Source organism: Sciurus carolinensis, chromosome 7, assembly GCF_902686445.1.
Source record: "Sciurus carolinensis chromosome 7, mSciCar1.2, whole genome shotgun sequence".
Taxonomy (NCBI): domain Eukaryota; kingdom Metazoa; phylum Chordata; class Mammalia; order Rodentia; family Sciuridae; genus Sciurus; species Sciurus carolinensis.
Genome location: NC_062219.1, coordinates 129,330,081 through 129,402,169, shown reverse-complemented (window position 1 = coordinate 129,402,169; position 72,089 = coordinate 129,330,081). Strand labels below are relative to the sequence as shown.

At 39.6% G+C, this 72,089-nt stretch overlaps 3 pseudogenes; 1 reads left to right on the top strand and 2 right to left on the bottom strand.

Annotated features, from left to right (window-relative positions):
- Positions 1-27,130: 27,130 nt before the first annotated feature.
- On the bottom strand, positions 27,131-28,022 carry LOC124988882 (vomeronasal type-1 receptor 1-like; annotated as a pseudogene).
- An 8,864-nt stretch (positions 28,023-36,886) lies between these two features.
- LOC124989406 (growth arrest-specific protein 7-like) lies at positions 36,887-37,777 on the bottom strand (annotated as a pseudogene).
- Positions 37,778-53,931: 16,154 nt separating this feature from the next.
- LOC124989405 (myoneurin-like) lies at positions 53,932-55,392 on the top strand (annotated as a pseudogene).
- Positions 55,393-72,089: the final 16,697 nt, after the last annotated feature.

Sequence of the window (72,089 nt, the reverse complement as noted above, 5' to 3'; positions counted from 1 at the left end):
ATCTTATAGAAGAAAAAGTATGTCCAAATCTTCAACTTGTTGGCTTAGGATCAGACTTCCTTAACAGGACTCCCATAGCACAAGAAATAAAAGCAAGAATCAACAACTGGGATAGATTCAAAATAAAAGCTTTCTCTCAGCAAAGGAAACTATCAGCAATGTGAAGAGAGAGCCTACAGAGTGGGAGAATATCTTTGTCACTCATACTTCAGATAGAGCACTAATTTCCAGAATCTATAAAGAACACAAAAAAACTTTACACCAAGAATACAAATAATCCAAACAAGAAATAGTCTAAGAAATGAACAGACACTTCACAGAAGAAGACGTACAAGCAATCAACAGATATATGAAAAAATGTTCAACATCTCTAGTAATAAGGGAAATGCAAATCAAACTACCCTAAGATTTCATCACACCCCAATTAGAATGGTGATTCTCAAGAACACATGCATCAATAGATGTTGGCGAGGATGTGGTGAAAAAGGAACAGTCATACATTGCTGGTGGGGCTGCAAATTAGTGCAGCCACTCTGGAAAGCAGTATGGAGATTCCTTGGAAAGCTTGGAATGGAACCACCATTTGACCCAGCTATCCCACTCCTTGGCCTATACCCAAAGGACTTAAAATCAGCATACTACAGAGATACAGCCACATCAATGTTCATTGCTGCTCAATTCATCATAGCCAAATTGTGGAACCAAACTACATGCCCTTCAGTTGATGAATGGATAAAGAAACTGTGGCACATATGTACAATGAATATTACTCCGCAATGAAGAATGATAAAATTATGGCATTTGCAGACAAACGGATGAAATTGAAGAATATCATGCTAAGTGAGATAAGCCAATCTCAAAAAACTAAAGGACAAATGGTCTCGGTGATAAGCATTAGGGTTAGGGTTAGGTTTAGTGTTAGGGATAAGGAGTGTGGTAAGAATGAAGGAAAGAAGGACTGTATAGAGGGAAAAGAGGTGTGGGAAGGGTGGGGGGGCAGGAAAAAAGTAATGAATCAACATCATTTCCCTATGTAAACGTATGATTACACAAATGGTATGCCTTGACTCCATGTACAAAGAGATAAACAAGAAGTATCCCATTTGTATACAATAATAATTAAAAAAATGAAAAACCTATTCAATGAAATAATATCAGAAAACATCCCAAACATGAAGAACGAAATGGAAAACCAAATACAAGAGGCTTACAAAACACCAAATTCACAAAATCACAACAGATCCACTCGTTTTATAATGAAAACATCTAACATTCAAAATTAAGATAGGATTATGAAGGCTGCGAGAGAAAAGCATCAGTTTACATATAGGGGGAGACCAATACGGATAGCAGGCGACTTCTCAACCCAGACTCTAAAAGCTGGAAGGGTCTGGAACCACATATTTCAATCTCTGAAAGAACATGGTTGCCAACTAAGAAACCTACACCCAGCAAAACTAACCTTCAGATTTGAAGATGAAATAAAATCCTTCCATGATAAACAAAAGTTAAAAGAATTTACAAAGAGAAAGCCTGTGCTACAGAATGTTCTCAACAAAATATTCCATGAGGAGTAAATAAAAAACAACAATGTAGGTCAGCAAAGGGAGGAACTACCTTAGAGAAAAACCACTCAACGGAGAAACCAAGCCAACTTAAAAACAAAAAATAGGTCAAATGGCCGGGAATATAAATCATATCTCAAAAATAACCCTAAATGTTAATGGCCTAAACTCATCAATCAAAACACATAGACTGGCAGAATGGATTAAAAAGAAAGACCCAACAATACGCTGCCTGCAAGAGACTCATCTCATAGAAAAAGATATCCACAGACTAAAGGTGAAAGGATGGGAAAAAACCTACCACGCACATGGACTCAGTAAAAAAGCAGGGTTTTCCATTCTCATATCAGATAAAGTGTACTTCAAAACAAAGTTATTCAGATGGGATAAAGAAAGACATTTCATACTGCTTAAGGGAACCATAAATCAGGAAGACATAACAATTCTTGTAAATATATATGCCCCAAACAATTGTGCATCCCTGTACATCAAACAAATCCTTCTCAATTTCAGGAATCACATAGACCACAACACAATAATTCTGTGTGCCTTTAATGCACTGCTATCACCACTAGATAGATTTTCCAAACAAAATCCAAACAAAGAAACTGTGGAACTCAATAACACAATCTATATCCTAGACTTAATAGACATATATAGAATATTTCATCATCAACAAGCAGATTCACTTTCTTCTCAGCAGCAAAAGGAACCTTCTCGAAAATAGACCAGGTGTTATGCCACAAAGCAGTCCTTAGAAAATGCAAAAAAAATAGAGATACTGCCTTGTGTTCTATCAGCTCATAATGGAATGAGAGTAGAAATCAATGACAAAATAAAAAACAGAAATTACTCCAATCCCTGGATACTAAATAATATGCTATTGAATGAAACATGGATAACAAAAAACATCAGGGAGGAGCTAAAAAAATTCTTAGAGGTCAATGAGAACAATGATACAACATATCAAAATCTCTGGGACACTATGAAAGCGGTACTAAGAGGAAAATTCATTGCATGGAGCACATTCAAAAAAAGAATGAAAAGTCAACAACCAAATGACGTAACATTACAGCTCAAAGCCCTAGAAAAAGAAGAACAGAATAACAGCAAAAGTAGTAGAAGATAGGAAATAATTAAAACCAGAGCTGAAATCAATGAAATTGAAACAAAAGGAACAATTCAAAAAATTGACAAAACAAAAAAGTTGGTTCTTTGAGAAAGTAAACAAAATAGAAAAACCCTTAGCCACACTAACAAAGAGAAGGAGAGAGAAAACTCAAATTACTAAAATTCATGATGAAAAAGGAAATATCACGACAGAGACCACTGAAATACATAACATAATTAGAAGCTACTTTGAAAATCTGTATTCCAAAAAAATAGAATCTACCGAAGACATTGACAAATTTCTAGAGACGTATGCTCCTCCCAACTGAACCAGGAGGACATACACAATTAAAACAGATCAATATCAAGCAATGAAATAGAAGAAGCCATTAAAAACCTACCATCCAAGAAAACCCCAGGACCAGACAGATTCTCAGCCGAGTTCTACAACACCTTCAAAGAAGATCTCATTCCAATACTTCTCAAAGTATTCCAGAAAATAGAAAAAGAGTGTACCCTAACAAACACATTCTATGAAGCTAATATCACCCTCATAGCAAAACCAGGAAAAGAAACATCAAGGAAAGAAAATTTTAGACCAAAATCCTTGATGAATATAGATGCAAACATCCTTAACAAACTATTGGCAAACTGTATCCAAAAGCATATTAAGAAAATCATGCACCACGATCAAGTGGGGTTCATCCCTGGAATGCAAGGATGGTTTAACATCTGTAAATCAATAAACGTAATTCATCATGTCAATAGACTTAAGGATAAAAATCATATGGTTATTTCAATTGATGCAGAAAATGTGTTTGACAAAATGCAACACCCCTTCATGCTCAAACTCTAGAAAAAATAGGGATAGTAGGAACAATCCTGAATATGGTAAAGACTATTTATCCTAAGTTCATAACCAACATCATTCTTAATGGAGAAAAACTGAAATCATTCCCTTTAAAAACGGGAACAAGACAAGGATGTCCTCTTTCACCACTTCTATTCAATATTGTCCTCAAAACTCTAGCCAGAGTAATTAGGCAGACCAAAGAAATTAAAGGGATACGAATAGGAAAAGAGGAACTTAAGTTGTCACTATTTGCTAATGACATGATTCTATATTTAGATTATCCAAAAAACTCCTCCAGAAAACTTCTAGACCTCATCAATGAATTCAGGAAAATAGCAGTATCTAAAATCAACACGCATAAATCTAAAGCATTTTAATAAGCAAATGACCAAACAGCTGAAAGGGAAATGAGGAAAACAACTCCATTTGCAATAGCGTCAAAAAAAAAAAAACATAAAAAACTTGGGCACCCATCTAATCAAAGAGGTAAAAGATCTCTACAATGAAAACTACAAAACATTGAAGAAAGAAATTGAGGAAGACCTCAGAAGATGGAAAGATCTCCCATGTTCTTGGATAGGCAGAATTAATATTGTGAAAATGGCCATACTACCAAAAGTGTTATACAAATTCAATGCAATTCCAAATAAAATCCCAATGACGTACCTTACAGAAATAGAGCAAGCAATCATGAAATTCATCTGGAAGAGTAAGAAACCCAGAATAGCTAAAACAATCCTTAGCAGGAAGAATGAAGCAGCGGGTATCACAATACCAGAACTTCAACTATACTACAAAGCAATAGTAACAAAAACAGCATGGTATTGGCACCAAAATAGACAGGAAGATCAATGGTACAGAATAGAGGACATGGACACAAACCCAAATAAATACAATTTTCTCATACTAGACAAAGGTGCCAAAAATATGCAATGGAGAAAAGATAGCCTCTTCAACAAATGGTGCTGGGAAAACTGGAAATCCATATGCAACAGAATGAAACTAAACCCCTGTTTCTCACCCTGCACAAAAATCAACTCACAATGAATCAAGGACCTTGAAATCAGACCAGGGACCCTTCATCTTATAGAAGAAAAAGTAGGTCCAAATCTTCACCTTGTTGTCTTAGGATCAGGCTTCCTTAATAGGACTCCCATAGCAGAAGAAATATAAGCAAGAATCAATAACTAAGATAGATTCAAACTAAATAGCTTTCTCTCAGCAAAGGAAACTATCAGCAATGCAAAGAGAGAGCCTACAGAGTGGGAGAATCTTTGCCACTCATACTTCAGAGAGAGCACTAATTTCCAGAATATATAAAGAACTGAAAAACTCTACACCGTCTCACATTTCTCTCTTTCCTACTCACTTTCTCTGTCCTCCTAGCTTTCCACTCTGTCTAACCTGCACCCTTCCTTATTCCCTTTCTTTTCCTCTCATTTTCTCTCTTACCCTGCAGGGAGACACTCTGTTTGCTTAATAAACTCCGTTATGTGATTTCCCGTGTCAGGCGTGGTTTCCGTGGAATTCCTTACATTGTTGGCGTGACTCGGATGGGACCTTCCACTGTCTCTTAAGCAAGTGGAACCCCACCCAGCGCCCCAGTGCCCCTGGACACGGCCCCACCTTCCATTCTGCCCGGGTGCTCTGCTCTGCATTCATCACCGGACTTCAGGTTGGTGAGTTCCCTAAGCGGGTTCCCCTAGGTCGGTTTATACCCTCCAAGCGACTGAGGTATTGGGGTACCTCCCAGCCACAAATTTTATAGTTATGGCTGGGTCCTATCCCCTATCGTCAGTCTTTTCTGCCAGGTGGATTCCTGATTTTATGGTGAAGATTCTGTCTCAGGGTTGAGGCTCATCTCACGCTTGCACACTCGCACTCAAAAACCCTGATATCAGGTCCTCAACTCTTCTCGGCTTTTGCCCGGCACACACACTGATGTTTGTGTGATGACACCATCTATGTGCTGCCTTCTTGTCTCCAGTCGACTACTCTGTGGCCTCGGAATTCCGGGGCACAGACTCGGCTGTATCAGTCTCCATCATGGAATCTGGGTCCTCCAATCTGTCAGATTCATCCCTGGGAACCCTTCGCCCGACCCCAGACTTAAAGCCATCAAAATCCGTTTGTGTAATGGCAAATAGCTTCCATGAGCTAGTGGGCAGATGGAAAGGGATTTCTTATCTTCAAGTCTCTTCTTTCAGGCTGGGGAGATAGCTCAGTTGGTAGAGTGCTCGCCTCGCAAGCACAAGGCCCTGGGTTCAATCCCCAGCACCACAAAAAAAAAAAAAAAAAAAAAAAAGTTCTCTTCTTGGCTCTTCCTGCAGGCTCAAGCACCTCCAGACCCTGCTTCTCCATCTTCCCCTGCTTTCCCTTAATATAAGCAGCCCCATTCACCACAAGTAGTGGGAGTTAATTGTTTGACAATTTTCTGCGTCCAAACCTAAATTAATTACTAACCAGGAAAAAGGGTTAAAAGGACCTAAGCATCAAGTTTCTGCTAGAACAGTTTAGCCCCTTTCGGATTCAGATCTCAGTCAAGGCTTACACTGAAATGTAAATGGAGGAAGGTACAGCGGGAGACCAGTCTCAACCAAGGGAATAAAAAGTGTCCATTTAAAATTTTCCTGGGCTGCAACACAACACTTTATCTCTCCCTTTTCCTCTTCTCTCTGCCTTTCTCTTTCCCATTTTCTCATGCTATTATTAATGACCATTATCATTTTTCTTCTAGAACTTTTGCTTTTCTTAAATGCTATATTTTTGAGCTCACAATTTTGATCCTACATACCTAGGTTACTGATTTTTGATCAGTTCTTTTATCCAACTCTCGAGTTATTTTTGAACACCCATTAAATTGCAATGGAGATAAATATTATCATGCCTTTACTTTTGTGTTAAATATAAGCATTCATAAAAATTAAAATTTAAAAAATGGATCCAAATATTTTTAATTCACGTGATTTAAAGAGTTTCAATTTAAATTGGGTAAATTAATAGAAGTAAAATGTCTTTAAAATTAACTCACAAGTCTCTAGGTGGTCACACTAATAAAATGTTGATGTTTATAAAATGTCTAACATCAATTTTTCTAGAACTTTTCTTCAACAGGAAAGAGATGGCAAATACTGTTTACACTTGTCTGACATCTTGTTTTATTTTACACTTGTCTGATTTCTTGGTGTTTTTTTTTTTTTTTTTAAATAAGATGATTTCCTTTAAAGCAGAAAATATATCAAGCTGCTATTCTCCAAATTAAACTTGTCTGTAATGGTAATTTTAAACTCATCATTTAATGTTCTATATAGGACCTGTCATCAATAGGGTATATGTAAAATTTGTTAAATGTATTTCTAAAAGTTATTGAAAGCCTGATTTACTTAAAGGTTAAACATGAAAGCATTTTGCCTCTTTGCCACAAAAAAGGAAACTTAAAAGCTCTCTCAGCCTTTCTTTAATTCATGTTTGATATAATGTTAAATTGTGTTAACTAATATTCATATAGACTCAGGAGTCAATATATGTAAACTTCTTAAAATAACATTTGAGAAAGAGTGTAATGTGCAGTAGCAAAAAAGGGACAATAGTGACTGAGATTGGGGTCTCTGATGACCTCATGACTGTGGCATGCTTGGTGCCTGGGAGTGCTCCTGTGCAGGGGCACAAGATGCCTAACTGCTGTGGCAGTACATTGATCTCAGGCACACAGCTCTTGGGCAGGAAATAATTCTTTTGCTAGATAACCAGTGTTTCATCAGCTCCCTTCTCTGGTTCCTGCCCACCTTACAGTAACTTTGAACACTGGACTTCCTTAAGAGCTACACAGAGCTCCTAACATTGTACTTTGCAGCTCTGAAAAAAGTTATGTTAACAAAGAAAGAATAATGCTTACACACATATATAAATATAGCTGACATAACTCTTTAGATCTGCATTTCCATCAGAGAACAGAGCTCCATCTGATCTCAGCTTAATACTCCTTTGCCCCTCACTGAACTTGAGAATTTGTTCATGCTGGTCATGGCAAAAGAGGAAAAATTAGCTTCAGGATTATAACATTTTACCTAAGATTTGCAAAAAGCCCCACCTTACCTGAGATAAGGCTCTGCCTCACAACCCTGCTACACATTAGAATGACTCCAAAGTAAGCCAGACTTTAACGCATTTAAAGTTGTGATCAGAAGTTTGATGTTTGTTGTAAAAGGGGGTAAATAACTAAAGTTATAGATATTGAAGTTAAAGTACAGTACTCTTGCTTTATGACTGATGAGACTGGCTTGCTTGATAGTTAAGATCAAATTTAGAGATTGAGATTAAATACAGAGGTCAAGAAAAGTCCATATTTGGGTCTTGCCCTCAAAGTGAGCCTGAACCCAGGGGACAAGAGGACTTCTCTAAGGAGGTTTGCAACTCTGGGTCACACAACCTCCTGATCAAGGAGATTGATGAGGCCACTAGAGGAAAAGTCACTCAGTGCACCTGCTGCAAAGGAGAGTCAAGGAAAAAGGAGGACATCCCTGGTGCTTTCAGGAAAGCCACCTCATCAAGGATACCCTGCTTAACCAATGGCACTAATGGAGCTAAGAAGCTGCTCTTAAGTTCTCTATGAGTGACTCCTGTGGGAACTCAGCTGACTCTTTAAGAGACAGGAACAGGTCACTTTGACCAAATTGATCTTAAACACCCAGCAAAACAGGTAAAACCAAAGTATAGCCATACTTGGACATTTAAAAGAAATAATACTTAAATGTAACTTAAGATGTACACTTGTGTTAGCCCAGTAGAATAAAGACTAAAAGCTACAAAGAGAGATTCTTAGGCAAATGTGCCTGATAACTATCAAGAGAAACTGCCAGAGCCAGAAGAGCCAGAAGTTTTAGTCAGTTTAAGGCCTACAGACAAAGGTAGGCTTAATCTATGTTTGCTAGTACAGAAGTATAGAGATCTCTACTAAATGTTGTGTTTACATTCCTGATAACCTGGACATTGTTAAAGTTCCCAAATAAAGGCCTTGTCCTCTCCAGCCTTCGTTAGGCCTTGTTATGGGAACAACTCAGCTCTTCCACCCCCTGGTGAGGAATTATTGGCTTCTGTCATCTTTAAGATATTCATTGGCATGTTCCAGATTCTGCCACATTTATATTTTATCAATCTCACTTCAGTGCTCATGTCTTTTTGTTCTTATCTCATAGAAGCACCCATCCCCAGATGCCTGTACAACCTACTCTACCCCAACCAGACTTCAACCTTGAACCACTCAATTGGCCCGATTTCTAAAAAGGAAACTCCAAACTGCTTGCCCCACGCTGCCCCCTTCCAGCTCGAAGAAGCCAGATTGGACATCGACCCCCTTTCCCTAGAGCAGTGAAGGAGTTCCTAGAATTAGAGGGGCGAATGAAGCCAGAATTGGGGACAGGCAGTTAGTGTAGAAATAGGGGATCAGTCAAATCAAGGAAATGAAGTCCATGAAAACCATCTGCCACTGGAAGTCTGCAAGTTGAAAACTGTCCCTGAGAGAATGGGCTTTTTACATCTCACCTGCAAAACCAGCCCCAGTCACTTAGGCAGGAAGGAGAGCGAAGGCTTCAGAAAGAACTGGAGAGCAAAAGATTTTCTTATAAAAACAGAAATGGGGGAATGTAATGTACAAAGCTGCTCCCTCTGACCTTTCTGGTACAGCCATTTTCCCCACCTCCCAACGACTTGTCAGTCTGTGAACATCCTAGCTAACTATGGTTCATCAGTCGGCTTGCAAGTGTCCTTCTCTGATATTGGTCCCCTATTAGCACGGCGTAATTGAGTTGCTTCACTGTAGCTACCCGCCATCTTTTCTCATCCTTCTGTCTCTCCTCCTCATTTTCTCTATCCTCCTGGCTTTCACACTCCCTCTATCACGCATCCTTTCTTTCCCTTGACCTACAAGCAATCAACAAACATATGAAAAAATGTTCACCATCTTTAGTAATGAGAAAAATGCAAATAAAAACTACACTAAGATTCCATCTCATCCCAATTAGAATGGCGATTATCAAGAATACAAGCAACAATAGGTGTTGGAGAGAATGCGGGGAAAAAGGAACACTCATACATTGCTGGTGGGGCTGCAAATTAGTGCAGCCACTCTGGAAAGCAGTGTGGAGATTTCTTAGAAAACTTGGAATGGAACCACCATTTGACCCAGCTATCCCACTCCTCACGGCCTATACCCAAAGGACTTAAAATCAGCATACTACAGAGATACAGCCACATCAGTGTTCATAGCTGCTCAATTCACAATAGCCAGACTATGAAACCAACCTAGATGCCCTTCAATTGATGAATGGATGAACAATCTGTGGTATATATATATATATATACAATGGAATATTACTCAGCTATAAAGAATAATAAAATTATGGTATTTGCAGGCAAATGGATGAAATTGGAGAATATCATGTTAAGTGAGATAAGCCAATCTCAAAAATCTCAAAGGCAAATGATCTCACTGATAAGTGGATGATGACACATAATGGGGCATGGGAGGGGGGACAAGAATAGAGGAAAGAGGGACTGTATAGTGGGAAAAGAGGGGTGGGAGGGGTTAGGGGGAAGGAAAAAATAACAGAATGAATCAAACATCATTACCCTATGTAAATGTATGATTACGCAAAAGTTATGCTGTTACTCCATGTACAAGCAGAAACAACATATATCCCATTTGTTTACAATAAAAATAAATTAAAATAAAATATAAAAGAAAAAGCAAAAAGGCCAGCACTAGTTTTTTGGACATTCACTAGTCCTATTATGTTTACACTTTATCTGTTATGCATATTGAGAATTATGATCACCAATAGTAACCTAAAATGCTGGTTTTCCATTCTTCATCCTGTTGTTTTGTCTGTGACCACTGCTTATGAGCTCTAGCTATACACTCATAAGTGACTCAGTGCAAAAGATAAAGGTGAAAATAGACCATCCTGATGTTATTCTTCTAAAGAATACATAATTAAAATCTCATAATTGTTGACATGACTAAAAGAATGTTCCATCTGTAGTTTTTTATACTTTTCATTCTCAAATGAATTTTACAAAAGAATGAATTTAGAAAAAAAAAGTGAGTCTACAGAATGGGACAAAATCTTTTCTAGACAGTATTCCATCAGGGTATCATATTCAGAAAAATCAAGGATTCATCAATTAACAGTAGAAAACAAATAACCCAATTAACTAAAGGACAAATGACCTAAACAGATATTTTTCAAAAAAAAGTACAAATATCCAACAAATACATCAATAAATAGAATATTTAGAGCAATCAAAAAAATGAAAATCAAAACTACACTGAAATTTTATCTCATTTCAATGAGAATGGCAGCCATCAAGAATACACATAATATGGGTTGGGGATGTAGCTCAGTTGGTAGAGTGCTTGACTCCCATGCACAAGTCCCTGGGCTCAATACCCAGAACCTCACCCAAAAAAAACTACAAATAATAATGACTGAAGAATGGAAGGAAATACATTTACATTATTGGTGAAACTTCAAGTTATTATAACCACTTGGGAAAGCAGTATGGATATATCTCAAAACATTAGGAATTGACCCATCATATAAACCAGGTCCACTCCTTAGTATTTATACAAAAGACATTAAATGAGTAACTCGAGTCATATATGCATGTCCATGTTTATGTTAGTGCAATTCACAATAACCAAGGTACACAAGATAGGTGAATGAGTAAAGAAAATTTGGTCTTATACACAATGGAATATTACTTAGTTATAAAGAATGAAATTATGTGATTTTCGGGTGAACAAATGAAATTAGAGATCAGTCCACGTGAACTAGACCAGACTCAGAAAGTCATGTCAAATATTTTCTCTTACTTGTGGAAGCTATAGAGAGAGAAAGAAAAAAAAAAGAATTAAAGAGATCTCATGACGGTAGAAAGGAGGCCAGTAAAGTATTAAATGGAAAAAAGAAGAGCACTAGAGTCCTCCCCAAAGGTCACAAAACACTGACAGAATTCAGTGCCCTGTTGATTCAGAACCCAGGGACTAGGCTCTCACAGATTCCTACATTAGGCTGCCACACAACCCGTTGCATAGATGGTGGTTCCCTGCATGAGGCAACTCCACAGTCATCCATGTCAAGGCTGGGGCCTCTGACAGGTGGCCCACCACCCTTGACATCACAGCTGGTTACTCCAGGATGGTGATCCAACCCGTCCACACCAAGCTGACTGCTCCTGCCCTGAGGCTGCCCAGGACCCTTCACGTCAGGTCAATTGCTCTACCCATGAGTCTGCCCCAACGCACTCACATCACAATGCTTCCTCCTTCCCCAAGGCTGCCCACACCTTCCTGTCATAACTTGCTGCTCCTTCAAACCTTCATATTAACCTCATCACTCTGATCTTTGTCTTTTCAAAAAGATTTATCTTATTTTTTCAAACTTATGGAGGAGAATCCAAAGATTTAGCTCTTGATCAACTGATGAAGGGCCTTATTTACATCTGCAAATACTCTTGTCTGCCTCATCAGGTAGTCAAGTCTCAGTAGTGAAATTCCACCATCTGCTGGATAATCTGGCCACAAGTATGGGCAGTGGCATATCAAGGGCTTCAATGTCAGTGAGGCAGGAATCTTGGTCCATTCTTATAATTCTGTCTACAACCTTTGCTCCCTCTTGACCTACATTCCCTTACTTTTCCCACCAAATCCAGTAATCTGATCTGCAAATTTATTTTGGTGGCCATGTTGAAGATATCAGGTAAATTGACATGGTGCTCATCACTTTACTACTGACGGAGGAAAAAGGCAAGATCCAAGGTGGAGGAGAGTCAGTGTGCAGCCAGCAGGAGCAGAAAGCTCTTTTGGGAGGGGAGTTTGGGAGAGATTCTGTCCCAGGAATGGCTGTACTCCTCCAACTGTGGGTGCATTGTGGATATGTACAGCTTTCTGTAGTGGTTGACTGTGTTGGAGGTGTGTGCAGCTTTCTTCATGTGATCCAGCAATCCCATTGCTGGTTATACATCCAAAGGTAATGAAATCAGCATATCCAAGAGATGTCTGCTCTCCAGTCCTCAATGGGCCCCTGTTCTTAATAACCTAGGTGTGGAGTCAACCTGTTGGCAGAGGAGCAGATGAAGACAATGTGGGTAACACCATGGAGCACTTGAATCCATGACAGTGAAGTCCTGTTACCTGGGACACACAAAGAACCCCAAGAATATTTGAGAAGTGAAATAAGTCACACACAGAAAGACACACACAGGATGAGTTCATTCACATGTGGAATCTAAAGATGTCTAACCCAGGAGAGGACAGAGTGCCAGTTACCATGGCCAGGGTTTGGAGACTGGGGAGATGTTGAACAAATTTATGAAATTTTAGTCACATGGGAGGAACAAACTTAAGAGAACTATATACAGCATGGTGATTCAGAACAAGTTTCTGTATTCTTGGTTATTGCCAAGAGAGCAGATGTTGAGTGTTCTGACTGCAGAAAAGTATGAGGTAAAGCACACATTACTAAATTCTATTTAGCCACCCCATGTTGTATGTGTGCTTCCAAACAGCATGTACAATAACTTTACATTTTTGCAATTAATAGAATTTATAAAAAAAAAAGAAACCAAAAAATTAAAAGTCAATCTATGCAACAGGTGAAAACCTGGAAAACCACACAACTGATGAAGACTTAATAGGCCAAATTTATAAGAAACTCATGTAAATTAGTAACAAATAGACAAATAAGCTTGAATAAAAATTGTGCAAAGCAAATAAACAAACATTTCTCAGTAGAATACATAAAATATAACCAGATATATGAAAATTCATTCACCACCACTAACAATCTGGGCATGAAAAAGTCACAGTGTGATATCTCACTCCCCTTAGAACATTTATAAACCAAAATTTCATCCATTGACTAAGATGTGGAGGAAAGGGCCCCTGCTCCTTAGGGTGGAATGATAACTAGTAGAGTCATCATGGAAAAACAGTGTGAGGCTTTGGGCTTCCTCAAAAATTGAAAATAAGCTAGTTTGATCTAGAAATCCCATTGCTGAGTACACTTCCCAAGGAAGTGAAATCTGTACATTGAAAAGGTATCTTCACTACCACGTTCAATGTGTCACTATTCATAGCAAAGTTTGGAAGTCAAGATATGGAGGATATGGGGAGACGTCAGTTTTTTCTCTGTTTTATAACTGAAATCACTCTATTCTGAGAACCAAGCCCAGGATCTTCCATGACTGACACTTAAGCAAAGGCTCTGGAGGCCCAGATCTTCATTTGACTCTTCCCCTCACTTCTTAATAGACCTCCTTCCTGCTGCTATAAGCAGTCACAAGATTCTCATGGACCAGCAAGTGAGAGAAGAGTAAGGGAAGGGACTCAGAAGTGTGCTACCCAGGAGCACCAGGTCCAGCTCAGAGAGAAGGCAGGGAATCTGCTCAAATTTTCCAAATGAAGTCTGTGGCTCACCTACCCACCTGGACACTGCTTCTCTGGACTCCTCAGTTCCAGAGAAAGAAACCTTTTGCACAGCAAGGCAATGACCTTGCATTTAAAGTCCCATCACAGTGTGGTGTGAGGGTCTCATGCAGACATGAACATGAGGTGCCATTTCTTCAGGATGGCATGTTTTCATGAAGCAGGAAATGACAGGCACCATGGGGTTTGAGGGCAGCTGAGAATGTCACTCTTACCTGCAGGTTCAGAGCAACCACTCAGGATCTGTTAAATGCCAGGTGTGCAAAGCAAGCATCTGTATATCAACAGGACTCTCTTTACTCCAACACCAGTACAGAGGGCAGGAGAAACAGGATGCCCAGTGTCTCCAGCATTATTTGGATCCATGCAGAAACCCCTGTCCAAACTCAAGGTGAGAACTGACTTAAATCTACTCCCCCTGGCACCAGGGATTGCATTTTCTTCTCACATTTTCCAGAAAGTCATTATTTCCACTAGTTCTTACAAAGCAATTCCACCTGGGTAATGTTTTTGGTAATGCTTTTCCAGGATGAAGACTGTGGCTCACCTGCCAACCTGGGCACTGCTTCTCTGGGGTCCTCAGTTCCAGAGAAAGAAATCTTTTCCACAGTGAGGCACTGACCTTGCATTTAAAGTACCAGCCCAGTGTGGTGTCAGGGCCTCATGCAGACCTGAACATGAGGTGCTATTTCTTGAGGATGGCATGTTTTCATGGAGGAGGGTTTTGGCATCAGAACTGCTATTTGGCTGCTACCAGTATTCTGCACCCCCACCCCCACACACACATACACCATTTTACAACCCAGATCATCCGTCTGCAAACATCCTAGCCAGTCACTGGTCTTCTCGTCAGCCTGGGAACATTCTCGTCAGTCATTGGTTTATTGTAATTAGTACATGAAATTTGATCACTTTAAGAATATCTCCCCCACCATCTCTCCCTCTCTCTCTTCTCCTCTTCACTCTCACTTGCTTCCTATCTCTCTCTCTCTCTCTCTCTCTCTCTCTCTCTCTCTGTGTGTGTGTGTGTGTGTGTGTCTCTCTCACCCTACAGTCAGACACTCTGCCTGTCCACTCAATAAAATCTCTTGCATGAGTTCCAGTATCCACAGTGGTTCCTGGTTGCTTTAATTGTTGCTGTGACTTGGATGGGCTCTTTTACCTCCACTTAGGTGGTTGAAATCCCATCTCACATCCCAGGCTCTGAGACGCTGGTTTCAATTCCCATTCACCCAGACTCTCCTCCACATCCAGACACTGGCTTTGTATTGGTGAGTCTTCCCCTGGGTTGACTTCAACACGCCTCTGCTGACCTGAAAGGTTACCATGTCCAGCACCCTCAAGGTGATTGAGGAGTGGGGGTTCCCCCAGTCACAATGGCTGGCCCCCTTAGTTGACCTTATCTGATGGTGCGTCCCCAATATTTATGTGGAGATACTCTCTCAGGGTTGAGGCTCCTCTTCACTCACTTTCTCGAAAATGTCAGGTCCTCAACTGTCTCAGCTTTTGTTCAGCCCACACTGATGATCAGGTGATGACCCCATCACTGTGATGCCTTCTAGTCTGTGACCTTGGTACACCTTGGACACTGACTCAGTTGTACCAGTCTCCACCGTGAGATCTGGGTCCTCCATTCCAGAAGATTCATCCCTCGTGTGTCTAACAGATAATCTTAAATGCTTTTACCTGACCCCTGGCCTAAAACCACCAAAACTTATCCTTGAATTAATCCAAAATGGCCATGTAGTGGCATACAATTTCTGTAAGCAAGCAGGCAAATGGAAATGGATTTCTTATCTTCTACCTTTCTCTTTTTGCACACTAAACCTGATCTTTATTTTTCCTACAAATCTGAACACCTCATTTTCTCTTCTCCCCCTCTTAATCCCTCCTCCTCCTCCAACTTCAACTTGGCCAACAAACCAGCCCCATCCTGGTCCCTTGCAGCAGGGTCCCCTCTGGACCTTCTCCTCCACCTCCTTTGCCCCCTTCTGATTCTGCTTCCATTCCCCTGCCCAGTGCACCAGTCCTCCTGCCACAAGGTCCTGCACACATATTCTAGCCTCCCATGGGAGGTGGCAGGTGTGGAGGGAGCGACCCTAACCAGCCCAGTAGCCCGTGGCATATCGCAGTAAGGAGTATGACATAGCAGTCCCATTCCTCAAAAGTAGCGGGAGATAATATTTCATAATTTTCTGCATCCAAACCTGACCTGATTACCAACCAGAAAAAGGGGTTAAAAAACCCTGGGCAATTTTCCCTGCCTAGCCTTACTGAAGCCTGCATTGGAATGTAGACTGCAGTAGGCTCAGCAAAGGACCAACCTGAGACTGAAAAAAAAAGTGTCTGTTTTAGACTTCTCCTGGGCTGAAACACTCTCCCTCTCACGCCCCTCCCTGCCTTTCTCTTTCTCACTCTCTCATGCTATAATTAATGGCCACTATTATTTTTATTTCTATGTCTCCTGTTTTTCTTTTCTTAAATGCTATATTTTTTGAGCTAACAATTTTGATTCTACATACCTAGGTTAATGGTTTTTTAATCAGTTCTATTTTTATTCAACTCTAGATTTATTTTTGAACATGTGTTACATTGCAATGGAGATTCACCTATATAAAACTACAAGGCCTTTGCTTTTGTGTTATGTGTATATCATGTTATCTAATGTTGTGTTGTCTATGTATGTACATGATGAAAAAATAGACATAAAAAATGAGCACTCATAAAATTAAAATGTAAAAATTGGATCCAGGTAACTATAACTCACGTGATTTAAAAAGGTTCAATTTAAGTTGGGTAAACAAATGAAGGTAAAATGTCTTTAAAATTACTTAATGTACAAGTCTCCCTAGGTAGTCAAATTAATAAATGCTGATGTGTATAAAATGACTAATATCAATTGTTTCTAGAACTTTTATTCCACAGGAAAGTGACAGCAGATACTACTTGACTGATAGGTTGGCTTTTACAGTAAAATAAGTAGATTATTATGACACATATGGGATTACTCAAAAGTGTTTTTTATAGACATCTTATTAATTTACAAAGTTAAAATGCTAACACCTTAATTTCCATGGGGTAACATACTTAAAGATCATTGATGTTTTCATAGATTGGTAACTAAAAAGGTTTTAAAACTGACTTTGAGCCATCACTAAAAACAAGTTTACTAAGAGTTAAGTCCTATCAGAATTATATTTACAAAGGGATGCAAAAATTTCAACTGTTTCAATTAGAGTACTGCATCTAAATTCAGAAAGTTCATAGGAGTTATTTTAGAATGTGAACAAAAAGGGGTCAACATATAGAAAAGAAAAACAAAAGGTTCTAGGTACAGAAATGTATTTAGTAGAAGGGAGAAGAAAATGTTTCTGGGTAGGAAAGTCTTTCTGTGATGACACCCGGGATGGGCTCCATGGTCATTACCTGCTGGCTCTACTCTCATGGGGACTGAGCACCTTGACTGTGCCCCCTCCTCCCTGATCCACCACAGGGTGTTTCTTCCTCTTGCTGTTGCTGACCTCCTCACCCACCACAGAATTCAACTCTGGACAGCCTTCCCTCTACTGGTGGTGAGTCCTTAGAGCTCTTCTACTGTGGCTCTGACCTCTCTCTCTTTCTCTCTCTCTATCTTTCTCTCTCTTTCAAAACCCCAGCAGTGGGTCAGTGTCTCTCTTGGCTTCAGCCACAGACCTGTCAGGGATGGTGACCACCCTCACTGATGATCTGATCCTATGTGGGAAACCAGGGAGGTTGTGTGGACGCCCCTTCCTCTCCTGTTTCCCTTCTCCAGGCTCCTGAGAACTCTTAGCCATGGCCTTTGCCCAATCTATTCTCTGAAACCCCCATCCCCTTGGCTGCCTCCTCAAAAACATTCAGCCTCTCCTCTTGACTCCAGATCTCAAACCTCACAGGTTCATTTTCTATTGCAACACAGTCTGACCCCAATATAAGTTAGATAATGACTCCTCTTAGCCAGAAAATGGGACTTATACAACTTCTGTCATGGCAGCAGCAAGTGGGTACAGATTCCCTATGTTCAAAACTTCTTTTCTCTTTGCTCTTGTCCCTCTTTGTGTCAATAAGAATAGTATTGGGGATTTATTTATATCATTTAATGTTCCATAACAGGACCTGTTAGAACCTGATTTTTTTAAAGGTTAATATCCTGAAACATGAAAGCATTTGGCCACTTTGCCACACAAAAGGAAAGTTAAAAGCTCTCTCAGCCTTTTTTGCCACACAAAAGGAAAGTCTTTGATTCATATTTTAGATATATTGTTACATTGTGTTAACTAATGTTTGTATAGATTCAGAAAACAATATATGTAAACTTGTTAAAATGACATTTAAGAAAGAGGCAAAGATCAACTTCAGAACCAGAACACTTTACCTAAGGTTTGTAAAGAGCCCTGTCTTACATGAGATAAGGCTCTACCTCCCACACTGCTGCACATCAGAATGGCTCCTAAACAAGCCAGACTTCATTTATTTAAAGTTATATTCAAAAGATTGTTTTTTGTTGTAAAATTACTGTGACTTCAAACAGAGGATATAATATATAACTCAGTCAAAATTCAAGATACCTATTACACAAACTAAATATTTTACTGTTGCTAATTCCATTTAGTGTTTTCCTTGTAAACTCTAAAACTGTTGCCTGATTAAGGTTTCTCAGAAGTACTGTTTCAAAAAGAAATGGCCTCACTTAATTTGATATAATAAGCCATCACCTATAGAAGAGATAATATAGTCCCAATTAAATAAAAGGAGGAAAATAACTGTAAAGTCATAAACATTAAAGTTAAATCCCAGTATTCTTACTTTGTGACTGGTAAGATTAGCTTGCTGGATGTTTAAGGTGAAATTTAGAGATTGAGATTAAAATAAAGGGGCCAAGAAATCAATATTCAGCTCTTGTCCTCTGAATCAGTCTGAACCCAGGGAATGGGAGAGCTTCTCTCAGGAACTTTGCAACTCTGAGTGAAACAACCTCCCAATCAGGGAGATTGATGAGACCACTAGAGGATGAGAAGCCATTCAGTGTATCTGCTACAAAGAGGAGAGTCATTGAAAAAGGGAGACATTCCCATCCAAGGGAACTCGCCTCATCTAGGAGACCCTACCTAGTGAATGGCACTAAAGGAGCTAAGAAGCTGCTCTCAAGTTCTCCAGGAGTAGACCCTGTGGAAACTCAGCTGAACCTTAACAGTAGATGGGAACGAGTTCAATTTGACAGTTCGACCTTTAACACCTAGCAGAAACAATTATAACCAAACTACAGCCAAAACTGGGTGTGAAAGGAAAGACAATAGTTCATGTTCTGTAATAAGAGATATGCTAGGCACAGCCATGCCTGCACTCCCAACGGTTTGGGAGGCTGAGGCCTGAGGATCACAAGTTCAAAGCCAAACTTGGCAACCGGCAAGGTGCTAAGCAGCCCAGGGAGACCCCGTCTCTAAATAAAATACAATATAGGGCAGGGGGTGTGGCTCAGTGGTTGAGTGCCCCTGAGTTTGATCACTGGTACTCCCCCACCCCAAGAGAGAAGGGGGTGTGTAATTGGGGGGACACACTTGGGAGGGGATAGAAATATGGAACTCAAAGGGGGTGTGGAACTCTGCCCTCTTCCATCAATTTGTAACAAGTCTACAACTACTGAAAAATGAGATTCCACTCATGCACGATTGTGTCAGAGTGAACCACTCTTATGTGTAATACACTAATAAAAACATTTTAAAGATGTTTTTCTTTTTAGAAAGGGTTTTGCCCAGATATGTATGTCTGTATTGTGTCCCTAAAGAAGAACTGTTCTCTCCCCTACAGGAGTATTACAGAAGTACACAGGCTTTATTGTTTCACAACCTTGAAGACTCTGTTCTGACAGATCTAAACACAGACTTCTTCAAAGATGTCACTGTGGAAAAGTCCTTGGTTGCAACTGCTTCCAACCCTGGCAGCTGTCTCCAAATTCTTGCACATTGGAATGTGGAGGCTCTCACCCAGGTTCTTCTTTGAAAATGGGGAGTACTGGCTCAGGAAGTGCGATGTCTGGTTCCTTTCACTCTGTGAACCTCACTTTAAGATAGACGTTGGCCTCTCACTAAGGATCAAGAGGATTCAAAGCACCAGCTTCTTAGAACTTTGATCAACACTGTTCATTTTCTTTGTTTACTTAATTCACACATGAAATTATATTTCATATAAGATGATGACTATGCACATGTATTCATTTTATAATGATTACATCAGGACACGAGTATATCTCTTGAAATATCATTTCTTTATACTGAAAATCTTTCCTTGCAGCTTTTCAAAATACACCATCTGTTCTCACCCTGCTGTTCATAACCCACCAGGGCTCCTCCCTCCCATGTAACTGTAACTTAGTATCATTTATCAGCTTTGCCATCCTCCCCTCCCCCTAAACCTCTTAGTACCTCCCCCACAGCAATGGATCAGTAAACTGAATGGAGGTGGGGGATTAGGCTGGGAAATAAAGTCTGAAGAAATATTTAGAAATAAAGATAAAAGACTCAGAAAATACTTAAAAAGTGAGGATGTGCTGTGTGGATCAGACTGATTCCTCTAACGAAAGAAAAAGACCTCAATCTTTCAAAGCTAAACCTGAGAAAGAGTTCACCTGACTCCTTCTACTTTAGTGGTTAAAGCAGAGCTGTGAATATATGAGTTCTCAGAGCTGGTCATGAACCATGTGATGTGCTTTTCTTTTTAAATAGTGTTTTTTTTAAAGGTTAATGTGTGCATTACAGGAAAAATAAAAATATAAGCAAAGAACAAAGTCATCCAGTCACAAGCAGCTTATTTGGACATGTCCATCCAGGTTGTGCATATACTACACAATATTCCTTTGTGTGACTGAGATCGTAGTGTCTACCACACTCTCCCACACATCATGAGTATTCAAAATCCCAGGATACATGAGTACTTTTGATAACCAAGAATACTATACCAATACAATCTGTTATCTTTTCTTGGGGAGAAAAATTTCACTGAAGACAGAAGTGGGAACAGGCCTCTAGATAGACATATTGGCAGAGTTACAACTAAATAATGCATTCCCTTAACGCTCAGTTTAAAAGGAGACAAAGCAACAGAATACGCCAAGTTTGTTTCATCAACAGATTTCTACTTGTAAAATACTAACAGGAATGCTTGTTGCCAGTGAGTTAAAGCATTCCTACAGCACATCCAGGAGATGCCCACACCAGTGACTCACGTGGAAATGTCAGTCCTTGAGCACCAGCTCCTGTCCCTCCCTGTGTGCATCCCAGTGTCCCTCTGCTGCCACCCTGAGGAGCAGTCCTGACACACACTACTCAGAGATAGAGCAATTCCATGGCCAAGACGCATCTTTTCTATCAGTTGTAACAATGTTATTCACAAATTGGCTAATTCATTAGTTCTACTTTTTATGATTCACTCTCACCTCAGGACATCTGAATAGCTTAGATGTTGTGAAATAAAGTTTGAACCTTGTGCACAATAAGCACAAGTACTTTACTGAAATACACATATAGTTCTATGGTTCAAGATCTAAGCCTGCCTTCCAGATATGGAGACACTAGCAAAGGATCACATCCACTCACCCTTACCTCTTCCCTCTTCAGCATTCCAGTGACTCAATTCAGGACTACCCCAGCTCTAAGGGGTGGATTAACAATAACAAGGGTCATTCCTGGAAGAGAGTTCTTCTGAAAAACTAACAAAAAATATTTATATATGATTATTTTGCTACATGTAACAAAACTTGGGCATTAGGACTTATCCTTTAATACCCAGCAATATTAACTAAAATTCACATGTAACACTGGCCACACAATCTGAACTAGTCTAAGGGGCTTCTCTATGTAAACTTTCTCCTCACCCCACCCACCACCCAGTGAATCTTCCACGTGCTCTCCAAGACATCAAGTTCAACAATTCCATGCTCCTAAGTGGCAACCCTTCCTATGTAGTAACAAAAAATACTTAAAGAGCATTACTTCAGTCCTCTGCTTCGAACATGTGTTGTGCACTTTTAAACAACTAGAAACACTAGGTGCTTCCAACCATACACAGTAGCCCTGAACAGACTGCAACACTTACTGAACAAAGGCAGAGAAACAAGATGTACCCCATTTGTTTACAATAAAAATAAATTTTAAAAAAGGCTACATTCTGAAGCAAAACCCCCTTTTTTAAAGGATAGAATTTGAAAGTGTCTTCCAAACAGGAAAATTCTGACCTAGAAACTTCCCCTTCTAGTCTCTTATCAACCCAGGGGTCAGACACATGCATCTGTAATGTCAAGAGATGACTAGCAATTTCACTTCCTAAGAGGTTTTTAAGAACAGTCTTCCCTATGAATTAACACACAGTGTCCTCAGTGTGTTAGTTTACTAATTCTACTGTTGTCACCTGGCAACCTCTTCAACATCTAGCTAGACTACATGTCAATTAGGACTCATTTCTCCTCTACATACACTATGTACACAGCATCATGAAACAAAGATCACAGACATAAGAGAGAAGGGTCAATCTTGCTTCACAAAAAAACATGTGGGTATAAAGCTCTTTGCATTTTCCTTTCCTTCCTCCTCCTGAACCAGCACAAATACAATGTGTGCTGCTCAGAGACTTGTTTTGATCATTTCATTTCCAAAAAACAGTTCTTTCACTACAGATTTTAACCAAAAGATATCTACATTCTGTTTACTTACTACTTCTACTTTTAACATACTTAGTGCTCTTCTAAACATTTAGAAAGACTAGATGTCTCAATAAGGACTTGGGTTTGTCCACAATGCTCACAGCAGTGTTGAAAAAGCTGCACACATGTAACAGTGGTCACATCTGGGAGTGTCTTCTACATAGGATCACTTGGCCTGAATCCTTCCTTTTTTTCCACTTCTTTCTCCTGTGTCACATGTGCCACATCTGAGTGTCACACAATACGATGTTAGAATTTCACTTCCAAAAGTCCTTTTCAGAAGAATTCCTGTCTATGAATTCTAACACAAAGTGTACAAAATGTGTACTTTGGTCATACATTGGCTAAAATTAGGACTCCTTTGTCCAGTATATATAAAATATATAGCGTGCAGCAAAGTTAAATTAAACACACCACACAGGGCAATGGAAAGGCTGAAATTTTCTAGCATGCTCTAACAAAACCCCTTTGCCACTTCTTCCCTCCCACCTCCCTCAACCCAATGAACAAGTACAGACAATATTCTGTTCAGAGGTGGTTTAACAATTCCAAATGGTATGTCCTATCACTTTTTAAAAGTTATTTCCAAAAAGTTTTAATTCTACTACTTCTACTTTTAAATGTATCAAGCACTTCTAAATATACAGAAGGACTAGATATTCCACATAAGGACCTGTCCACTGTGCACAGGGTCCTGGTAAATAAAATTGCACATGTGGCAATGGTTATAATCTGAGGCATCTTCTAATATGACCATTTTGTCCTTGAACCTCTCCCTCCTCACTTCCTTGTCTCTACGTTCAGTCCAGTGGACAAGTACAGGCATATGTAACACTTAGAGATGGGTGGACAACTTCACCCCCAAGAGTCATTTACAGAGGACAAGTTTCCTATGAATTTCAACACAATATGTACAAAATGTGCTAATTTTACTAATTACCTGGTCATACACTGATAACCTCTTTAACATATAGAGACTAGATGTTACAAAACTGGGACTCATTTGTCCATTATATACACTTTATCCTTTGTCCATTACATACACTTTTATATATAGCAAAAACAAAATGCACAAGACATCAAGAAAATTGGTGTCTTAGACTGTCCAAGTGCGAACACACTAAAGCATTACCTTTTGCAATTGTGTCCCTCCTACCTCCTCCACATCCCTGAACAAGTAGATAGTACTGTACTGGTCACAGAGGTTGTTTAACAGTTCCATTCCCAAAAGACTATTTCATATGAATTTTAGCTAAAAGACATTTACAAAGTGATGTTTTACTACCTCTACATTTAGCATAGTATTGGGCACTTCTAAACATCTAGTCAGGAAGGACTCAGTTTGTGCAATATGTACATGACCAGTCTTGGATAAGCTGCACACATGTAGCAATAGTGCTAATTTGAAAATGTCTTCAAAATGTGAGCTTCAGGCCCTCCACTGATCCAGTGGGCTTCAATGCTCAAATTTTCAGAAGACAAACCTTCCAAGGAATTTTAATGCAAAACATAAAATGTTTGTTTACTAATTCTACTTTTGTAGACGCCTTAACATCTAGAAAGACTAGATGTAGACTAGGACTTCTTCCTCCTTTATGTACACTGTGTATGCAGCAAAACAAAGCCCATAGACATAAGGTACAACTCTCAGCTCACAGTACACACACCCGAGGACCAGCACACAACTCTGTCCTACTCAAAAGGGGGTTTGGTTATTGAGCCCTCAAATAAATTTCATAAGAATTTTAACAAAAACACATTTACCAAATATGTTGTATTTCACTGCTTCTACTTTTAACATTTATCAGGCACTTTAGAACATCTAGAAAGCCTAGATAGCTCCAAAATAGTGCTTTGCATTTTCAACTATAGATACAGTAATAAGGAATAAAAGGCACACACAGAGCAATGGTCATAATAGGAAATTGTCTCCTGCATAAACCTCTCACACAGGACCTCTTCCTGCTTCAGTCTCCATGTCCTCCTGCCACTCAGCCCACGTGGAACCCGGCACCCTCTTCACCCCAGAATGTCCCGCTGTGGTGGAGTTCTAAGAGGTCTGTGAGTGGAGGGCAGCTCGTTGGCATTGCACACGGGCCTCTCCAACGGCCAGGAGCTTTCCAGGGACCCTCTGCAGCCGTCAGGCCCACTCCTCGATTCTCTGTAGAAAGACCCCTGCCTGGCTTTGCCCGTCCTGTCACCACCTTGGGCTTGGTCACTTTCCAGGACAGTCGGCCTTGGTCTGCTGTCTGAAGAGGTGTGGGCTGAGGGGCCCGCCTGGAAGGCACAAGGCTTGGGTCCTCGGCTGGACTGTGCAAGGTGAGCCTGAGTCTTCAGCAGTCATGCACCTTTGGGGCCTTGATGCCCTTGAGAGTCTTGTGTTGACAGGAGGCCACCCTTCTTCTTGCCACCTGAAGGCACCATGGCCTCCACAGCTGCTTCAGCTGGACGGTCAGAACTGACCAGCGGCCCGTGGGACCCAGGGTCAACAGGTTGCTGCCCCATCAGGTCATCCAGCTAGGGAAGGAGCTCGCCATCCCTCACAGTCAGGCCAGTCGGTGTGTAATTGCCAGAGCTCCGTCTCTGGGGTAGAGGCCACAGCCTGTCCCCAGTCCCACCTTACCAGCCAGTCTGGGCGAGGGCCCGAGGCCCAGGGACATGCTGCAGTATGAAGTGTTCTGAAGACTTTCCAGTTCTGCTTCCTATCTACCTCCGCACTTACAGAAGCCATGGTCCTTAATCACATGCTTCTCTTTTTAATAATGTTTGATGATGATTAAAATGTACTTAAGCTTTATCAACTCAGTTCCAACTTCTAGGAGGAAGACAGAACAACACATACTTAGAAAACACAGCCCCAGGAAAACCCTGGCTAACTTCTGCCTGTAGTTCCAAAACTCCCTCTTATTCATCTGAATACCTTGTCATGACACATGCCATCACCTTCATGAGGACACCTGTAAATGTCATCCATGGTCACACTGCCAGGATTCACATCCTTCCCTTTGAGCCCAGAACCCAGGACCTTTAGGGACTGTGCACTTGGTCTTGTTATCTCTGCTAGATAATAGAAAGAGGCCATCACAGGAGAGCAGTGGAACTAAGATCAGGAGGACCCTCCTGGTCTCCAAGCAAGGACGATGAACTCCAACATATTAGAGTATGACATAATAATGTTACTAAGTTACTTAAAATCTGTGTTGATGTGGTAACAACTGGAAAGAGCAGGCATTCACCATCATCCAAGAGAGAAGTAAGACACCCAAATGCAGGGCCACCAGGAGACACAGGGGGTGTTGCTTCATCTGCAGCACATCTGTGACTCATGGGTTTGATGCTTTGTCAGTGAGTATGTGCAGTAAGCACAGCGGCATCACAGATGGTTCAGTGGCCCCATGGAATCCCTCATAGTCAGAACTGTGCCCTCCACACCCACGTGTATTTGGATCCCATTTGAGAAAAGGGCAAAGCAATTTTTCCCTCAAATAAGAACCAGAATAATTTGTGTATCTTTAAAATTAGGAAAGATCAAAAGCATTGGCCAATGTAAACTCAGTAAGAAGCTATGCCTTTAAAGAAGCCAGAAATTATTTTCAACATTATTTTTACATTTATTTAAAAATGCATTAAAAAGATTAGAAAATTAGAATATAATAAAAGAAAAAAATGAATTCTTGGTATACCTCCATTAGGCTTCTTTTTCCTCAATGAGGCAGCTACTCCTTAGGTTTCTTTTGTGATATGCAACTGTTCATACTTAGACAAAATCAAATTAAACATTTTGGATTCCCTTCTAAAGCACTGTTGGTGTGCATGCTTGTTAATTATAATGCACCTTACATCCTAGTACATATCAACCCAGTTTGAACCCACCCATTTTTTACAAGTTCAATGATATTCAACTTGGATGAAAATCTGTAATTATCCTTAACAACAATGATGGCCAACTTATTGAATATTTAAGTTCGTTTATAAAATAAAACTGCCATCTAAAACAGTTTTCATTCTGAATATCTTATGTGAGTAAGTATGTCTGTAAGATCGGGCCCTAGAAATGATCTTCTTGGGTCAAGAGGTGAACACATAAGTAATTTTGATATTATTTCCAAATTGTCCTTCTGCGTCTTACCAGCAGGTGTGGTGGTGTGAAAGAGCCATCTCACATGCATCAGCTGCTTCCTGAAGGGGGACAGGAAGGAGAATGGGAATGGGTCTGGGTCTTCCCAGGTCCCAAAGACTCTGTCCACTCAGGACTGTCAGCAGCTTTGAGGTGTAAGAATGCACCTGTGTGTGACTTCCCTGCTCTTACTGGATTTTGCATCACAGGCAGCAACACAACTAACATGATTTCAAACATGATGAAAGTATCAATGAAATGGATAATTTCTCAATGTCTTTCTTTCTTACTGAGCATGACAACATTCAGTCAGATGTCCATCTCTGTGAATCACCACAAATGGACTAAGAATCGCAAAACCAAGAGTCAGAAATTCTTGAGCACTTACAGATATGGAATTCTTCAATAAGGACAAAAATGAACGTAAAGAAATAAAACAATCTGTGCAATAGAAGAAGAGAAAACAGAGCATCAGAAGGAGAACACTTTGAGCAGCCTTCATCTCCGGGGGAGTTCTGTAGAGGAGCTTGGAGGTCTGCAGGTAGAGGACATGCTGGTGGTGCTTGTGGAGGAGGAAGACCATGTAGCCACTGGCCCAGCCCATGACACCCTGGAGCACAGCATCTCGAAGGACCATGAGAGCAAGAAAAATCCTTGTGATTATCCAGTTGTCTGGTTGAAAATAACAGTAGTTGTCACTTTTACTAAATTCTGATGTGTTCATGTTGTTGCTATTTTTTATGTAAAATTGTAAGTTCATGCTTATCAAGGCATTGAGTATCCAGAAGAAGACCAACAAGGGAAGGATGATCCATGCAGACCTGGGACTGTAGCCTCCTCCACCTTGAGGCTCTGGGGCTGATGGTGATGGCCTGGACCACTGTGAGGAGACTGGTGGTGCTGATGGACAGGCCACGGGCCACCCTCTCCAGGTAAACCACAACCTTACTGCCTACATCACCTAAGAGGTTTTGCAAACCAGAGTTGGCTATTGTCCTTGGTGTTCCTTTGGTAAAAAGCATTAGGATGTTTGTAAAAGCCAAGTGGATGAGAATAAGGTGTATAGGTTTCTTCTCAATACCTCTAAATAAGTAAATGTAGTTCACAAGAACAATGATGTTCCCTGCAATGCCAAGTCCTGTTAGGAACGTGAAGGTTGTTCCCTTGACCAGGTTCATTTCTTACTGCATAGGCAGAAGCATTTTGATGCAGCACACATCATTTTAAAAAAATCAGAAATGATTATCTTTATCTTCAGAAAGCATTTCATACCACCCATTTTCTAGAGGGTAAGGATCAGTATACACATAATGCTGATCATTTTATCCAAGGAACTGTACTATTCCTTTTCCTGTGTCACTTATTTTAGTCAACTTTTCCTCTGCTGTCCAAAGGTCTGACAAGAACAGTGTTAGAGGAGGACAGGTGTGTTTGGGGGCTCATGGTGTCAGGCTGTCAGTCTGCAGATGGCCAACTCCACCTCATGTCCAAGGGGTAACAGAAGACCATGGCAGATGAGTGTGGTGCAGGAAAGTAGCTGAGGACATCACACAGGAATCAAGAGAGAGAGAGAGAGAGAGAGAGAGAGAGAGAGAAAACTCCCCTCAACAAGGACAAGGCAGCCCCCACCTCCACGGTCAGCCACAGCCCCTGCCTACAGTTGCCACCCAGCGACTCCTGATCTGGGATTCTCACACTGATTACATCGAGGCTCCCCAGCCCAGGCACTTCAGCTCTGAACTTTCTTGCCTCACACATGAGCTTTAGTGAGACACCTCACATCTATACCATAACAGCACCCTTTACATGTCTTTTTAACTGCTAAAATTTTTAGGAAAAAAATGCCATCTTGAGGATTAGTGTTCAAAGTTCTAAGTTTTCAATCCAGCTTTTGTTCAAGGTCGACACAAGCACAGCCAATCTGCTTTCAACCCCTGACACCACACCTGTGCTCCAACTCAGCATGGCTGCCTGCAGCCCCCAGCTGCCCAACCTGGATTTCTGCCTTGTTTTCTCTTCATTCTGTCTGTTCTCATGGTCCAGTTCTAAAATCCTGGCCTCATGCTTGTCCCATCCTGGTCCAGACCCACGTGCACACTCAGGAAATCCACTTGCTTGGGGTCTTTAAGGTCTTTGATCCATGGCACTATTCACAGTGCCCACTATTCTTTTCAGTTCTCCTTTTTGTTCCAGGTTTTTCATGAGGCTTTCCAGGTGTGCCTCTTGCATGTCCTTGACGCCTGAACCTGAGTGTCTCTGAATTCTAAGACCCAAACTGACTCTGTGGTGCCCTGCTTACAAGTCTGCAGTGGTCTTTTTGGTCCTCAGTATCAGGTCAACCTGCACAGTCTTTCCAGATAGGGTGCTGCTATGGTTTAGATGTGAGGTGTCCCACCAAAGCTCACGTGAAAGTGAGGCAAGAAAGTTCAGAGCTGAATTGCCTGGGCTGGGGAAGCCTTTCCAGATGTCTGCATTGATGTTAGCTCTGAATCAAAGACATCCAGCATCAAGTGTCTTGTCTCACAGAATCAGATCAGCAGCAGATGCAGCCATGGTTCCGAGAGGAGCCAGCATGACCCTCTAGGAGGGGCTTTGCAGATCTGAGCTCCCACTGAGTGATCTCAGGAGTCACTGGGGGAGCCAGCATCAGTTCTAGATGAGTGGATGCTTATCAAGCTGGATTAGGAGAAAGGAGATAATTGGGTTTTGAGTGCTGTGGTAGGTAGGGCCTTTAATGGATTAGGCTCCCTGTAATGGCCACACATAACCCAGCAGGTCAGGGGATCATTGTGTTGAACTCACAGAAGGGTCGAGGTGACACTTTATAACTGCTGCAGACCCTCGCTCTTCCTGTGTGGTTCCCTGCAAGCCTGGTTAACAATGGGGCTGCTTTGGTCTTTATCAGTCCAAAGCTGATTTTCAGACTCCAGGCATGGATACGAAGTTGCTCCTTACACAGATGTTCTCAGTCCCATTTCTCACCTAGGGATTTCTTTCAAATTGTGGGCAACTTCTCCAGAATAAAGGAAACAAGGATATTTGATCCAACACATGAGAATTGCCCTGGTTGTTTATACTTGCAAAACCCTTCTGCAAGCCTTCCCCTTTTTCCTATCAAATGTTAGAGGGTTGCTTTTCCTTCCTTATCTTAAAGGTCTCTGACAACATAAAGTGCACAATCAAGCCAGGCAGGGTGGTGCACACCTGTAACCTTGTTGGCTTGGGAGGCTGAAAGAGGAGGATCACAAGTTCAAGGCCCTAAGCAACTTAGCAAGACTATCTGAAAACAAAAAATGAAAAATACTGGAGATGTGGTTCAGTGGTTAAGTACCTCTAGGTTCAATTACTGGTTAGCACCACCCCCCAAAAAGAAAATACATTAATGTAGGTTTCTGTCCAGGTTGTACCAGGAAAATTCATGATCTCATAATTTCAGTTACTCCTTTAAACACTTGCCCTGTACCAACGTACCTTTGAAAGCAGTACAGAGTCTTAAATGTGCAGCACATGATGGAATGTCTACAAGACTTAAAGCCAGCACAGCAGCATTAACTACTGAGTCTGAATTTTAAAAAGCAATTATTCCCTAGAAAACTTGGAATGGAACCACCATTTGACCCAGCTATCCCACTCCTTGACCTATACCCAAAGGACTTAAAATCAGCATATTACAGTGATGCAGCCACATCAGTGTTCATAGGTGCTCAATTCACAATAGCCAGATTGTGAAACCAACCTAGATGCCCTTCAATTGATGAATGGATAAAGAAACTGTGGTATATATACACAATGGAATATTATTCAGCTACAAAGAAGAATAAAATTATGGCATTTGCAGGCAAATGGATGAAGTTGGAGAATATCATGCTAATTTAGATAAGCCAACCCCCAAAAATGAAAGGCCAAATAAGCAGATGGTGATACATAATGGGCGTGGGAGGGAGGCAAGAATGGAGGAAGGATGGATTTTATAGAGGAAAAGGAGGGGTGAGAGGGAGCCGGGGAAGAAAAAATAACAGAATGAGAGAAACATCATTACTTTATGTACATATATGATTACACAAATGGTGTGACTCTACTTCATGTACAACCAGAGAAGCAACAGTTGTACCCCATTTCTGTACAATGCGTCAAAGTAAATAAATTTTGAAAATAAAAAAGCAATTATTTAGTTACCCAAACTGACATTGTTAACAATTAACTAATTTGTGAAAAATGACTGCTTTCAATATATTCCAATATCCTGGCAGATTTATCAGAACTTGTCCTGTGTTTTATTCATTTGTTTGCTACATTTTCTCATATTTTCTAGCTCTCTCTTCCTTTTCCCAAATTCCAAAGCTCTTACTCATATTTGGGAGCAGATTCAGAGACATCTAATATATGACTTCTCTTTTTTCTGAACAAAGTGAAGAATATTGGAATATCTGTCTTCTCTCCCATGTTGCCTTGGGAAACATTAAGCTGTTTTAAAAGCCAGGCTTTGCATTCAGGGAAGTATAAGCCCCACCGGGACCTAATGGTCCACAGGTTACTCAAGTGAGCGCATCATCCAGCAGACGTGGTTTTTAAAATGAATAGTAAAATTATTGACCCTTGCTACATGAGGACAGCATAAAACTAAAATGAGATATTTCATGTTATAGTAACTCCCAGCCTGGGAGAGTCATACTAAGTACTCTTTAAGAGCAACTATAAGGTTTAATCTTAGTAGTTTTTAATAGTTTCTCTAGCAAACAGGCATGTAAGTAATGAATTGACTTCCAAGTATGGCGTTATCTGATATGTTGCAATAGGTATAATTCAAGGATGAACACAGAAAACTTACAGATTAATCAGAAACATGCTTAGGGAATTATTAACGTGAGGAAGACAGCAGTGCTTCATCCTGGAAATAGAGGAAGGCATCAAAGTGAAGTCTCAGATTTTGTTAAAGCTAATGGAGTCATAACTCAGGTGAAATTGATGGCTGAAGACTACATACTTTTTCATAGACACTTGAAAATATATATGTCCTTCTGAGTAGTTAAAGGAAATAAGAGAGTAACCTTCTGCAAATACACACCCCAGAGCTCTCTCTGGTATCAGATCCTGCACACAGGGAAGAAGACCCTAAGAATTTCTGGAGGAATATCTGTGTTAAACAGACCCTATGGCCTTCTGCCATCATGTACTTGCCTGAACACCAGGAGGTCTAAAGGCTCAGGGTCCTCCCAACACCCTCTTGGTCAGGAACAGAGAGCAAGATGTGTGCTGCTGAGGATATGTCATACATGCATGTGAAGAAGCCAGAATCCTCAGGTCCACTCACCTGGGTGGCTGCAGACAGGCTCTGTGCTGGTCCTCCTGACAAGGGGCAGCTTCCCAGGTCCTATTTGTACCCTCTGTGTTTGTGGAGCCCTTGCCTCCCATGAACCACCACTAGGACTCCAGTTGTCACAGTTGACACCTGTCAGGGAGAAGCAAAGCACTGCAGAACCTCAGAACCTGAAGGACGACTTCCCTCTCCCTCCACAATTACTGCATTTGTTGGGCTCAGAAGTTGTCTGAGGCTTAATTGGGGATTAATTATTTTAATAGAAGTTTGTGCAGAGAGAAAGTGAACAACCAGCCACGTTTCTGTGTCTGAGTTCCCATGTCTCCGTCTTCCCTTACCCTTCCCAGAGGCCCATAGCTAAACCAGAATGGGTCCAGCTTCTGTGACACAGAGGGTCACCTCCCTCACATTCAAGACCTTCTCCAGGTGCAGGGATGTGGCATGTGATGACAAACACTGGGGACTATGCTCTCAGAGCAAGCCCCAACCAGCACCTGGGCAGGACAGGAGTCACTTTTCTCCACCTGTGCACATTGGCAGATCAAGGACATTGATATTGGTGGTTCATTTATTACTCATATATTAAACAACAAGTTGGAACCAAATGATAAATGCACCCACGTTCTCCCTCTCAAAATACCAAACCTGCCATCATGGATTTTCAAATCAAAATTACAGGGAAATTGCCTCTAACTCAATTTAGAATGGCATTCTTCCAGAATACAAATTAAAGTAGATCCTCTCAAAAATGTGACCAAAACATGTAAATTCATACATTTTTAATGGGACTAAAAATTAGTACAACCATAGTAATCTGTATTGTCATTCCTAATCAATCTAAAAATGAAGTTACAATATGATTCAACTACTCCACTACCTGGAATTTATACAAAATTAAAATTAGCATAAGATAGTTGTATGAGTGAACCAAAATTTATAGCAGCACAATTCACATTGACCATGTTACAGAACCAGCTCAAGTGACCACCAGCAGATAAATAGATCAAGAAAATGTAGTGTACAAACACAGCGGAGTTCTACTCAGTCATGAAGAAGTGAAAGTATCTCATTATCTGGGAGATGAATGGAACTAGAGAACATCAGGTCATCAGAAATAACCAGACCTAGAAAGTGGGGGTTGAATATTGCCTTTCATAGGTGGAATCTGGAGAAAACTAAGGGGAAAAGAGTGGGCAGATCTCACAAAAATAGAAAATAAGTCAGTGGAGTAAAGGAAGGAGTGGGTAGATGAGAGAGAGGGGACAAGGAGGAACTGTGGAATGAACTTGAGGTACTTAAACCATGTGCCTCAGTGAATGCACCAGAGTGGATTTCACATTTGTGTGTATCTACGCAGCACCAATTAAACAAATAGACAGAAGGAAGAGGAGCAGAGGAGTGGAGGGAACAGGGGAGGCAGGAGAGCATGGAGAGAGGAGCAGTGGGCCTGCAGGGAGCACAGGACACTGCATGCGAGTGTGCTCAGGCAGATGAGACCCTTGGTAGTGGGACTAAAATGCAATAATAAAAGTGTTTAAAAATCCAAACATCCTGTGCTATGTAGGAAGGACTTTGGATAATTCATACACAACCAGAATGGTCCTCATATCAACTAGGCTTGGCTACCTCCTGCAGAACTGTTCTAGTCCCTGTTGCAATGGAATGTAAATAAATGAGGCCACAGGGCTGAGATGAGTGGGGAGAGCAGCATCCTTTCTTCAGAAGAGAGAGCAGCCTGGGCTGGCCTGGGAGGCAGGCTCCTGGACACTGGGCTTCATTCTGTGTCCTGTGTGACTCATCACCTAGAGAGGCACCCTGCACACCTTACAGAATGGAACCCTTGTGCCACCAATGGAAGACTCACCTGGGTTACATTCCCTGTGTGAAAGGGGAAACCTTGAGTTATCATTCATGACACTTGGAAGCTTAAAAACAAACTGAAAAATAACCATGAATATCATTCCCGTGTACACTAGGACAACAAAACGCTGTAATATTTGTCAGGATTTTGCTTATGAACTTGCAATATTTGCCAGAGTTCGTGATGTATGTAAATTCTTGCAAGAGCCACGTCATGATACCAGTAGATTGAAAAATCAGGACTATATTTCCTAAGGCAGTTCTAAGAGGAATGTTTATAGCACTGAGATAAATATCAAAAAAAAAGAAAAATACCAAATAAATTGACATTATATCTCAAGACTACAAAAAGAACAAACTGACACCAAACTCAGTAGAAGACAAAAAGTAATTAAAATCAGAGACTATATCAGTGAGAATAAAAAAAGACAAATTTTAAAACGAGTAGGGTTTTGAAAGGATAAACTTGACTGATAAATTCTTTGCCAAATTAAACAAAGGAAAAAGAAAATGTCAGATTAACAAAATCCAACATGAAAAACAAACATCTCCACAGACACTACTGAAATCCAGAGGATCATCAGAAAATATTTTGAAAATGTATACTTCAAAAACCAGAAAATATGGAAGATATTAACAAATTCCTAGATACATATGACCTCTCTAAACTGAAGCATAAGGACACAAAGCACTTAAACAGATCAACACCAAGTAATGAAATTGAAGCAGCTATCAAAAACCTTCCAGCAAAGAAAGTCCAGCACTGTATGGATTCTGAGCCAAGTTCTAACACACCTTCAAAGAACTAGTACCAATCCTTCTCAGTAAATCCCATGAAACAGAAAAAGAAGATACACTACCAAACTTGACCTGTAAGCTCAGTATTACCACACCAAATCCAAATGAAGACACATCAAGGAAACAAAATTTCAGTCCATTATCCTTGATGAACTTAAAGCAAATATCCTTTTTTAAATCATCTATAGAGTAGTTTACTAAGCCACAAGTAAATTACCACTAGCACCCATTTTTAGAGAAAGAAGCCAAGAAAAATCCTGAAATTGGTAGCTGGTGCCATAGTTCAAACCCAGATCCAAAAGGAGTGGTTCTCCATCCAGTCATGAATAGATCCCACCAGATCCTGCCTTTACATTTGTGAACACCCCTTCATACTTGCTCTTGTGCTTACCATGTTTCAGTAAGAAAAGTGACAAAATTTGGGTTTCTTTAGTATATTGGACAGCTTTCAAACATAAACTATGAGAAAGCAATTCTGATTTAATTGAAGAGATGGTGAAAGATTCAAGATTAATGTCATCCATTGTTAGCATGTAAAGCTGAGGGAAAGATCAGCAAATTGTGTTCATTGAATTCTGCCCCCATGGGAGATGGTAGGGTCAAGTCCAAAGCCATTGATGGGAAAGATGAAGAAAGATGGACCCTCAGAGCATGGGATTCCAGCTGGAGTCTGTTCCTTGCTCACTATGTCAGTATTTTTTTTCCTAGTCCCCTCAGGCTAATATCTAGATTAATATGGTGGAGATCACATTTGTTGTATTAGAGAAAGGAAGTGATGGACTGAATCAGTGGTAGTGTTGAAAAGCTTCCTGTGTCACACTTGACCCAGGCTTCTCCAGGGAAGATGGACAGAGGGACAGGAGTTGCTGGCACCAAGTGAGGGTTTGGCACAACACTCTGGAAAGTCCAGAGGGGCTGGAGGTCCAGGTGGCAGGACATGCCTGGATAGCCATGAACTCCTATGAACATGAGAGTTTGCAATGCCCACACAAGGGACAGCAGTCCAAACACCATGTTGCATGAGCTGATGGAGCCACATGGGAGATGATTAAGGAACTTGCCCTAAACTGTATCCCATGTGGGACTGACCCAGCCCCATTAAGCCCATGGTGGACAGCTCAGAAGAGTGGTCGACAGGGTAGCCTAGTGTTGGACAGGACACTATGGTACACAGAACCCATCTGGTTTCTGAGGTCAGCTGGTTTATCTCCATCCCTCAAAGCCTTTGGACATGCACACAGCTGAAGGAGGTCTTGCTGACTGAGAACTTTGGAAAGTCCCTCTAGTGAGACTTGGCAGGGGTGGCAGGGTGGGTGTGGGGACTGCCTTGAGAGAGCAGCTGAGGAATGAGTGGATTGGGATTTCCAGAGACTTAAGAGATGATGCGGGTTCTGAAAGGAACCATTATTCAGTGTTACTACTTGGGACTAATTTACTGAATGAGGTAGTTCCATCCTGACCTCTAGGCAAGGTTGGTCTGAGAAGACAGAAAACAGGACTTCTGAAGACACATGTGGATGAAAAGTGGCCAAGGAAAGCCATATTGGGGCTCTCAGAATGCAATGAGAAAAATATAGAGAGGGCTAAAGAATTCTAGGTGCAGGTTGAGCTGATGGAGACTTCTATCCATGATTCTGACCCTGATATTGGCTTGGAGGCAGACACAGCCTTCCCCTGAACTTCTAAAGCTCCATAGATAAAGGGACCACCTGGAGGATGGGCCTTGGGCACAAGTGTGTGATGGCCACCCTTATGGAATTCACCATGGACCACAAAGTTCCAGCCTTAGATTGTCCTCAGAGCAACAAACTTGGCGTGGATTTTGGGGGACTTCAGGATTGGAGACAAGGGCAAGGTTGCAAGTCTAACTTCTTGGTTTAGAAATATTTGGTATCCCCAGCTGGCCATCCAGATCACCCTTCTGGAATTCCCAGCTCTCTCCTCTCTCCTCAGTGGATGGGAGAGTGGGTGGGAGGGTAGCTTCACACAGCAGTGAACACCTTCTCCCTCAGTGGGACACACGGCCCTTCTCCTGGGCAGGAATCCCCTGGGGCCACACAGGCATGTCTAGATCTCTATGTCCACAGGGAAAATGTTGCCTGTTTTGTGTTCTCTGACCCACAGCTCTCTGTCTTTGGCTGGGTCCACTTTTTGAAGAAGTTGATTCACAGGCTAAACTGTGCTTTGGTTGAACATGTCCGTCCCGTGCTGCAGCTGTGTGTATTGCCACAGATGTTGCCAGATCATCTCCACCCTCTCCACTTCCAGTTATCCCAGTTCAAAATGGTGGTCACCATCTCTTCACACCACTTGGACTGAGCCTGGCTGTAGAGTTCCACACAGCACATGAGGTCATAGCCAGTCTGTGTGGAGTTACTCCATGCCTTCTTGATGTGCTCCTCCATCTTATTACTTAGTTTTATCTCCAGCTGCTGGATTTTTATCTCCAGGTCTCTCTGACACTCTGTTAGAACCCTCTGAGCCTTCTCCACTAAAGCATAGTGACTGGCAAGTTGTTGGCAAAGATCAGCAATATGGTGGTCACACTTGAAGTTCTCATGAAAGTTCATAAGGGGCTTCTCTACTAACTCTGAAGCTTGGTGGGGAACTTGAGATGAATTTCTGCTTCATCTGCCAGGCTCTTCTTCACCTGGGCCCACACTTCACTAAGGTAGCCTTCTTCCTGTGCAGCCAAGGAGTTCTGAGAGACATTAGCCAAGTTCTTTGCATGTTTCTTCAATCTTTCTCCTCTCTTGGATGAGTTCAGACATTTCTTTCTGCATTTGTTTTCCTTTCAGTTGCTTTTGGAGCAGCAGTTTGAACCCTGCCATGGGGCCATTGCCTTGGGAGGTCCTTCTTATGAGAACAGAGGTAGTCACAGTATCTCCACTCCCTTGGCTCCAGCAGCTGCTTTCCAAGTATTGTGTCTGGATGAGGGAACATCACACAATTTATCATCTTCTCTGTGTGGTCAACTTTATTTTCAAGATATACATTACCTGAGGTTCTGTCTTCCCAGTGGTCTCCTCTGTTGGTGCTACTTTCCATTGAATTTTTATTTGGTTTATTGATTCATTCATTTCAAAAACTTCTAGATTTCTTTTTAGGATCTTCATCTCTTTATTTAAGTCATCTTACTCTTCTGAAACTTATCTCTGATTTCAATCCTCAAGTGATGGAGCAGTTTTACTAAGTAAATTCTGAACTCCTTCTCTGCCATTTCTTTTACTGTGTTGTCAGTGGATTCTATAACTGGAACATCTTGGTTTATTTGGAGGACTTTATTCTTTTGGTCTTTTTTTTTTCCATGTTGTTTGTGTGTCTTCCCATCTAGCTGTGTGGATCTGAGATTTATGGTGTCCCTGAAGGTTTCTAGTACCTCACTTTTAAGGGGAAGACCAAGATTAACAACTCCCAATGCAAGCAATATACAGCCTTAAACCAAATAACTCCCATTAAGATGTCTACAGCTTTGTTGCAATACACAGAAATCATGTATTCAACTATTGTCTTCAATATAAACAGTAAGTTTGCAAAAGGGGTTTACAATTACAAATGACACAAAGAAAGAGCAGAAGTGGACTGGATGTGATGTTTATGAGGAAAGAGAAGATAAAAGTAAAAAATTATTAGAGGAAGAATGAAAGAGGAATTAATATAGGTTGGCTGTTAGCAGGAGAGAAGAGAGAAAGAGAATCCAGGGAAAGAGGTAATGAGAGGAAAATACATACAAAGTAAGAAAATAAAAGCAAATAAAAAGAAAAAGGAAAAGAGAAGAAAAATAAAATAATATACAAGAAAGCTGTAATATAACTATTCAGGCATCCCAATCCTCAATGAACTGATGCATGAAAAATACTTGGTTTCAAAAATGGTAGAGATTGAGAAATAGTGGGGGAAAGAATCTTGATGAAAATCAATACAGTCCAAGCTCCATGCTCAGCTGATAGATGGTTTGTTTGCAGTTTGATGATTGGTCTGCCCTCAGGATGCTGAGAGTTTCTAGGGGGAGACTTAGGCTTGGGGCTGGGTCCAGCAATCCTGGTCCATGTTGGAAGACTGCAGTCAGGAGTCTTGTTTGCATTCCCCTCTTGTGAATTAGAATCCTGATCTTATCCCCAAATGTCACTGCATACCCCACAATCCTAGTGTCATATTTAATCTCTAAAATCTCTTCAACCCCCAACTTCTTGAATTTCTTCTCAGGCACCTTTCTCCCATGAGGTCTTAAGGCTGTGTTCCATGACCTGTGGGCCTGACACAGAGCACTTTTATGTTTCAGGCAGGTCAGTCGTATAGCAGCGAGTGATGGGCTGGGTTGGGGTCTAGGGAGAGGTTGAGGACGGGGTTTGGAGAACTGCAGGTCCCTGCGGGGTACTGAGCAATGCCAGACCTGGTGGGACCCAGGGATCAGAGGATGTTGTAGTGGGGAGGGGATTGGATACCCTGTGTTTCCCAGAGTATTTCAGGACTGGAAGAGCTCTGGTGAGCTCAGCATTCTCCATCCTCTCCAACCTGTGCTCCCCGGGTGAAATGCTCCCAGAGTCTGACTTCCCACTGGATTGCTAGATTCAGAGAAGTTCACACAGACCTTGCTGCAAACACAGATCTGGGTTCCAATTTCCATTGACTCAGCTACACTGCAGTTCCCAGATGGATCCTGGATCCCACACAATCAGGAAAACCACATATACTCTTAATAAAATATTGGCAAATCACATACAAAAACACATTAAACAGACAGTGCACTATAAACAATTGGGCTTCATCCCACAGATGCAAGGTCGATCCAACCTAAACAAATTTACAAATATAATTCATCACAAACTTAGACTTCAAGAATCACATGATTATCTTAATAGATGGAGAAAAAGCTCAGGACACAGTACATCACCCACACATGTGTAAACCACCAGAGAAAAAACAATACAAAGAACTCACCTTGACATTGTGAGGGACACTGGTGAGAATCACAGGCAACATTATAATGAATGCAGAAAAACTCAAAGGATTTCCTCTGAAAAAAGGTGCAATATGAAGCCTCATCTTCCCAAAGTCCACTTCCACAACTGCCACCCAATGTCGTCCTTGAGACGCTGGCCAAATATCAGCAAGAGAAGGGAATTACAGGGATACAAAGAGGAAAAGAATAGTTCAATCTATTTGCTGAAGACTGGATCATGTATTTAAAAGACCCAGAAAATCTCCACCAGAAGACTTTTTTTTATTATTGTATACAAATGGGATACATGTTGTTTCTCTATTTGTACATAGAGTCAAGGCATACCATTTGTGTAATCATATGTTTACATAGGGCAATGATGTTTGATTATTTTATCCCTCCCCCACAACACTCCCACCACTCTTTTCCCTCTATACAGTCCTTCTTTCCTTCATTCTTACCGCTCTCCTTATCCCTAACCCTAAACCTAAACCTAAACCTAATGCTAACCCCTCCCACCCCCCATTATATGTCCTCATCCGCTTATCACCGAGATCACTCGTCCATTAGTTTTTTGAGATTGGCTTATCTCACTTAGCATGATATTCTCCAATTTCATCCATTTGCCTGCAAATGCCATAATTTTATCATTCTTCATTGCGGAGTAATATTCCATTGTATATATATGCCACAGTTTCTTTATCCATTCATCAACTGAAGGGCATCTAGGTTGGTTCCACATTCTGGCTATGGTGAATTGAGCAGCAATGAACATTGATGTGGCTGTATCTCTGTAGTATGCTGATTTGAAGTCCTTTGGGTATAGGCCAAGGAGTGGGATAGCTGGGTCAAATGGTGTTTCCATTCCAAGCTTTCTGAGGAATCTCCACACTGCTTTCCAGAGTGGATGCACTAATTTGCAACCCCACCACCACTGTATGAGTGTTCCTTTTTCACCACATCCTCGCCAACACCTATTGTTGCTTGTGTTCTTGATAATCGCCATTCTAATTGGGGTGTGATGAAATCTTAGGGTAGTTTTGATTTGCATATCCCTTATTTGTAGGGATGTTGAACATCTTTTCATATATTTGTTGAATACTTGTACATCTTCTTCTGTGAAGAGTCTGCTCATTTTCTTAGCCCATTTGTTGATTGGATTATATGTATTATTGTTGTAGAGTTTTTTGAGTTCTTTATAGATTCTGGAAATTAGTGCTCTATCTGAAGTATGGTTGGCAAAGATATTCTCCCACTCTGTATGCTCTCTCTTCACATTGCTTATAGTTTCCTTTGCTGAGAGAATGCTTTTCAGTTTGAATCTATCCCAGTTGTTGATTCTTGCTTTTATTTTTTGTACTATGGGAGTCCTGTTAAGGAAGTCTGATCCTAAGCCAACAAGTTGAAGATTTGGACATACTTTTTCTTCTATAAGAAGCAGGGTCTCTGGTCTGATTCGGAGGTCCTTGATCCACTTTGATTTGAGTTTTGTGTAGGGTGAGAGATAGGGGTTTAATTTCATTCTATTGCATACGGTTTTCCAGTTTTTCCAGCACCATTTCTTAAAGAGGCTATATTTTCTCCATTGCATATTTTTGGAACGTTTGTCTAGTATGAGAAAATTGTATTTATTTGGGTTTGTGTCCATGTCCTCTATTCTGTACCATTGATCTACCTGTCTATTTTGGTACCAATACCATGCCATTTTTGTTACTATTGCTTTGTAGTAGAGTTGAAGATCTGGTATTGCAAAACTCCCTGCTTCGCTTTTGCTACTGAGGATTGCTTTACCTATTCTAGGTTTTTTATTCTTCCAGATGAATTTCATAATTGTTTGCTCTATTTCTGAAACGTACATCATTGGGATTTTAATTGGAATTGCATTGAATCTGTATAGCACTTTAGGTAGTATAGCCATTTTGACAATATTAATTCTGCCTATCCAGGAACATGGGAGATCTTTCCATCTTCTAAGGTTTTCTTTAATTTCTTTCTTTAGTGTTCTGTAGTTCTCATTGTAGAGGTCTTTCACCTCTTTTGTGAGATTCATTCCCAAGTTTTTATTTTTTTCGATGCTATTGTGAATGGGGTAGTTTTCCTAATTTCACTTTCTGAAGATTCATCACTTTTGTATAAAAATGCATTGGATTTATGAGCATTGATCTTGTAACCTGCTACTTTACTGAATTCACTTATGAGTTCTAAAAGTTTTCTGATGGAATTTCCAGGTTCCTCTAAATATATAATCATGTCATCAGCGAACAGGGATAGTTTGAGTTCTTCTTTGCCTATTCGTATCCCTTTAATTTCTTTGGTTTGTCTAATTGCTCTGGCTTGTTTCTCAAGGACAATGTTGAATAGGAGTTGTGAACGAGGGCATCTCTGCCTTGTTCCAATTTTAGGGGGAACGCTTTCAGTTTTTCACCATTTGGAATGATATTGGCCATGGGCTTAGCGTAGATGGCCTTTATAATGTTAAGGAAAGTTCCCACTACCCCAATTTTTTCTAGTGTTTTGAGCATGAAGGGATGCTGTATTTTTTCGAATGCTTTTCTGCATCTATTGAAATAATCATGTGATTCTTATCTTTAAGTTTGTTGATATGGTGAATGAAATTTATTGATTTCCCAATGTTGAACAAACCTTGCATCCCTGGGATAAAACCCACTTTATTGTGGTGCACTATTTTTTAATATGTTTTTGTATGCGATTTGCTAAAATTTTGTTGAGAATTTTTGCGTTGATGTTCATTAAGGATATTGGTCTGAAATTTTCTTTCCTCGATGTGTCTCTGTCTGGTTTAGGTATCAGGGTGATATTGGCTTCAGAGAACGAGATTGGGAGGGTTTCCTCCTCTTCTATTTCATGGAATACTTTGAGCAGTATTGGAATGAGCTCTTGTTTAAAGGTTTTGTAGAACTTGGCTGAGAACCCATCTGGTGCCGGACTTTTCTTTGTTGGTAGGCTTTTGATGACCTCTTCTAATTCATTGCTTGAAATTGGTTTATTTAGGTTGTGTATGTTCTCCTCATTCAGATAAGGATATGATTTCATATGTCTCTAGAAATTTGTTGATGTGTTCGAAGTTTTCTGTTTTGTTGGAGTATAGATTTTCAAAATAGCTCCTTATTTTGTTTTGTTTTTCAGTCGTGTCTGTTGTGATGTTTCCTTGTTCATTCCGAATTTTAGTAATTTGAGTTTTCTCCCTCTTTCTCTTTGTTAGTGTGGCTAAGGTTTATCAATTTTATTTTTTTTTCAATGAACCAACTATTTATTTTGTTAATTTTTCCAATTGTTTCTTTTGTTTCAATTTCGTTGATTTCGGCTCTGATTTTAACTATTTCCTGTCTTCTACTACTTTTGGTATTGGTCTGCTCTTCTTTTTCTAGCACTTTGAGCTGTAGCGCTAAGTCATTTATTTGTTGATTTCTACCTCTTTTTTTGAATGCATCCCATGAAATAAATCCTCCTCTAAGTACTGCTTTCATAGTGTCCCAGAGATTTTGATATGATGTGTCTTTGTTCTCGTTTACTTCTAAGAATTTTTTTATTTCCCTCCTGATATCTTCTGTTATCCATTCATCATATAATAGGTGTGTTATTTAATCTCCAGGTATTGGAGAAGTTTCTGTTTTTCATTCTGTCATTTATTTCTAATTTCTATCCATTATGATCTGATAGAGTACAAGGTAGTATCTCTATCTTCTTGTATTTGCTAACAGTAGCTTTGTGGCATAAAATATGGTCTATTTTAGAGAAGGATCCATGTGCTGCTGAGATGAAAGTGTATTCGTTCTTTGTTGGATGGTGTATTCAATATATGTCCATTAAGTCTAAATTGTTGATTGTTTTGTTGAGATCTATAGTTTCCTTATTCAATTTTTGTTTGGACGATCTATCCAGTGGTGAGAGAGGTGTGTTAAAATCGCCTAGTATTATTGTGTTGTGGTCTATTTGATTTCTGGAATTGAGAAGGATTTGTTTGATGTATGTGGATCAGCCAATGTTTGGTGCATAGATATTTATGATTGTTATGTCTTGCTGATTTATGCTTCCCTTAAGCAGCATGTAATGTCCTACTTTATCCCTTCTGACTAGTTTTGGTTTGAAGTCCACATTATCTGAAATGAGGATGGATACTCCAGCTTTTTTGCTGTGTCCATGTGCATGGTATGTTTTTCCCATCCTTTCACCTTTAGTCTATGGGTGTCTCTTTCTATGAGATTAGTCTCTTGCAGGCAGCATATTTTTGGATTTTTCTTTTAAATCCAATCTGCCACTCTTTGTCTTTTGATTGATGAGTTCAGGCCATTAACATTCAGGGTAATTATTGTGATATTACTTGTATTCCCAGTCATTTGACTCATATTTGTTTTTGACATGATTTGGTTTCTCCTTTATTTGGCTATTCTTTAGACTAGCGCCTCCTGTTGCTGATTTGCATCGTTGTTTTTCATCTCTTCCTCATGGAATATTTTGCTGAGAATGTTCTGTAATGCTCCTTTCTTTTTGTAAATTCCTTTAGCTTTTGTTTGTCATGGAAGGATCTTATTTCATCGTCAAATTTGAAGGTAAGTTTTGGTGGGTATAAGATTCTTGGTTGGCATCCGTTTTCTTTCAGGTCTTGGTAAATGTTGTTCCAGGCCCTTATAGCATTTAGTGTCTGGATTGAAAAATCTGCTGATATTCTTCTTGGTTTCCCTCTGAATGTAATTTGATTCTTTTCTCTCGCGGCCTTTAAAATTCTGTCTTTATTTTGTATGTTAGGTATTTTCTAAATAATGTGACTTGCTATGGGTCTGTTGTAATTTTGTGTGTGTGGAGTTCTATAAACCTCTTGTACTTGGTTTTCCATTTCATTCTTCAGATTTGGGAAATTTTCTGATATTATTTCATTGAATAGATTGTTCATTCCTTTGGTTTGTTTCTCTAAGCCTTCCTCAATCCCAATAATTCTTAAGTTTGGCCTTTTCATGATATCCCATAATTCTTGTAGTTTCTGTTCATGATTTCTTACCATCTTCTCTGTTTGGCCAACTTTGTTTTCAAGATTAAATAATTTGTCTTCAATGTCTGAGGTTCTGTCTTCCAGGTGTTCTATTCTATTTGTTATGCTTTCTATATTTGTCATGGGCTTAGCATAGATGGCCTTTACAATTTTAAGGAATGTTCCCACTATCCATATTTTTGCTAGTGTTTTTAACATGAAGGGGTGCTGTATTTTATCAAATGCTTTTTCTGCATCTATTGAAATAATCATGTGATTCTTGACTTTAAGTCTATTGATATGGTGAATGACATTTATTGATTTCCTGATGTTGAACCAACCTTGCATCCCTGAGAAGAAACCCACTTGATCATGGTGCACTATCTTTTTAATATGTTTTTGTATGCGATTTGCTAAAATTTTGTTGAGAATCTTTGCGTTGATGTTCATTAAGGATATTGGTCTGAAATTTTCTTTCCTCGATGTGTCTCTGTCTGGTTTAGGTATCAGGGTAATATTGGCTTCATAGAATGAGTTTGGGAGGGTTCCGTCCTCTTCTATTTTATGGAATACTTTGAGAAGTATTGGAATGAACTCTTCTTTAAAGGTTTTGTAGAACTCGTCTGAGAACCCATCTGGTCCTGAACATTTCTTTGTTGGTAGTCTTTTGATGACTTCTTCTATTTCATTACTTGATATTGGTCTATTTAAATTGTGTATGTCCTCCTTGTTCAGTTTAGGCAATTCATATGTCTGTAGAAACCTGTTGATGTCTTCGAAATTTTCTATTTTTTTGGAGTATAGGTTTTCAAAATAGCTTCTAATTATGTTTTGTATTTCAGTCGTGTCTGTTGTGATATTTCCATGTTCATTCCAAGTTTTAGTGTTTTGGGTTTTCTCTTGGTTTGCTCTTCTTTTTCTAGGGCTTTGAGCTGTAGTGTTAGGTCATTTATTTTTTGAGTTTTATTCTTTTATTAAATGCGCTCCATGAAATAAACCTTCCTCTAAGTACTACTTTCATGGTGTCCCAGAGATTTTGATATGATGTCTCTTTGTTCTCGTTTACCTCTAAAAATTTTTTAATTTCCTTCCCAGTATCTTCTGTTATTCATTCATCATATAATAGCATATTGTTGAATCTCCAGGTGTTAGAGTAGTTTCTGTTTTTTACTCTCTCATTTATTTCTAACTTCAATCCATTATGATCTGATAGAACACAAGGTAGTGTTTCTGTCTTCTTGTATTTGCTGACATTAGCTTTGTGGCACAATATATGGTCTATTTTAGAGAAGGATCCATGTGCTGCTGAGAAGAAAGTGTATTCGCTCTTGGTTGGATGGTATATTCTATAAATGTCTGTTAAATCTAAATTATTGATTGTTTTATTGAGATCTGGCATTTCTTTGTTCAATTTTTGTTTGGAAGATCTGTCCAGTGGTGAGAGAGGCGTGTTAAAATCACCTAGTATTATTGTGTTATGCTCTATTTGGTTTCTAAAATTGAGAAGGATTTGTTTAACATTAATGGATGAGCCACTGTTTGGGGCATAGATGTTTATGATTGTTATATCTTGCTGATTTATGCTTCCCTTAATCAGTATGAAATGTCCTTCTTTATCCCTTCTGACTAACATTGGCTTGAAGTACATATTATCTGAAATGAGGATGGATACTCCAGCTTTTTTGCTGAGTCCATGTGCATGGTATGTTTTTCCCCATCCTTTCACCTTTAGTCTGTGGGAATCTCTTTTTATGAGATGAGTCTCTTGCAGGCAGCATACTGTTGGGATTTTTTTAAAATCCAATCTGCCAGTCTATGTCTTTTGATTTATGAGATGAGGCCATTAACATTCAGGGTATTATTCAGATATGATTTGTATTCCTGGGCATTTGGCTCATTTTTTTTGTGACATGACTTGATTTCTCCTTTATTTGGTCATTACTGTTTTAAAGCAGATTCCCCAGTGCTGCTCATCAGCACCACGGGCAACATATTGTTGGATCTTTCTTTTTAATCCAATCTGCCAGTCTATGTCTTTTGATTGATGAATTCAGGCCATTAACATTCAGGGTTATTATTGAGATATGATTTGTATTCGCGGTCATTTGGTTCATATTTAAAATTTTTGACACATCTTGGTTCCTCCTTTATTTGACAGTTCCTTTAGGATAATTCCTCCCTTTCCTGATTTGCTTCTTTGTGTTTTATCTCTTCCTCATGAAATATGTTGCTGAGAATGTTCTGTAATGTTGGCTTTCTTTTTGTAAATTCTTTTCGCTTTTGTTTATCATGGAATGATTTTATTTCATTGCCAACTTTGAAGATAGGTATTGCTGGGTATAAGATTATTGGTTGGCATCCATTTTCTTTCAGAGTTTGAAAAATGTTGTTCCAGGTCCTTCTAGCTTTTAGCGTGTGGATTGAAAAATCTGCTGATATCCGTATTGGTTTGCCCCTGAATGTAATTTGTTTCTTTTCTCTCACAGCCTTTAAAATTCTGTCTTTATATTGTGTGTTAGGTATTTTCATTACAATGTGCCTTGGTGTGGGCCTGTTGTAATTTTGTGTATTTGGAGTCCTATAAGCCTCTTGAACTTGATTTTCATTTCATTCTTCAGATTTGGGAAATTTTCTGATATTATTTCATTGAATAGATTGTTCATTCCTTTGGTTTGTTTCTCTAAGCCTTCCTCAATCCCAATAATTCTCAAATTTGGTCTTTTCATGATATCCCATAGTTCTTGCAGATTCTGTTCATAATTTCTTACCATCTTCTCTCTTTGTTCAACTTTGTTTTCGAGATTAAATATTTTGTCTTCAATATCTGAAGTTCTGTCTTCCAGGTGTTCTATCCTATTGGTTATGCTTTATATGGAGTTCTTAATTTGGTTTATTGTTTCCTTCATTTCAAGGATTTCTGTTTGGTTTTTTATCATTATCTCTAACTCTTTATTGACGTGATCTTTTGCTTCCTGAGTTTGCTCTGTTAACTGTCGATTGGTGCGATCATTCAATGCCTGCAGTTGCTCTTTCATCTCATTGTTTGTTTCCCTAATCATTTTAATTATGTACATTCTGAACTCCCTTTTTGTCATTTCGTCTGCCATGCTGTCATTGGATTTTATTGATGTAACATGTAGATTTGTTTGGGGCATTTTCTTCTCTTGTTTTCTCATATTGTTCAGTAATCAGTGGGTCATTAAGATATTGCAGATTTCCTCTATCGACTTATAATGTCCCTGAAGATTGCTAGTATATCCCTTCTTATCCTTCAGTAGCCTGAAGTCTTGGAGGAAGTTGATGATAATGCAGAGCTCCACGAAGAAGCTGCCTCTCTAGGGGTGGTGACCCTCAGGTGGCGTATATTCCCTGCTAGTGGACAGAGGTGCCTCCACTTGTTGACCAATGGTCATCCAAAGGGGAACTAGGCTGCAGGCTGAGTCAAGGCCTGTTTGTGCCTGTGCCTCTGGTTTTATCGTCCCTGTGGGAAAACCTCCCCCAGCAGGGAAGACTCACTCACTGGGGACACCTCGCTGGTCAGTTGCCCTTCTAGAGGTTCCCCTCAATCTACAACTCCCACCTGGGCTGGGCTGTCTTCCTCTGCAATGTTCCCAGGGGCCCGGACCTATGTCCTGGGCCTGGGAGCCTCCCCTTCGCAGGGGAGTCTCCTTAGGCTGCCTCTCCCAGAGAATCTGCCCGCAGTCCTGGAAACTTCGCTCCGCCCCTAGGCATGTCTCTGTGCGGCTCTTCTGGCAAGAAACCACCTAGTTCCTGGGACCCTGCTCTGCACCTAATCGCATGACTATGCGGCCCCTCCTCTGGGCCGCCACTTGGAGCCCCGTACAATAGCCCTGATACCCAGAGACCCACCACACATCTCCTCTTTCAGACAGTGGCCAAGTTTCCGTCGCAGTCACTAGGAGTCCAAGCAACTCACTTCGCGTCTCCTTCTCCCGCCAACCGCCCGTAGCCCTAGGCAGTCACTCCGAGTCCAAGTGACCCGCCATGTTCCTCCTCCTCCTCCTCAGGGTAGCCCCACGGCTGTTCAGGAGCAGTGGCTCCAAGACCAAGTGACCCTCCACGCTCCTCCTCCAGGCAGGCCACTGGTGTTCAGGAGTGGTCGCTTTGAGTGCAATCAACTCACCACTCGCCTCCTCCTCTGGCAACCAGCTGTGGCTCTGATGCAGTCACTCCTAGATGAAGCGACCCACCGTGTTCCTCCTCCAGGCGGGCCACTGGTGTTCTGGAGCAGTTTTTCTGAGTTCAAACAGCTCGCCATGCAGCTCCTCCTCTGGCAACTGCCTGTGGCTCTGATACAGTCACTCCAGGGTCAAGTGACCCGCCGCCCTCCTCCTCTTCCTCCGGGCAACCTCCCGGTGTTCAGGAGTGCTCACTCTGAGTTCAAACAGTTCACCATGCAGCTCCACCTCTGGCAACCACCTGTGGCACTGATGCAGTCACTCCTAGTTCAAGCGACCCGGCGAGCTTCTCCTCTTCCTCCAGGCAGCTCCCCGTTGTTCAGAAGTAATCGTTCTGAGTCCAAACAGCTCGCCACGCAGCTCCTCCTCAGACAGTCGCCCGGAGCTCCAGTGGTTGCTCCAAGTCCAAGCACTGTGCTGAGCCGCCTCCTCTACGATGATCCCAGTTGTCAGTGTTTACTGCTCCAGCAGGGGGATAGGCGTCTCGCCGAGTAACTCTACTTCACAAAGTTTCCTGCGTTCTGGGGCTACCGCCCCATCCGGGACGCCTTCCCAATGGCAGAGAGTCACCTGGCGGCTTTGAGTTGGTCCCAAGTCTCTAACTATCTCCTCTTTTGAATCTTGCATCCTGGAGCAATGTAAAACACAGCTGCCCTCTAGTCTGCCATCTTGAAAACCTAATTTTATTCTTTATGACTAAAATTGCATTGTGTATATGTACTGCAGTTTCTTTATCCATTCATCTATTGAAGGGCATATAGGGTGTTTCCACAATCTGGCTATTGTGAATTGAGCAGCTATGAACATTGATGTGGCTGCATCATTGTAGTATGCTGATTTTAAGTCCTTTGGGTATCGGCCAAGGAGTGGGATAGCTGCGTCAAATGGTGGTTCTATTCCAAGCTTTCTGAGGAATCTCCACACTGCTTTCCAGAGTGGCTGCACTAATTTGAAACCCCACCAGCAATGTATGAGTGTACCTTTCTCCCCACATCCTCGCCAACACCTATTTTTGCTTGTATTCTTGATAATCACCATTCTAATTGGGTGAGATGGTATCTTAGGGTAGTTTTGATTTGCATTTCTCTTATTACTAGAGATGTTGAACATTTTTTCATATATCTGTTGATTGCTTGTAAATCTTCTGTGAAGTGACTGTTCATTTCCTTAGCCCATTTGATTGGACTATTTGTATTCTTGGTGTAAAGTTTTTTGAGTTCTTTATAGATTCTGGAGATTAGTGCTCTATCTGAGGAGTGTGTGGCAAAGATTTTCTCCCAATCTGTAGGCTCTCTGTCTTCACGTTACTGATCATTTTCTTTGCTGAGAAAAAGTTTATTAGTTTGAATCTATCCCAATTAAAGATTTCTCCTTTTATTTCTTGTGCTTTGGTAGTAAAGTTAATGAAGTTTTATCCTAAGACAACGTGATGAAGATTTGGACCTTCTTTTTGTTCTATAAGGTGCAGGGTCTCTGGTCTGATTTAAGAACCTTGATTCATTTTGAATTGAGTTTTGTGCAGGTTGAGAGATAGGGATTTAGTTTCATTCTGCTGCATATAGATTTCCAGTTTTCCAGGACCATTTTTTAAACAGGTTATCTTTTCTCCATTGTGTTTTTGGCACCTTTGTCTAGTATAAGAAAATTGTATTTATTTGGGACTGTCTCTGTGTCCTCTATTTTGTACCATTGTTCTACCTGTCTATTTTGGTGCCATTTTTGTTACTATTGCTCTATAGTATAGTTGGAGTTCTGGTATTGTGATACCCCCTGCTTCACTCTTCCTGCTAAAGATTCCTTTGGTTATTCTGGATCTCTTATTTTTCCAAATAAATTTCATGATTGCTTGCTCTATTTCTATGAGGTACATCATTGGGATTTTAATTGGAATTGCATTGAATTTATATATAACTTTTGGTACTATGGTCATTTTGACCACATTAATTCTGCCTATCCAAGAACATGGTATATCTTTCTATCTTCTAAAGTTTTCTTTAATTTCTTTCTTTCGTGTTCTGTAGTTCTCATTGTAGAGGTCATTCACCTCTTTTTATAGATTGATTCCCAAGTATTTTATATTTTTGAGGCTATTGTGAATGGGGTAGTTTTCCTAATTTCTCTTTCAGAGGATTCATCACTTATGAATAAAAATGCATTAAATTTATGAGCATTGATTTTATATCCTGCCACTTTACTGAATTCATTTCTGAGTTCTAGAAGTTTTTGGGTGGAATGCTTCAGCTCCTCTAAATATAGAATCATGTCATCAGCAAATAGGGATAGTTTGTGTTCTTCTTTTCCTATTCATATCCCTTTAATTTCCTTGGTCTGTCTAATTGCTCTGGCTAGAGTTTCAAGGACAATGTTGAATAGAATTGGTGAGAGAGGACATCCCTGCCTTCTTCCAGTTTTTAGGGGGAATGCTTTCAGATTTTCTCCATTTAGAATGATATTGGCCATGGGTTTAGAATAGATACCCTTTAAAATGTTGAACAATGTTTCTACTATCCCTAATTTTTCTACTGTTTTGAGCATGAAGGGATGTTGTATTTTATCAAATGCTTTTTCTGCATCTATTGAAATAATCATGTGATTCTTGACTGTAAGTCTTTTGATGTGGTGAATTAAATTTATTGATTTCCAGATGTTGAACCAACCTTGCTTCCCTGGGATAAAACCCACTTGTCCATGGTGCACTATATTTTTAATATATTTTTGTATGCAATTTGCTAAAATTTTGTTTAAGAATTTTTGCATGTATGTTCATTATGAATATTGGTCTGAAATTTTCTTTCCTCAATATGTCTCTGTCTGGTTTTGGTATCAGGGTGATATTTGCATCTTAGAATGAGTGAGATAGCGTTCCCTCCTCTTCTAATTTATGGAACACTTTGAAGAGTATTGGAATGAGCTCTTCTTTGAAAGTCTTGTAGAACTCGCCTGAAAATCCATTTGGTCCCGGACTTTTCTTTGTTGGTAGGCGCTTAATGACTTCTTCTATTTCATTGCTTGAAATTCATCTGTTTATATTGTGTATGTCTTCCTGATTCAGTTTGGGTGTATCATATGTCTCTAGAAACCTGTTTCTCTTTTGTTCAAGTATAAATTTTCAAAATAGATTCTAATTATATTTTGTATTTCTATAGTGTCTGTCATGATATTTCCTTTTTCATCCTGAATTTTAGTAATTTGAGTTTTCTCTCTCCTTCTCTTTGTTAGTGTGACTAAGGGTTTATCAATTTTGTCCATTTTTCCAAAGAACTGACTTTTTATTTTGTCAATTTTTTCAATTGTTTCTTTGGTTTCAATTTCATTGATTCCAGCTCTGAGAAAGAATGGCTTTTGCTGGTAAAAGGATGGAGTTAGAGAATATTATGCTAAGTGAAACAAGCCAATCCCAAATAACCAAAGGCTGAGTGTTTTCTCTGATATGTGAATGCTAATTCACAATAAGGGGGAGGGTGAATGGGGAAGAATAGAGTTTCCTCATACTATGTAGGGAGGAGTAAAAGTAGGGGAGGGGATGGGGGAAGTAATGATAGTAGACTGAAACAGACATTATTTCCTCATGTACCTATATGACTGCATGACCAATGTGACCTACAATATGTATAATCAGAAATATGAGAAATTATACTCCATTTATGTATGATTTTTGAAAATGTATAAATGCATTCCACTGTCATGCATAACTAACTAGAATAAAAAATTGTTTTAATAAGAGTGTGAAGAGAGGACCTAAAAAATGGGAGAAGATCACAGACTTCTGCACTTCAGAGCCATAGCATTCAGAATAAACAAAGAACTTAAAAACCTTAACACCAGAAAACAAATATCCCAATTAATAACTGGGCAAAAGAAATCAAAACACACTGCTGAAAAGAAAATGTACAAGTGCTGAAGAAATACAAGGAAACATGGTAAAAATCTCTAGAAATTAGGGAGATTAAAATTAAAACTATGATGATATTGCATCTCACTCCAGTCAGAATGGCAGTTATCAAGAACACAAATAGCAACAAATATTGACCAGAATGTGGGGAAATTGTACATTCCTGCATTGTTGATGGCACTGAAAATTGGAACAACCACTCTGGAAAGCAGTATGGAGATTCCTAATAAACTAGGAATGGAACCACCATGTGACCCAGCTACACCACTCCTCAGTATATTTCCAAAGGATTTTAAATGAGTATTCTACAGTCATGCAGGCACATCAATGTTTACAGCACCTCAATTCACAAGAGACAAGCTACAGAACCAACCTGGGTGTCCTTCAACAGATGAATTGAAAAAGAAAATGTGGAGTATATACACAATGGGGTATTACTCAGCCATAATGAAGGATGGCATTATGCATCTGTTGGTAAATGGATGAACCTGGAGACTCTCTCACTAAATGAAATAAGTCAAATCCAAAAAGCCAAAGGTTAAATATTTTCTCTCATATAGGGCAGCTAGTCCAAAGTGAGGAAGAAAAGAGAGAGGGGGAGAGAGAGACAGAGAAAGAGAGAGAAGGTCTTTCATCAAAATAGAAAAAGATCTGTGATGCAGCACCCAGCGTGGCCCCTGGAGAGGTCGGCAGTGCGGGCTGCCAGGCCTCGGGTCCAGACTCAGTGCCGGCGAATACAGGGTGACTGTCGGTCAAGCAGAGAGCTCATCATGAGGAAGACGGGCGCAGCGCTGTGCACCAACCTTTAGGTCTCGCATCCTCAACGCCTGCTGTTTCGGGGACGCCTGGCATGCTGGGGAGTCAGGGGTCGGTGGGCCAGCTTGTCGGCCTCGGACGGTGTCGGACCTCCAAGGCCCTAGAGCCTCTGGAGTTACCACGGGAGGACAGAACGGGACGTGATGCCACCGTAGAGGAAGAAGAGAGGTGGAGCATGGTGTGGTGACGTCCTCCCAAGATGGCGGAGAGAGAGTGAAGAAAGTGTTCCCCCTGGGTGGCGGTGTATCAAGGGTAAAATTCCATTCTGATATCAAAATGCAGTATTCACACCACTGTGAGCACCTTTTAGAGAGACTGAACAAACAAAGGGAAGCAGAGTCAGGTGAAGGCTGATGGATTTCAGAAACTGTTGGAGTTTATATACACAGGAACTTTAAATCTTGACAGTTGGAATGTTAAAGAAACAGATAGTCATCAGGCTGCTGACTATCTCAAAGTGGAAGAGGTAGTAACTAAATGTAAAATAAAGATGGAAAATTTTGCTTTTATTTCTAATCCCTCTTCTACGGAGATATCTAGTATTACTGGAAACATTGAATTGAATCAATAAACTTGTCTTCTTACTCTTCGAGATTATAACAATTGGGAAAAATCAGAAGAATCTACAGATTTAGTTCAGGCAAATTCTAAACGAGGAGCTTTAGCAAAGAAATCTTCTCAAACTAAAAAGAAGAAAAAAGCTTTCAACTCCCAGAAAACAGGGCAGAATAAAACAGTGCAATATCCCAGTGACATTTTAGAGAATGCATCTGTTGAATTATTTCTTGATGCAAATAAACTGTCCACACCTGTATTCGAACAAGTTACACAAAGAGACAATTCAGAACTCGAGCTGACGTCGTTTGTGGAGAATACCTTTCCTGCCATTGTGCAAACTGAGTGAAATGGAAGTGTGGAAAATCACAGCCAAATTGTGCTCTGAAAGAACACTCTTTGTCTAATATAGCCAGTGTCAAGAGTCCTTATGAGCTGGAGAACTCTGGGGAAGAACTGGATCAGAGGTATTCCAAGGCCAAGCCAATGTGTAACACATGTGGGAAAGTGTTTTCTAAAGCCAGCAGCTTGAGAAGGCACATGAGAATACATAAAGGAGTGAAACCTTATGTTTGCCACTTGTGTGGAAAAGCATTTACCCAGTGTAATCAACTGAAAACGCACGTAAGAACTCTTACAGGTGAGAGGCCATACAAATGTGAATTATGTGATAAAGGATTTGCTCAGAAATGCCAGCTAGTCTTCCATAGTCGCATGCATCATGGTGAGGAAAATCCCTATAAATATGATGCATGCAATTTACAATTTGCAACTTCTAGCAATCTCAAGATTCATGCAAGGAAGCACAGTGGAGAGAAGTCATATGTTTGTGATAGATGTGGACAGAGATTTGCCCAGGCCAGCACACTGACCTATCATGTCCATAGGCATACTGGAGAAAAGCCTTATGTGTGTGACACCTGTGGAAAGGCATTTGCTGTCTCTAGTTCTCTTATCACTCATTCTCAAAAACATACAGGTGAAAAACCATACATATGTGGTATTTGTGGGAAAAGTTTTATTTCCTCAGGAGAACTCAACAAACACTTTCGATCCCATACAGGTGAAAGACCATTTATCTGTGAATTATGTGAAAATTCTTACACAGATATTAAAAATTTCAAGAAACACAAAACAAAAGTCTATTCTATCGTCAATGGTTCCTCTATGGCACTCCTCTGAAGACTCTCACATATATCCTCCGTGGTTCACCTAGGGTACCCTCCTGAGGGTTCTCACTCGTATTATCAATGGTTCCTCTAGGGCACCCCCCCTGAAGTCTCTCACAGACTGTATAGTTTGTTTCTCTAGGGCACCCTCATAAGAATACTCACAGGAATCTATTATGGTTCCTCTAGTGTACCTGCCTGACAACTCTCACAGGCATCCTTCAGTTTTCCTCTAGGGCACTCTCCTGAGAATTCTCACAGGGATCCTCTGTGGTTTCTCTAAGGCACCCCCTGAAGACTCTCACACGTATCCTCTATGGTTCTTCTTGAGCACTCTCCTGAAGTCTCTCACAGGCATCCTCCAAGTTTCCTCGAAGGTACCCTCCTTAGGATTTTTACAGGCATCCTCCACGGTTCCTCTAGTGCACCCCCATGAAGACTCTCACAAGCAGGCTCCATGGTTCATCTAGGGAACATTTCTGAAGACTCCCACACACAGTCACCATGGCCTCTCCAGACAACCTTCTGAGGACTCTGAAAGGTGTCCTCCATGGTATCGCTTGGGCACCCTCCTGAGGACTCTTGCAGGCAGTATCATGGTTCCTCTAGGGCACCCTCCTGAAGAATTTCATGGGTATCCTCCATGGAACCTTTAGGGCACCCTTCTGAAGACGCTTACAGGCAGTCTACATGGTTACTCTAGGGTACCCTTCTGAGGAGTCTCACAGGTATCCTCCATGGTTCCTCTAGGGAACCCTCCTGAGGACTCTCACAGCCAGTTTCCATGGTTCCTTTAGGGTACTCCTCAGAGGACTCTCAGGTACCTTCTATGGTTCCTCTAGGGCACTTTCCTGAGAAATTTCATGAATATCCTCCACGTTTACTCTAGGGCACCCTCCTGAGGACTCTCACAAGCATTCTCAATGGTTCCTGTATTTTACCCTCCTGAAGAATCTCACAGATTCCTCCATGGTTCCTCCAGGGCACCATCCGAAGGTGTCTTACAGGTATCTTCCATTGTTCTTCTATGGCACAGTCCTGAAAACTCTCACAGGTTTCTTTCATGGTTCCTCTGGGCACCCACCTAAAGACTCTCACAATTGTCCTGCATGTTTCCTCTAGGCCACTCCCCTGAGGACACTCACACGTGTCCTCCGTGGTTCCTCTAGGGCACCCTCCTGAGGACTCTCACAAGTATCTTCCATGGATCCTCCACGGCACCCTCCTGAGGACTTATACAGGTATCCCCCTTGGTTGCCGTAGGGCACTGCACTGAGGACTCTTACACGTATACTCCAAGGTTCCTCTAGGGCAATTACCTGAGGACACCATCATGTATCCTCCATGGTTGCTATAGGAAACCCTCCTGTAGACTCTAAGTGGCAGTCACCATTGTTCCTCTTGGGCACTCCACTGAGGACTCTCAAATGTATCCTCCATTGTTCCTTGAGGGCACACTCCTGAGGACACTCACAGGCATCCTCCTTGTTTCCTCTATGTCAGCACCCTGAAGATTTTCCCAGTCAATCTCCATGTTTTCTCTGGGGCACCCTCCTGTGGACTCTCACAGTTATCCTCCATGGTTCCACTACAGCACCCTCCTAAAGATTCTCACATGTGTCCTTAATGGTTCCTCTGGGCACCATCCTAAAGAACCTCATAGGCATCCTGAATGGATCCTCTAGGGCACCCTCCTGAGGACTCTCAGAATTATCCTCCATGGTTCCTTTAGGCACTCCCTGGAGGACTCTCACAGGTGTCCTCCATGTTTGCTCTAGAGCACTCCCCTGAAGATTCTCACAATTATCCTTTATGGTTGCTCTAGGGCACCCTCCTGAGGACTCTCACACGTATCATCAATGGTTCCTCTGGGGCACTTTCCTGAAGACCCTCACAGGTGTCCTCCATGGTTCCTCTAGGCCACTCCCCTGAGGATTCCTACAGATATTCTCCATGGTTACTCTAGGGAATTCTCCTGAAGATTTTTACAGGTATCTTCCATTGATGCACTAGGGCACCCTCCTGAGGTCTCTCAACAGCATCCTCCATTTTTCTAGGGCACTCTCCTGAGAATTCTCACAGGTATCTTCTATTGTTCCACTAGGGCACTCCCCTCCGGATTCTCACAGATATCCTCCATGTTTTCTCTATGGAACCCTCCTGAGGAATCTCACAGTTATCCTCTATGTTTCTTCTATGGCACTCTCCTGAGGACTCTCACTGGCAGTCTCCATGGCTCCTTTAGGGAACCCTCCTTGGCTGCATCCTGTGGATTACAGTACCTTCTCAGGATGAAATCTGGTTCCTAGAGGCCCTTGATTGATTCAGCTTTAACTTTTGGGATACCACAAGGAAATTTCATTCAGTCTGTCTTGATTGAGGACTACCAAAAATGCTGAATGTTGTAAACAGAAAGACCACAAAGTTTTTTTTGATGTGTAGAAGTACAGAATTTTAAACTGTCTGTCATCAAAGACATAAAACTTTAAATCATAAAAGCAAAATTTAATTTTTACTTTCACCAAAATGGGAGAAAGAAAGAATATTCAACAAAATAAAAAGTAATATGTATTTTGAAATTAGATGAATTTTCAAGATGTAAAATACATAGAAACACAAGAGCTTTGTAAGTTTTTATATGGGGTGTGTGGGAGGCAGTCAGATCAATCATTACCCCTTGTGTATTTAGGAATAGAATAATTGAGAATATGTTAGACTAAAATTTTTAAAAATTGAGAAATTCTGGTTGGTAGAATTTTAGTGCAGTCATACGTGGATTGAAAACAGGAGAGATAGTAAAGATTTGAACATGAATATTGGTTTTGCTAATGTGGACTTCTGAGAATTGAATTGACAGTTCAGAATTTTGGAGGTTAGTTGTCTAGATGGCATCTGAGGCTATTTAGAATGACTCACTAAGAGTGCCACATAGAATAATATCTACTGCAACAACAACGAAAGAAATCCCACCACATTTATCTATGTGTTGAGTGCTTGTTCACTTTTAAAATTTTTGATGTGAATACTTTTGACGATACATAGAAATATTGCTGATGCTTCCTTCAAAAAGTGAGCATGCACATATTTCTCTGTGGATTTTCTGACCTATTAATTATTTAAATGCATTTTTAACAGATATATAAGAAGTTAAGTTTGATCACAGTTCATGATTGTTTGAAGATGCTGCTTGTTAAAACCTCTTCACTGCCTGGTGCTATTGTCCGGACTTCAGCAGTCTACAGCACATCCTGATTCTTAATTAAGTGAAAATATTGTTTTGTATTATTCTTAAATTTCAACCACAAGAAATATTGTGTGTAGAACATACAGTTGAGCTAGTGTGTTATCTGATTAAACATTTGAAATACTTGCGATTTCACTTTACCTATTTCACCTCTCCATACTTCAAAACATTGGAACTGATGCATATTTCACTTATAATGATATTCTCCAACTCTATCTATTTGCCCATTAATGTCATAATTTTATTCTCTTTCATGACTGAATAATATTCCAGTGTGTACATATACCACTGTTTCTTTTTTTTTTTTTTAACTGAACTCAGTGTTGAACCCCTGAGCCTCTATCCTGAACTATATTCATAGCCACCCCCTAACATTTTAAAAATGTTTTTTGAGATAGGGTTTTGCTAAGTTGCTGAGTCTGGCCTTGAACTTGTGGTCTTCCTAGCTCAGCCTCCCTGATAGATGGGATTACAGGTGTGCACCACTGTGCACAGCTTGCATATAGGTTTCAAAAAGTACTTAGGTATTTATGTTTCTAAGAGTTATTATTAAAGTCATCTGCATCTTCAATATATTTTCTTTTTGTTTAACTAGTTTTTTTAATTGAGCATTTTAAGTTGCTTAATATTCTAAACATGCCTTTGATTAAACAATTTTGTACTTTCTTTAGTCTGGAATGCTCATTGACAATTAGGTTTTACTTTGTTTGTTGCTTTTAATTTACCATTAAAAGTTGTACTAAAAATCTTCAAAAGTTTATGCTACATTAACAAATTACTTAGTATTCATTAGTAGAAGCAAAATTATGGGCTCCAAGTTTATTGAGATCTTTAAAATTTTGGATGTCAAATTATTTCTGAAAAGCAATATCTTATAAATTTTTTGCTAGATTATATTTTTTTAGAGTTGCCCTAGGTTTACATCAAAACTGAGCAGAAAACACAAAAAGTTCCCCAATGTCTCATTTCTACATGTGTACAACCCTCTCCACTATGATATCTCACAATATTGCAATACATTTGCTCCAATCATGAACCTATATTGATACATCATCAGCAACAGACCATTCCCAATTTCAGTGATAATACCACTAATACTTGACTCCATAATTCCCAGCACCCAAACACCAGGATGGGACCCATATCACTCAGTGGAGTTCCCCAAACATGTCTTATGATTCTTTATGGCAGCAACTACTAATTTAAAGTCTCAGTTGTTTTCTGTTCTCTTAAGCAGCATATCCAGACCACATAAATCAATCTGTATCTTGACTGCTAAAGCTCTCTATTTTTCTGAAAATTTCTACATGCACAAGAAACTTCAGAGAAAGCCACATCTCCCAATTATCAGAGACTTCTCCTATTTCCCTCATGGAGTAGGACTTCTGAGAATTTCCCTTGCTTTCTTGTTATAGGCCCCCCAACATCATTCCTTCTCCCACTACCTGGGGAACTGTTGTTACCACTGTTTTAGAAATCCTGTGACCAAAAACCTCCCTGATTTTTGTCTACCTGCAATCAAAGGTTCCCAAAAGAATTAGAAAAACTGGAGGTGAGAAGCAGGTAAGCCATTTGATTATCTCAAAAGAATTACTTGTGCTTAAAGGGATAAATTGCTGGGATTCTAGAAATTACAGAACTGCTTTACTGAGAAAAGAGTAGAGAGTGGAAGAGTGATCAGAGTACCTTCCAACCTTCTTTCATATAAAGGGTTTGCTGTCTTTCTTCAAAGGCATTATGATAAAAAGGGTAAAAACAAAGATTTGAAAATCTTTGCTTAGCATAGGATATCAACAGTGGAGAAAGCTATACATATATAGAATAAGAGACACATGAGACCCTTCCGTACTCTCTGCTCAATTTTGCTGCAAATCCAAAGATGCTCTAAAAAATTAAGTTCCCTAGTAAAAAATTAACAACAAATCCTGAAAATATGGATTTTAATACTGGCTACAACGCTTTTTAAATCTTTGATCTTGTATAAGTTACTTAAACTCTCCGTATCATAGGTTTTGTTTCAACTGAAGCTGGAGTAGTAACGTTACCCACCTAATAGGGTACTTTGGAGAGTTAAATAAATACCTGCTAAATTTTTATTTTATATATAATATCTATATGTAAATATATAAACACTTTTTATTAATATATATTGTTTATACACGGTGTTTCAAACAAGTACATAGCACATAATAAATCACTATTGACATGAAGCATGATTGCTCTATCCTTATTGTTCTTAACCTAACTTCTTTGGCCTTTTAGCAGAAAATATCCCCCAGTTACCACCATAAACCTTCACTTGGTAGTAATGTGAATTTTCATTCTAAAAATACTTTCATATTTTAATGCATATTAAATACTTGATATGTATTAATACTAAATTAAGAGAGGCTGTCCTGGAATGATAGGCAGATGTCACTTAAAAACCTTCCTCTAATCTTGTAATTTAAGAATAAAGTAATATATTCATATATTACTACAATAATAATTCAAAAAGTACTGTGATTGACATGTTACCATCTAATTCATACCTTTACATTTATGATTACTCTTAGTAGCATTTTATTAGGTTCTGCCTAAATTTTTGATGTAATAGATTTTTAAGGTTAAACATCTACCTAATATCAAAATAAATATTTGTGTAAGGTATAGAAGAACAGAATTAATGTTTAGGGTCAGATGCTACATCAGTGCAAGATTTAGTGGCTACCAATTATAGTTCAGTATCTTCTTTAACTTCACGCAAAAGTAAATATATATCATTTGCATACCTCATTTTAGATCCATTTGAAAAGTTTCTACTGTGATTAGAGGTAGGGACTCAGGTTATTGATAAAGGGGATTTAATATCATATGGCCTGAATTACTATTTGGTCTAAAGCTTTGCTACATAAAATTGGATCTGAAGATCAGCAGCATTAGCATCACTAGGCAGTTTGTCAGAAGTATGGAATTTCAGAACTCTACAAAGACCTATTGAATTGAATCTGTATTTTGATGTGAACCTGAGATAATTCATATGCACATTTCATTTTGAGAATCACAGGCCTAGTACAAAGAGGCTCTTGAAATTTTCTGCAAAATTGAATAGTCCATTAAGTGACTACCCAGACTATATCCCATAACACGGAAACTCCAGTCTCTGAAGGCAGAAACCAAGGTCTTAGCATTTTTGGGAACTCTCTAAGTGATGCCAAACATGTAGCCAACACTGAGAACCCATAACCTGTGGCCAACTAAGAAATCACAAAGAGGACTTCTGCTGTTTTAAACCTTCAGTTTCAAGTTGGAGTTTGTAAGCAAGAGCAATGTATATGAACTTGCAAAGATTCAGCTTTCATGGCAACCTTGCAGTTTGAAAACAGACATGGAAAAATAGAGACTGTATCGCAAATAAGCAAAGTTATTATTGATTTGAGTTTTTGCAAATAATTGCCTGACTGCAGGTAATGCCTAATGTAGAAAAATGTTCTTGGATGTTTGGAGAATGAAAGGGAGTCACCTGAGAGACATAAGTTTAGGGAAAACAACTATTTAGCATGTATAGTGTCTACTTTTTCTTCTGTATTTCAATGCATGTAAATGCAGTTCATATTATAACAGTAGTCTCATGGAAGGTCCAGAGGAAGACAATGTAGGTGGCACTTGGATATTCTCTTGATTTGAAGTTATAGTTAGAATATTATGAGTATATCATGTGGTGGCAATGTACAAATAGTGCAGGGAAAGAATATTGATGTTTTTACACTCATTTTGAAGTAGAGGAAAGAGTTATATTTCAAATGATGTGATTAGACAAACTATTAGCATCATAAAGCTCTCTATAAGATTTGCTTTTTATGTGTTTCAGACAAAAACTCAATATTGAATTCCATTGTTAGTGCAACTGCATACTTGTATGTTTGGGCATTAAGACATAAAGACAAGAGGGAGAACTCTTGATCTATAAAACCAACTTGAAGATTTTTTTTTAGAATCATTAAAAATTATTTTAACAGAAGACATACAAATCTGCTACTCCTTAACTTTGGCATCAATCTTTTTTGTGGATCTTCAGTTGTAATTGTAGGGTAGAAATTCAATGTACTTGGAGATAGTGATTAAAACTCACATATTAACAGTTTTGCTGAGATATTTTAGTAATGTAGTCATTTGAAATTATTGAGTGTCCATTATATGTAGAAGTCTTTAAGTTTTGGGGAATCATAAAATTATAGAAATCTTGATCTCTAGCCTGAACAGAAAAGAGAGGGCTCTACCATTTGTGGAGTATCTTCTCCACAAACCAAGCATTTGGTTATTTTTGTGTGATCTCAAATAATTTGTACAATAAGCCCCCCAAACCAGATATTACTCTCCCAGTTTACAAATGGGAAAAATAAATATCACAATGTCAGTCAATCAATATCACATAGCTGATTAGAGGCTAAATCAAGATTAAAACTCATATCAAAACCTTGCCTTTTCCATTAAAAACAAGGAAAAACCACATTTAGAAATTTTACAAAATTATAGCTTTCACAGACCAAAAGATAAATATAGATAACATGAATTATCCTGAGTTAATTCTGGTCCAGGGAGACTCTTTGGAGAGGATATTATAAGCACCTTACTTAAATATTATTTCTCTTCTCTGCCTAACAGCATTACTACTTTGTTACTTGGCTCTTCCCCCTGGTAGAATCTTCATGCTAATTTACTAACAAAGATCAAGGATGGCTATCTTCCTGAAATTATAATTGTGAAAAAGCAGTTTCTATTTCTGGCAGTCCCTAGGTATCCACATTTTCCAATTTCTATTACAAGTTTACAAAAATGTGAATATTAAAAGCAGAAAATCACTAATAATAAATAGATTATTCACTTTTAAGAGGACATGGGTCACTGAATTAACTCACACCTATCTTAGTAATACCCTGGTATAGTTCATTCTTTTCTTCCTAAGATACATCAACAACTTTCATGGGTTTATATACTTGTTTGCTATTATGTGGATTTCTCAAAAATGTTAGCAAACCAAATTTGGAATGATGATTCTTAATAGTGACTGTATTTACAGGCAAGAAAGAAAAATATGAACCCTCAGGGACTACTGAAATTCACCTGGGTAAGAAATTCCCAGAGAGTGACTTCTTCCATGGCATATCTGTTTCAAAATTATGCCACTGCTGTTTCAGGTTGGCTGTGTTTGCTGTGGAACAGAATTTTGTTTACTAATAAGAGTAGTAATGCTGTCAGTGTGAAAGCTGTGCTACTTTTCTGTATTCTTGTAATATTTGTTTCCTATTAAATTAAATAATCCCATCTTTGACTTACATGAAATATTGCGTTTATTAAGTCAAGCTTTCTGTCCCTATTTAGGGCATGGTCTCCTGCTGAGCATGAATGAGTGAATTCTGAAGAAACCGACAGTTTGCCTCCTATAGAATGATTTGGGAGTCTCTAAGCTATTTGACTGATTATCTACAACAACTAATGCATAAATCAATACTGATATTACAATCTGAGAATGGCTTTATTGTATTTTACATATTAAAACATACGATTCTGACTTTTTCTTTGAAAAATAGTATGCGAATTTGTCCTCTTTCAATTCATTGCACGGATACTAAGAGCAAAAATTATTTTAAAATTTCAATATTGAATAATTGTCTTTGAATCAAATGAGAAATAAGCAACATAGATTAAGCATATATTGCTTAGAAGGGATGATTGTTAGATGTGGTACAATGGAAAGTGCCATTTTAACTCTTCTTAATGAAAGGTGGTACATGAAACAGAGAACTCTTAAATGTCAAAGTATATTTCTTAAGGAAAAGGTATATATATATATTTGCAGCCAGACCATTAAAACAAGAGCTGGAAAATGTAGATTCCATTCATGATTCTGCTACTGTCTATCATCAAACAAATTGTTAAAACCTGGAGCCATGTTCTATGGGAATGCTTACTTCCCAAATGTGGGAGTAAACCAAGTCTAAGAGACTCCTGTTCATAATAATAATGTCCTGGCATGTTTCCTTTCCCAAAGTTTTTAATTGTATCTGATATAGATTTCACATCTACCTTCAAAATTACTGATAATATTAGACTCATGTTTTTCATTGGCTGCTTTTTTTGTTGTTGTTTAATTTCAAGACAGATTTTTTTCACAGCATGGAAGTATAATGTTTCTTATCTGCTTACTGTTTGCAATGTTATTAATGGTGCTACTCCTTTTAGCTTCTCATTTTAAGCTTTGACAGAAGATTACCATAACTCCTCATCTGTGCTTTCCCTGACTTATTTTCAAAAATTTGTGCTTATTTTTCCCACAACATACTTTCCAACTTTTTATTTTTTTATTTTTTTTTATTATTATTGTATACAAATGGGATACATGTTGTTTCTCTATTTGTACATGGAGTCAAGGCATGTCATTTGTGTAATCATACGTTTACATAGGGCAATGATGTTTGATTCATTATTTTTTCCCTTCCCCCCCACACCTCCCACCCCTCTTTTTCCTCTATAGTCCTTCTTTCCTTCATTCTTACCACACTCCTTATCCCTAACACTAAACCTAACCCTAAACCTAATGCTAACCCCTCCCACCCCCCATTATATGTCCTCATCCGCTTATCAGTGAGATCATTCGTCCTTTAGTTTTTTGAGATTGGCTTATCTCACTTAGCATGATATTCTCCAATTTCATCCATTTGCCTGCAATGCCATAATTTTATCATCCTTCTTTGTGGTGTAATAATCCATTGTATATATATGCCACAGTTTCTTTATCCATTCATCAACTGAAGGGCATCTAGGTTGGTTCCACAATCTGTCTATAGTGAATTGAGCAGCAATGAACATTGATGTGGCTGTATCTCTGGAGTATGCTGATTTTAAGTCCTTTGGGTATAGGCCAAGGAGTGGGATAGCTGGGTCAAATGGTGGTTCCATTCCAACATTTCTGAGGAATCTCCATACTGCTTTCCAGAGTGGATGCACTAATTTGCAACCCCACCAGTAATGTATGACTGTTCCTTTTTCACCACATCCTCGTCAACACCTATTGTTGCTTGTGTTCTTGATAATCGCCATTCTAATTGGGGTGAGATGAAATCTTAGGGTAGTTTTGATTTGCATTTCCCTTATTACTAGGGATGTTGAACATTTTTTCATATATCTGTTGATTGCTTGTACATCTTCTTCTGTGAAGTGTCTGTTCATTTCCTTAGCCCATTTGTTGATTGGATTGTTTGTATTCTTGGTGTAGAGATTTTGGATTTCTTTATAGATTCTGAAAATTAGCGCTCTATCTGAAGTATGGTTGGCAAAGATTTTCTCCCACTCTGTAGGCTCTCTCTTCACATTGCTAATAGTTTCCTTTGCTGAGAGAAAGCTTTTTATTTTGAATCTATCCCAGTTGTTGATTCTTGCTTTTATTTCTTGTGCTATGGGATTCCTGTTAAGGAAATCTGATCCTAAGCCAACAAGTTGAAGATTTGGACCTACGTTTTCTTCTATAAGATGCAGGGTCTCTGGTCTGATTCGGAGGTCCTTGATCCATTTTGATTTGAGTTTTGTGTAGGGTGAGAGATAGGGGTTTAATTTCATTCTGTTGCATATTGTTTTCCAGTATTCCCAGCACCATGTGTTGAAGAGGCTATCTTTTCTCCATTGCATATTTTTGGGCCCTTTGCCTAGTATGAGAAAATTGTATTTATTGGGTTTGTGTCCCTGTCCTCTATTCTCTACCATTGATTTATCTGTCTATTTTGGTACCAATATCATGCCGTTTTTGTTACTATTGCTTTGTAGTAGAGTTGAAGATCTGGTGTTGCAATACCCCCTGCTTCGCTCTTGCCACTGAGGATTGCTTTAGCTATTCTAGGTTTTTTATTTTTCCAGATGAATTTATAATTGCTTGCTCTATTTCTGCAAGGTACATCATTGGGATTTTAATTGGAATTGCATTGAATCTGTATAGCACTTTAGGTAGTATGGCCATTTTGACAATATTAATTCTGACTATCCAGGAACATGGAAGATCTTTCCATCTTTTAAGGTTTTCTTTAATTTCTTTCTTTAGTGTTCTGTAGTGCTCATTGTAGAGGTCTTTCAACTCTTTTGTGAGATTGATTCCCAAGTATTTTATTTTTTTCGATTCTATTGTGAATGGGCTGGTTTTCCTAATTTATCTTTCTGAAGATTCATCACTTATGTATAGAAATGCATTGGATTTATGAGCATTGATCTTGTAACCTGCTAATTTACTGAATTCACTTATGAGTTCTAAAAGTTTTCTCGTGGAATTTCCAGGTTCCTCTAAATATATAATCAGAAATGAATGACAGAATAAAAAACAGAAAATTCTCCAATACCTTGAGATTAAATAATACACTACTATATGATGAATGGATAACAAAAGACATCAGGAGGGAAATAAAAAAATTCTTAGAAGTAAACGAGAACAAAGGCACATCATAGCAAAATCTCTGGGACACTATGAAAGCAGTACTTAGAGGAAGATTTATTTCATGGGGCTCATTCAAAAAAAGAAGTAGAAACCAATGAATAGATGACTTAATACTACAGCTCAAAGCCCTAGAAAAAGAAGAGCAGACCAATACCAAAAGTAGTAGAAGACAGGAAATAGTAAAAATCAGAACCAAAATCAACAAAATTGAAAGAAAAGAAACAATTGGAAAAATTAACAAAATAAATAGTCGGTTCTTTGAAAAAATTAACAAAATTGATAAACCCTTAGCCACACTAACAAAGAGAAAGAGGGAGAAAACTCAAATTACTAAAATTCAGAATGAAGAAGGAAACATCACAACAGACACGAGTGAAATAAAAAGCATAATTAGAGGCTATTTTGAAAATCTATACTCCAACAAAACAGAAAACCTCAAAGACATCAACAAATTTCTAGAGACATATGAATTACCTAAACTGAACGAGGAGGACATACACAACTTAAATAAACCAATTTCAAGCAATGAAATAGAAGAGATCATCAAAAGCCTACAAAGAAAAGTCCGGGACCAGATGGGTTCTCAGCCAAGTTCTACAAAACTTTTAAAGAAGAGCTCATTTCAATACTCCGCAAAGTATTCCATGAAACAGAAGAGTAGGGAACCCTCCCAAACTCGTTCTATGAAGCCAATATCACCCTGATACCTAAACCAGACAGAGACACATCGAGGAAAGAAAATTTCAGACCAATATCCTTAATGAACATCGACGCAAAAATTCTCAACAAAATTTTAGCAAATCGCATACAAATATATATTAAAAAGATAGTGCACCATGATCAAGTGAGTTTTATCCCAGGGATGCAAGGTTGGTTCAACATTCGGAAATCAATAAATGTCATACACCATATCAACAGACTTAAAGTTAAGAATCACATGATTATTTAAATAGATGGAGAAAAAGCATTCAATAAAATATAGCATCCCTTCATGCTCAAAACACTAGAAAAAATTGGGGTAGTGGAAACATACCTTAAAAATTATAAAAGCCATCGACACTAAGCCCATGGCCAATGTCTTTCTAAATGGTGAAAAACTGAAAGCGTTCCCCCTAAAAACTGGAACAAGGCAGGGATGCCCTCTTTCACCCCTTCTATTCAACATCGTCCTTGAGACTCTATCCAGAGCAATTAGACAAACCAAAGAAATTAAAGGGATACAAATTAGAAAAGAAGAACTCAAACTACCACAGTTTCTTTATCCATTCATCTATTGAAGGGCATCTAGGTTGGTTCCACAATCTATCCATTGTGAGTTGAGCAGCTATGAGCATTGATGTGACTGTATCTCTGTAGTATGCTGATTTTAAGTCCTTTGGGCATAGGCCAAGGAGTGGGATAGCTGGGTAAAATAGTGGTTCCATTCCATGTTTTCTGAGTAATCTACATATGGGTTTCCAGAGTGGTTGCACTATTTTGCAACCCACCAGCAATGTATGAGTGTACCTTTTTCCCACATCGTTGCCAACACCTATTGTTGTTTATATTCTTGATAATAGCCTTTATAATTGGAGTGAGATGAAATTTTAGTGTAGTTTTAATTTGAAATTCCCTTATTACTAGAGATGTTGATTTTTTTTTCATGTATCTGTTGATTGCTGTGAAATCTGTGAAGTGTCAGCTCATTTCCTTAGCCCATTTATTGATTGGGTTATTTGTATTCTTGCTGTAAAAATTTTTCAGTTCTCTGAAAATTATGGAGATTACTACTCTCTTTGAAGTATGTGCAATGAATCAAATAAAAATAATAATAAAAGAACAAAAAATGAATTGAAGCAGAGTCTTGTGCTTCATTGTCAAGTGCTCTTCTTCTAGAACTCTCCTGTCATTCTGATTAATTTTGGGACCTTACTGTTCTAGGAGACCATGGTGAAGGCCTCTTCTTTGTGGCTTCATGGCAACATGTCCACACAGATGGTAGCAAGTCATTAATGCTATTATGTCACACTGTGTTGTGATCAGGAGCTTATTTCTTCATATAACTGTGCCTTGCTGTAAGACAAGGAGTGTACTTTCCATCCACAGCCGTCTCCTAACAGTGGCATAGAGAGCAGGATGAAGAGAGTCAATCGTGAGTAAGTTCTTGGACATGGCCACAAAGGGCAGGAGTGGAAACCCTGGGTGTCAGATGGACGTCAGATGGAAGTCACATTTAAAGGCTGAGTCATGGCGAGCACAGCACCCCCAACTTCTTAGGAGGGTGAGAAGGAAGAAAAGAAGTTCAAGTATAGCCTGAACCATTTATGAGACCAGTTCCCAAAATAAAGATCAAAACAGGTGGGGCTGTAGTACAATGAGAATTTGCCCATAGTTTCAATATCTAGCACCTAAGTTTTTATACAAAAACAAAAGAATTTTCTTTATGAAGAACAAATGACTGAGCATTAAACATTGAGGAAATGAACACAGAGAGTATTTTTCATTCTTGAAAAAATTAAATTTGTATGGCAGATTTACCCCCTAAGGCAGTGAGATTCTGTTTCCCACTGAAGTGCTGGAACTGAGTTGGGGAAATTTAAAAACCATGTGGAATCATAAGAAGAAATAATTGAAAAGAAAGAGGCACAGGATTAAAATTTTTCCATATCCAAGAGAGAGGGAGCTGGGAAACACACCTTGAAATAGTGATCTTCGAAACCCTGACTGGTCTCCCTGGATCTCATTGATCTTGGAAGTCTGACTGGTCTCCTTCACTGGTTTCTCCATATACCTGCTAAATGTTTAATATCCAAAACCTAAGAAACATATGCAGCCTTAAAAACTAAAATTACAGGTAGCCTAGTAAGTAAAGGTCAAAGAACCTGAGCTGGTATTGTTACAAGGACTTAAAATGTCCAGCAGATATGTGAGCAGGTGTCCATCTGGGAAATGCAAATGAAAACCCCCAAAAGACACCAATTCATGTCTGAGAGTTTGACTCTTGTCTAATAGGACATAAAACTGTTAGTGAGGTGGGTGTGGAGAAAATAAATGATGTGGTATATGAAAAAGTGACTCTTTGGGTATTTTTGTTGATGGGAATATCAATTCCCATGGCCATTATGGAAAACTGCATGGAAATTCCACAAAGAATTAAAACTGTAGACAAAAGTTCCCTGAACAAAGAGAGCAAAGCAGGATGAATCGTCACTGTTACAGAACTCCAAGTTCACTGTCAGGCTGCAGTGATCAGAGCAGCATCGTGTTAGAATGAAAAAGACGCGTACACTGATAGGCCCAGTAGGGAGCCTGAAAGCAGATTCACAGATCTGCAGCCAGCTGATCTTCAACAAAGCTGCTGAGAAGAGGCAGGAAAGAAACAGCCTCTTCAATAAAATGTCGCTGGCCACAGTGCACATTCACCTGGAGACGAAAGAACTAGACTCCTCTTATAACTTAAAATCAATTCAATATAGACTAAAGACTTAAACAGAAGACCAGAGAGCTGTGGCTAGTCCTAAACCTGAAGAGAAAGACCTAGGACACTGGAATGGTCAGGAATCTTTCAAGAGAACACCAAGAGAACGGGAAATGCCAGCAAAAAGGAACAGATTTACATTAAACAAAAACACTTCTGAAAAGCAAAAGAAACAATTGGCAGGGTGCATAAACAATGCAGAGAATGGCTTAAAATATTTGCAATGAATACACCTCACAGAAGTTTAATAATTTATATATATAAAATCTTATAAATAATAAAATTCAACATCATGGTGTATGGGCCTAGCTCACTGGTAAAGGGCTTATGTACCATGTGAAAGACCCTGGGTTCTATTGCAAACACTTCAACAAACAAACAAAAGACTAACAATCAAGTGAAAGACACATAAGCATTTGAAGAGCTATACATGTATGCCCTGATTTGAACATTATACAGTGTATACTTGTGCAGAAACATCACTTTGCATCCCATAAATATGTACATTGTATGTGTGAATTAAATAAAGAAACGGATAAAAGGAAAAGAATTGAGTTACTGGAGATTGAACCCAGGGGTGCCTAACCACTGAGCACATCCAAGCACTGGTTTCTCTTTATTCTGAGACAGGGTCTCACTGAGTTTCTTAGGTTCTCGCTAAGTTGCTGAGGTTGGTCTTGAACTTGCAACACTCCTGCCTGTGCCTCCTGAGCCACTGGGATTAGAGTCATGCACCATCATGCCTGACTGAGACTGGCCCTTCCAATCCTCTCTCTCAAGGATCATGGAGAGTTCAATGCCTTTTACTAAAGTGAGGACATTCAGAGAAGGAAGCTAGTCTAAGTGGCCTTAGCCAACATTGCTGTTTTTCAAAGGAGAAATAGTAAGAGAATCTAAATGGTTGGTGTGCTGATCTCTGAGGGATCCTGGGACAAGTGCTCCTGGAGGAAGGCTGGGCTGCCTGAGGAGATTTCCTTAGATGACCCGTCGTTGAAGGATTCTGTGCTTAGGCCTGGCAGAACAGTCTTGCACGCTGTTCATACGTGAGCACAAGCCAAGTGAGGCTCCACAGCAGGTCCCACTGCAAGACCAGGATCCTAGTTAGTGTGAGCTAGACTACATGTGGTACCACATGACCAAACACATCCACTCTCATGTGCACCTACAGAGATCAAATAAAAAGTGAAAATTAAAAACCCAAAGAATGAAATAGAATAAGACCTGTGTATTCTCCTGCAGTAATAATGACATGTATAGAGAAAACAATCCTGTTCACAAACCAAATATGGAAATAAATTTCTTAGCACAATGTTTCCTCATAAGAAAGTGGATATTTACATGATTTATGAAATATCATCAGAACAACATGTGTGAGAAATAAGATGTAGAAAGCCTGTGACTAGAACAGCCTTTGATGCAGGTTCAGTGATGTCTCCACATAAAAGGGGATGTTGACATGCACCTCTTTAGAGAAACAAACAGGCAAAACCTGAGCATGCCTGAGGCACCTGCTCCACGCTCACTGACACACTGCTGTCTGCAGCGGATGTC